A 70449-nucleotide genomic window follows, 5' to 3' on the forward strand; every position below is an offset into this window, starting at 1 on the left:
CTCGTTCAAGTGCAGGCAGTTGTGTATCCCTATAGCTACCCCCCTGGCAGCGTGGGAGACAGCTCACAGCGCTAGGTCAGGCTGTGCCCTCTCCTCGCTTCTTTCTGTATGTTACTAGAACTTCCGGGAAGTAGCTATTTTCCGTGGTTGAAGGAGCCAGTCAGAAGAGGGGGATGCTAAGCTCTCTGGGGCCTGGAGAAATATTGAGAATTCACCTTCAGTTGCTCTAAAATTGTCATTCTCAAACTTGACTGCTCTTTAGAACCACCGGGGAGCTTTACAAACTAATGATGCCTGGATGTCAGCGCAGAGGTCTGACTTCATTGATCTGAGATGTGGCCTGGGCATCTGGATTTTTTAAACTCCCCAGGTTATTCCCAGGTTGAAGACGACTGAAATAAATTCCCCATTCTTCTAACCATCCTGAAAAAAATCAAATTCTTAGCCCAAGACGTTGGTCTTGGGGATCTGGCCCCTGTCCCTTTGCAACCTGCCAGCTCCACATGTCCCGGAAAATCTGCGCGGGCGACGATGCTAAACAGGCCGCCGCGGAAGGCGGGGCGGGGGCGGGGCCACGCGCGGCCCCGCCCCCTATACGCCTATCGGTGCGCGGTGCGGGCCCTGACGTCACTCTTGTCAGGGCCACGGCACATGGGTGGCCGGTTGCGCTGAGACCAGCGCTGCGGAACGCGGGGGAGCAGCGGCCACCGTCGTGGGGAGGGGGGTGGGGTGGGACCGCGTGTGGCCTCGGGCGCTGGTGGGACGGGGCCGCGGTGGCGCGGTGCCTTCCGCTGTTTTACGACGGTCTGCATATTTTGTCTTTCTTTTTTGCAATTTTGAACATTTGACAAGACGAGGGGTTCAAGGCAGGTGAGAGCATCCGTGCGGCGGAGCCGGCGGGCACTTGGTGCACTCTCCGGAGACCGTCTGCACCGGGGACCGGAAAGTTTTTTTTTTTTTCTAATGCAGATGTATTTATAAAGATATAAGTAATTTTTTTCTCTCTCGTCTCCAAGCGAGTACTTTTGGCAAAGGACGGAGAAAAAAACCTCAGCAACATTTTGGGGGTTGGCGTTTTTTTGTTTTCGTTTTTCTTTTTTAAGAAAAAAATATTTTCAGCGCGATGGAGAAAATGTCCCGACCACTTCCCCTGAATCCCACCTTCATCCCGCCTCCCTACGGCGTGCTCAGGTCCTTGCTGGAGAACCCACTGAAGCTCCCCCTTCATCACGAAGACGGTGAGCGCTGCCCTCCTGGCTGCCCCGCTCTGGGAAGGGACGGCGCTCCTGGGGTCCCCCTCCTCGGCATGGCACCCTGGCTAGCTCCCTGGAGCATCCAGCGCCCGCTCCCACCCCCTGGCCCTGCTTGAACGAACTGGAGGAGCCCTCCCATCACCCCACCCCTCCTCAAGAACTGGGGTCCTGCTTACCAAGCAATGTTCAAAATAGCCATGGGGACCCGGCCCAGCCTCCCTGGGTCCCAGTCCTGCGGCGCAGGTGGGAGAGGTAACTTGACAGATCAGTGTTTCCTAAAAAAGGCTTATCCGCCTGCAGAGTGACACCAGCTTCGCCGGAGCAGAGCTGTTCCGGCTGGGGAGGAGAAATCAGGGGGCTTGCGTTTGGGCAGGTCGGGGCTCGGGTGGGGGTGTCTTACTGCCCAGGCTGCGTATTATGGTCATATTAGTGTTTATGTTGTTAGTTGTGATTTGGAACGCAGGAGGTGTGAACAGAGTCGCGTGTTCTCCAGTGAAGAGTAATTCAGAAAGGGGGGTGAGAAATGGCATGGGGTGGGTGTCGTCTCTCGGCGGGAAGCCGTGCACGCCTCCAGCGCTGACACTTTCCCCCGTGCACTTTCTTGGTGGGAGGGGAGAGAGGAGCAGCCTCACGTGTAACCGCACAGGAGCCTCCTCTGGCTTGAGCCCTTTCTTGGTAAGTCCCAAAGCTTCCCCAGCAACCTTGGCTGGGGAAGGACCCGAGGGGTCGTGCAAGGAGGTGCTGAACCGAGCTGGTGCCGCAGGGGTTTTGACATTTGGGCTATTGCGGTTTCTTGCTTTCTGTATCACAGCAAATGCGGGCGGTGCGGCTCAAAGTCTTGAAAGATCATTTGGCTGCAAATATATTGGGAGTGCTGGCGTCGTCTATCCTAGCAGGAGACAACCTGTTGCATTGCAAACGTGGAGGGGTTTGGTTCGCGGTTTGCGGAGCACAGCTTTCCTGTGACTACCCTTTAAGGAGTAGCGCTTGGGAGGAAGGTGCTGCCAGTAATCTTTTTTGCATCCGTTGTTGTTTTAAATCAGATTCTCAGCAGATGAGACTGTAGTGCATTAGAATGGATGACGTGTGGAGGCTGTTTCTCTGAGGAAGAAACTCTGAAACCAGATTCCTTAATCCCAGATTTCACCAGCGCCTGAATGCCACTAGACTTGGCAAAATTCAGAGCGCTGGTTAAAGCCCTCATGGGATGAGGCAATACTTCCAGGTAGAAATAGCTGCATACCTGTGTCATAGGCATGTAGAGTGACCACCTTCTCCATTAGCTGTGCTTTTGATAGGTTGCATACATGCGTAATTTTTTGTGAATCGGATTATACTTAAGTGTTTGGAGGAAGGGGAGAAAGAAAGCACTGTGTATTGAAAACAAAACCAAAAAACCCTCCTTTTGTAAAACGCAGTGTTGCCCCATGGCTTTGGAATCAAACGTGTGGGAACTCAGGAGGTGTGCTGGGTTTCCTTCCACGCCAACACAAGGTATTGGTCAAGTTCCTTCAAGGCTCAGGGTCTCCATTTCCTCATTATAAATGGGGGCGATCACTACTTGCAAGTTGATCACAACATTTTTGGAGGCAATTCATGAAAAGCCAACTCACTGGCTTTCCAAGGCTGAATGACTTCGTGTTGCTACTGTACTGAGTGTGCCTGGTCGTTGCCTGTTGTCTTTAAAGTCACAGCAGTTTTATGTCATTGCAGGCGTTGTATTCCCACCGTAGATTTCGATTATGTGTCTCCTCAAATAGTGCCCTGAGGTCTGTGCTCTCTTGTTTATATCCTAGAGCAGTGTGGAGCCCTGTCCTGAGGACAAGTGCTTTCTTTCCAAAGTAAATAGGAAGATGTTGAAAAACAGGCAGAGATCCGAGTCCTGCCTGAACTTTTAACTCTGGATCCACAAAAGCCAGCAGCCAGACGGCCCTGCTGTTCGTGACTAGTGGTTTCGTAGCAGAGTCCAGGAGAGGTGGTTAAAAAAAAAAAAAAAAAAGAAGGAAAAAGAAACTTTTTTTTCTTTGTTGAAGTCCAATGTTCCCCTTTCCTTGCAGCATTTAATAAAGACAAAGACAAGGGAAAGAAGCTGGATGATGAGAGCAACAGCCCGACGGTGCCCCAGTCGGCGTTCTTGGGACCCACCTTATGGGACAAAACCCTCCCCTATGATGGAGACACTTTCCAGTTGGAATACATGGACCTGGAGGAGTTCTTGTCCGAAAACGGCATTCCCCCCAGCCCTCAGCATGACCACAGCCCGCACCCTCCCGGGCTGCAGCCGGCCTCCTCAGCCGCCCCCTCCGTCATGGACCTCAGCAGTCGGACCTCCGCACCCATTCACCCGGGAATCCCGTCCCCGAACTGCATGCAGAGCCCCATCAGACCAGGTAAACTCTCAGAAGGCTGTCCGTCCAGAGGGGGAGGAGGGCTGAAGGGAGGGGCAGGGTGGGGGACGCATAAACACCTTCAGCAGAGGGCACTTACGTCGCTCTAAAAGAGGAGCCTCGTACTGGATGAGGCAAATACAGGTTTACAGCTGTTTGTATGGAAAATGATGCCATAATAAATAATAATGCAAGAATAAGCTGTTTTGCATGATCACACCGTAAACCTCTGCGCCCCCCCGCCCCCAGCCCATGTTTCATCCACAGCAATGAACTGTGTTACCTGGAGAGCTAGGTAATGTAGATTCTGTGGACACTTACTCTAGAAATTCTGATTCTTCAGCTCTGGGGTCATGGCCTAGGAATATGCATTTTTTAACCAGCTCCCTTGGGGGTTCTGATGAAGCTCACCCAGGGACTGCGGTTTAAGAAATACCAACTTACAGTTAATGCTTCGGACAAGTCTGGTGTCCATCTCCTCTGCTGTCTCTCTTCCCCATTCCCCAAACACACAGATAGTAGGCTCTTGCTGAAAGGTGTGGGTAGGCTCTCTGTGAGGCTGTGGTGTACCCACATTCATCCTCATCTTGGTCTAAAGGGAAAAATAATATGAGTTTTGGGTGTGCAGCAGATAGCTTTTTTTAATCTTTCCATCTTGTGTTGTCAGGAATTGAGAAATTGCATTGAAAAGCAGTTCTCATATTAATTATCCGTTTTCAACACCAGAGCCTATATTTCTCTCTTCAGTATTCCTGTAAACCGAATTGTTCTCACATTTCTTTTTTTTTTTTTTTTTTCATTTTCATCTGCCTATCCCACTTAATCTACTTTTGTGAAAGCCCTCGAGGCCGCAAGGCTGGCTGTAAATAGTGTTGAAATGTTACACAAACGTCACCTGGAATGACCAGCGCCTCAGTGCCCACTGCTGGGTGCTCAGACGCAGACCCGCGCTGAGGCTGCTGTGGCTGCAGCCTCCAGCACTCTAGAGACAGCACTCCTGTTCATTTGGTCTTCCAGCACCAAATGAACAGGAAGAAAGGCCATTTTCTGTGCACAGGTAACTAGGAACAAAGATTCAGCCAGATAAACTGTCGGGAAGGTGGCGGAGCTGAGGGCCTTCGCTGCAGGGGAAGACAGAAAGCAGGACAATGGGCGGCTTGGGCTGCAGATCCCTCCTGCACCCACTGTCCTCCCCTCGTGCAGAATTTCTGTGACACAAAGAGCAAGATGAAAATGAAGGAAACGATGCGAAGGAGGAAGAGCACACCCCTCTCTTGAGTGTTATTCCTGGAGTTAGAGTTCTCCCATTCGTGGCTCTCTGTGCTGGCCCCTTCTCCGAAACCTACTTTGAGTTGTTGCAACTCAAAGCTACTAGACTGGTGTGGTGCTTAGCTTTAACCTCTGACCAACCCCGGAGGCTGCAGAAGCTTGGGGAAAATGTTCCTTCATGTGAACCTGAGTCCCTGTGCCTAAGCATGCACAGTGGCACTGGCTTCACTTTCTTCCCAGGAACACACAACCAGCAAAATAACCAAAGTGGGGGGAAAAAACCAGGGAGAAGGGGACAGAGCCCCAGTGAGGAGGCACAGCTGCGTCTCAGTCGTCCTGCTCTGCAGAGTGAGATGTACCTCTCTGTAGCTGTTTGACCTCACAAGGTGACAACCTCTTGGAGCCTCAGTTTCCCTTTGTGTAGAATGGTACAATTTCTCTTTGATTGGGGTATGGTGAAGATTAGAGATGGTCTGTATAAAGAGGTCAAAGGACTACTAGCACAGACGTTCTAATCATGAGAGCAGTTATGGTCGTTATTTTGGTGTCAACTTCTATCATTTACTCCAACCCCACCCTGTCTCCTGAAAAACCTACTGAAAGGCATTGGGTACAGTGTAACCTCTTCCTGAGAGAAGCCTCGGGACGTTTGGACCAATGGTGATTGGATTGGGGTGTTTGAACCCTAACACTTTCATTCAGTTGACAAGTATTTCTTAATCCTCTGCCAAATACAAGATATACCACGTTAGAAATACCATATCTTTCCCCCAGAGGCATGCAAGTACTAGGTCCCCACAGCTCGGTTCCTAGTGAGAATCAAGAATCAGGTTTTGGGGGTTTGAGGCTTCCGTAAAAGTGATTTGTTGTCAGAGTTTGTAAGGATCGGTATTCACCATTGACTCTCAGGAACTCGAGCTGCCCCGGTGAGACTCACCGTCCGTAGCCCAGGGCCCCCGAGTTTCAGCAAGTGTCGTCATTCATTAGCTTTTGGAGGAAGGAAGGACCTTAGGATCCAAAGGGACAGTGGGACCTACAAATGTTTAACTCATCATTTAAATGTCTCTTTTTGATAATAGAAACACACTCCCAAATAATCTTCTTTCAGTTGAAAACTCATGATACTTCTAACAAAAAAGGAAGAAAGTTAAAGCTCTTTTTCAAATACCAGGTGCAGATAAAGGGACTCCCTGCTGTTTATACAGTGTTGATCTCCAGGAAGGTTAGGTCGGGGGTGCGGCCCTGGTGGGTGGTGTCTCACTAACAAACCTGAAAAGGGAGAAAGTTTCTGATTGTGCTGTGTAATCACACCGGCGGCCAGACTAGATATACCACTTTAATCTCGGGGGGAAATGGGTCCTCAGAAGGGAAGCGCACATCTCAGTCTTGGGGCAGTGTTGGTGTTCCAGCAAAACCTTTGCTGTGGGGACTGTCCTGTGCACGGTCGGAAGTTCACACACACACACACGCGCACACACACACGAGCTGTGATGAGTGAAAATGGACCCAGTTGCTGCCCAGATGTCCGCTGGGGGCAAAATCATCCCTGGTGAGAACTACTGATGTAGACTTTCAACTTGGACGGCAAACTCAGGGCTTAATCCAGGACTGTCACACACGCATCGAGCCTTTGTACCTCTAGTAACGCTCTGTACGAAACCTTCGAGAATGTCGGGAAGCGGTCAGGTTTCCAGAAGCTGTACCATGTTAGTGAGAGCATCGCCGTACACTTGCAGTTTATAAAGCTATGGCATCAGGTTAATCCAGAGACAGTTTTCAGAGTCATTTTATTAAACATTTATTTTCTGCTATTTGCACCTTTTGAGCTGTGCTCAGTCACACTGTGTCATTCGGGCGTCCTGTCTGGCGGAAAGGGAATGGAGCCGTAAGGTGACCCACTGTGCATTTCTAGGTCTGCCCAAAGCGTGTCTGGGCATGACGAGACGAGCATTCTTGCGGATTCTCATACTCTCTGCTGTGACCGCCCCCAAGCCCATTTCCTACTTAATGTGCCCACCCTGGCTCCTCTGACCCGACAATGGATCAAACATCTGTAGAAATACACTTTTTCTTAAAGGAACGACCCAAGCGCCCACTGAAACCTCCTGTGGTTCTGGAGAGTCTGCTAAGCGTTCTGGGCTGACATCCTAGTGAAAGCAGAAAAGGGTGGTGGCTGGAGCTCTAGCCACCTGCACGAGCTCCTCCGCCACTGAGGGGTGCCTTCCGGGGTGACCCAGGCCGGCCGAGATGGCGGAGCCATCCTGACCCCGGCAGTGTTTGCGTGTCGGATGCTACCAGAGGTGCTACCTGGAAGCGCCGGGTACTGTAAAATGAGGATCTGTTTGCCCCGAGAGCTGAGCAGTTGCTTTAAGGACAGCAGTCCCTTTAGGGAAAGTCATCTATAGCAGACAAAGGCAGAGTTATTTTTAAATCACATGCTTGTAAAGCCAGAGTTGAAATCGTTTCCTCTGGTGGTTTTTCTTTGAATAGCTTGGGGGTGTCCTGCACTGTTAGACCATATTCAGCTGAGAATTGAGATGGCTCTTTCCTGCTCTGAGCACCGAGACTGTGTTAGGATGAGGGCTGGTCATGGAGTGAAGTGAAAACCCTCCCGTGTGGGGGCCTGTGGGCAGAGGGGAGCTTCAGCGGGCAGCTCAGAAGAGGGGAAGGTCGGGTGGAACCTGACCAAGCCGGGTGCGCCTCTTCCAAGCTGGACTTGGTGGTGTCTCTGCTGACCTGCCCTTGTGAGAAGGTCTTGGCGTGGAAGGACAGTGCTGGCTCTGGGATCTGACTGACGACGGGGCGAGTCCTGTGCTGCTGGTTCTGCGGAGGCTGGAGGTCCTGCCGAGGCACCGGCACTCGCTTGCTTTTCCCAGACCTGTGAGGCGAAGCTGCAGCTTCTCCCTCCCCTGACATGCAGGCAGTTCCTACATTTCTCCACCCAGCGTATTGACATGTCTGCAGGTTGGGAGCGTCATGACCGACAGTTGCTGTGCTCTGGGCCCAGAGTATCTTGGAAGAGCCTCAAGATCAAGAAGACCATGCAGAGGGGAGAGTCAGCTTTGGGGGCGGGGGGCAGGCAGACTCTTCCCTGTCTCCTCTAAGAGTTCATCTTCTCTGCCAAGCCCTGAGGAGGACAGGCTTGCCCAGTCTCTTGGCCTTGTCATGCTCTCCCACTCCCAGGGCAGTAGTTCCCAACCTTCTGGCGAGAGGTGTTTTCAGGGAGGTGTGGACGAGGGCAGCGTGCTTGTTAGGGGCCTAGGCTGCAGTCCCAGGGACGTGGGTCCACAGCCTGGACTCACACTGACCTTCTGTGTAACTGGGTGTCAATTTCTCAACCCCTTTAGGCCTCAGTTTACTCATCAGTAGAAGGAAGACTGTAAATAGCCCCCCTTCCTGGGGCTTTAGCTGGGCTCAGGAAGATACCATGTTGCAGAGGGTGGCACAGTGCGTGGCCCAGGAAGAAAGACCCAGTCTTTACTTGGGATTTGTTCCATCCAGTCCCCTTCCCCCTGCAAAAATAGGACATGTATTTTTTTTTTTTTTGTCAGCACTCCCAATATTCTGTGCAGCCTGCTTGACTCCTCTCCTTCTGAGTTAGGACAAGTCACCCCCCCCCCCCATGTTCACCCAGCAGCATCACTTCTGAGCTAGCACCTCCTGTGTGGAAACAGCCACACGCTTGGTGCCCTGCACCATCCCCACTTCAACCCCCAGCCACTCCAGGGCCCAGCTCGCGTGAGCCCTGGCAACCCTGGCCGCCTGCCTGTGTGACCATGTGCTTCAGGCACGTGGCTGTGCCCTGCAGAGCTCGCCCGACTCCGGGGGGTGTGCTGGCTTGCTTCCACCCCCGCTCCCCCCCATGCTTGCTTCTCTTCCCAGGAGAAACCCAGCAAGTGCCAGTGAGAAATTGTAACGCTGACCCTGGCACGAGAAAGCTGAGCTCTGTAGGGCGATGCAGATGCCAGGGAAACCTGCTCTCTTCCACACTCTAGCCAGACCCCAAACTTGGCCCCGTCTCCTCCCGTCTGCCCAGAGGCCCCCGTCTTCTCCGCATCGCTGTGGTGGGGCAGCATTCCTACAGGCCAGCTCCTGCCAAGGGTCTTGGCAGAGTCTTTCCAGTTCAGCACTGTGCTTACCAGACTAGAAAAAACCGCCGTGCGGAGGCAGAACTAGGTAGAGGAGCCGGAAAGGGCCGGGGGAGGTGGGGGGAGTAAGAGCCTTGAGAGCATCTGAAGGGAGAAAGCCCAAGGAGGAGAGGACAGCAGTGATTTATTGAGCTTCTCAGAAACTCTCTGCCAACCAGCACTAATCACTTTCACCCAGGAATCATTTTTTATGTCTCAGCAGTGAAAATGGAGGGAGGAGGGAAGGTGGTAGGGGGGGAGTAATAAGATTTAAAAAGAAAAAAAAAACATTGGAGAAAGAAGACGAGGCAGAAGGACAGGGAGGCGCAGGGCCTGCCTTCAATTCTCTAACGGGAATGGGTGAGACTATTTTTCATTCCCTGTAATATTTGGTGCTGCCCCAGCGAGTGTCGGCCTGAAGCCACCAGACCACCGTTTTGGAAGAAACTTGCATTTCCTTAAGCCACAGGTACCTGCTGGCTCCCCTTGCACGACATCCATCAGAACGGCTTGTGTCTGAGGCCCAGTTCTGATAGAGGCAATATCGAGGTGCGTCAGAGCATGAGATCCCGCCGGCCAGCCAACCTGGGCCGACTCCTGACGGCGCGGTGGCTGCTTGAGGTCTCCGGCAGGTCATTTAAATGACCCGAGCTTCTGACTTCCCATCCGGAACTTTGGCATAACATTGGACCTGCCTCACAGGGTGTAGAGGGTCCTAGGAGCCAACGCGCATGTGCAGTGTTTGGCACGGAGCCCGGCACCCAGGAAGTGCTGCGAGAGGCATCCTTGCCACCATCTGACCTCATTTTTCACGGGAGGACCCAGCCCTGCAGTCTCCACGCTTTTCCCTTCCTAGCCGATGAAGGCCTTTGAGCAAGCAATTTAAATTTCTTCTCGGCTTCTCCACCTCCATCTTCTCTGCCTCTCTTAGCCGCTGAGTTTTAGGTAACCTAGGGTCACTAACTGTAATCTTTATTTATTCTTCCTCACTCACTAGGTTAGAAATCAAACAAACCAAATGCCGTTCACGGAAGTTCTTGATCAGAAGATTTCTCCATGATAAATCTGCTAGCAACTCACCCACTCCATCAATGTTACTATTGCATTTTTAATAACAGACATTAATAATTGTACTTGACGTAACATAATGGCCTCAGGGGTAAAGAAACGAGAAAGGCACGTTCCGGTGTTGGGAGAGGAAAAAGGTCCAGTCCAGTTCGTCATCCTCCTGCTTACAAGCGAGACTTTACATAGGCACTCCAGAATAATAATTCTGCTTTCCCCGAAACGGCCCTCTACTGGGCAAGTCCTTACTCTTTCCGAACCTTCACTCTCTCATCGGCAGAGTAACATCTTTGTTGGGTTTGTGTGAGCTTTCTAAAGCGAACATGCACGAAGGGGCCAGCGTGGCCCTCCACCACAGGTCAGCTTTGTTTCTTTTCCCTGGTAAGTGGTCTGAAGGTTAGAAAGCAACAGAGAAGCCTCGGGAGCAAGGAGCAGTGTGGATGGTGCCCAGAAGCAGCTCTGGCTTTGTGCTGCGCCCTGCAGCCGACAGACAAGAGCACGGTTTGGCTGCCGGTCTCGAGGAGATGGCAGCGTAGTAGGGACAGTAGGGAAGACAGAACATTTAGGGGAAGGGACAAGCGACAGAACAAGCTAGCATGTTCTCCGTGCCAAATGATGGATTCATGGAAGCTGCTGATTCCTGCAGGAAGGGGAGAGTGAAAGAAAGAGAGTCACGTCTTTCAAAATGAGGGAGGAGCGCGGACAATAAGACCCACCAGACCTCACAGGAAGCAGCCACTGCCCAGGGCAAGAGTGCCCAGGGCGAGGCTTCTTGGAAGAGTTGGACCTTCTGCTGGGCCTAGAGTGAGAGGTGGAGGAGCCCGAGTGGTGCGTGGGCAGAGTTATAGAGGCAGGAATGCCCACGGGGTGTTTAGGGAACAAGGTGCAGATCCAGTTGGCTGGTGCAGAAAATTCATAGGAAGGAGTCAGGGAGATGAGTCTGGAGAGGCGGGTGCCAGCGAGGCTGGCAGCTGTGTGAATGCCAGGCTACAGTGCTTGAACTTGATCCAGCAGGCAGTGAGGAGCCCTGGAAGGTTTTTTCAGTGGGGAAGTGGCATGTGGACATTTCCACTTGGGTTCAAGGTTGGATTGGAAACATTTTTAGATACTTCACAATAGTTTCCTCTGGCAGACCGGGACTTCCTTATTATTATTGTTTGGAAAATAAATAGTCTCCCTTGAACATCAAACAGCTTTTCAAAACATAGTGTTCTAATGATCTAGACAAAGTAATTCAAAAACACAGGGTTTAGGTTTCACTTATAAAGCCCATAATTTGGGTGATTGGGGGAAACACTCTTTGGCAAGGAAATAATTTGAGGGATTTGAATGGTTCAGAATTTAAAAGTCTAAAAGCAGGCCTGGTCTCATAGGAGTAGAAAAATAGATTTTAATAAACCTAAACGCATTAACATTCATCACATTTAAATGCTTCTACTTTATGAAGCTTGCTAGGTTTGCAAACAAGTATAGAGAACGGATTTCTGTGAGTGTGTGTGTGTTCGGTGTGTGTGTGTGTGTATCCGTATGAGTGAAGGAGAATAAGAAAGCAGGCGTTAATGCCTCAGTGATCCAAATAGCACTTGCTTATAAGCATTACCTGCAGCAGTAATATCAAGCTAAAAATACTTAGCTACGTTTCTGGCCAGCTTATTAATTTTACTCCTGAGAGACAAAGGAGTCATTATTACCGTTTTGCATTCTTGAGTCCTGACCTTATATTTGTGGCTTCCTTCTTCCCTGAAATAGGAATTAACCACACAGCGCGCTCAGATAAGGTGGCGTGGGGTGGGTCCGGGTGTGCGTTCTGTATTGGGAGTACAGCTAGAGGAATGGAACTGGGTGGGAGGCCCCGGGCTCTGGGAGAGGTGGCGGGGGGGGGGGGCTGCTGAGTGGCACCGGCATGAAATGACTCGTTCAGGTACCCCCGAAGTGTGCTCTGATGTCAAGCCAAGATTACAGAGAGCCAGGAGTTGTCATAACCCACACCGGTTCACTTAAATAAAAAATAACAGTCAGCGTGTGCAGCTTCACTCCCAGCGATGTGTCGTAGACAATTGCAGGAGTGTTGGCAGAGGCGAGGGGCTGTTGGAGAAAAACGACCCAGTACTCGTCTCTGCTGTGCTGGCTTCTGGCGCATGCACACTCCATGACTTGCTGTGGGAATTCCCAACTCGTCTCCCTCCCTCTCCGACTCTTACAAACACTGTGATTGTCTCGGCTGCCCGCCCATCCGGCTCAAAATGGGGATCCAGTCTTACTTTCTGCCCTGAAAAGCCACCCAGGTCCCCTGTCACACAAGGCCCTTAAAAGTTCTGTTTCTAGAAGTTCAATCTAGGATTTTGGTTTTTCATGAATGATTTTTGGAAGATGTGTTGGGATTCAGGGTCTTAGAATCAGGGATGGCACACGGCTAATTAAACCTCTTTCCCTAGATCCCCACAAACCGAGCGCGTGCACTGCTGAAAGATGCTCCGGGGAGCTACCACACTAAATCATCTGTGACCAGATGCGCTCTTAGAAAGGGGGGTTGCAGAAATGGATGAGCAGAAACCAGTGCTTTGGCAGAGACTCCTTGAGGGGGAAAGAGCAAGGCTGTCTTTTCTAATTAGCCCTGGGTGACAGGGTGCTGGGATGTCTTTGCTGAGAAGCCCTGGCACGGACAGCAGAGCAGAGGGTCTCACTGCTGCACTTTAAGGGGCAGAGTTAAGCAAGGCTGTCCATTCATGCACGAGAAACGCCTCTTGAATGGAATGGGAAAAGCTAAGGTTTGTTTTGGGGAAGGGTGCCTCCAGGCCCTGGCCAATGGGAGCCCGTGCTGCAAACCAGATGAGCAAGATCATCTACACAGGCAGTAATCAGATTACCCAGAACAGAGGTAACAACACACCAAGACCAGCGGAGTTCGGAGGAGAGTGGCAAACAGTTCCACTCCGTCTGCCCGAAGGACGGAACAGAGAACTTAATTCACCTTCGAGTGGACTCATCATGCTGCGGCCTTAGTACCACTGAGGGGGATGATGGAGGGAGGCTTTTGCCAGAGAAAACTGGAAAGAGAAAATAGGATGGAGATCTCAGATCCAGTCAAAATAATGCTGCTTTTAAAAGACCAAAGGCCACCGAAAGATTTATAGAGGAAACCGTAGGTTATATAAAATGTATAGATAGAAATAAAGCCTGATAGAGCTGCTGAGAATAAGAAAACATAGTTTTGTAGAACTGACTTTGTAAGAAATGCATGGAATTTATTTCATTGCAATTGATTTCTTTATGTTAATACGCTTTCCCCAGGGAGGTGGGCGCCTTTTTTTCCCCCCAGTAGAATCTAAAGTATCTTTAATGGCAAGTGACACCTGAATAATTTTTAAAATATTCGCATCCATGTCAAAAAGACACTTTTTCACATTATAAGTGAAATTTACCCAAACATAAGAAGCCAGTTCGTAATATCTAGTTCTTGAATTCCTTAGAAGTTTGAAGATGAATGACAGGAAGTTTCAGTAACGAAGCAATTTGCGTTTACTAATATTCTGCTTCTCTTTTTACTCGTAAGCCAGCCTGGCGGTAATATTTCCACTGATGCAGATTCTGTGATCACTTGATCCCGAATTCATTAAACTGAAATTATCTTCTCTGTCCTCTTTATAAAGAAAGATACTGCCAAACACATTAACTATGCACACAGAATCTTAGAAGGCACACTTATTTGTGTACAAAACCGGCTGTAAAGACCTTAATTGTGTGTATATAAATTGTTCTTAATTACAGTGTACATTTAGTAAACAGCGAGAAAACTTCCGTCACGTGACATTTCAGGAATTCGGGTCAGTAAGTCCACGGAATCATTGCAGTTTCTCTTTGTCTCCAACCCCAACTTGTCCCACCCCACTAAATGTTTATATTTTTAAACTTCAATTTTCAGTATCATTAGGTGGAATCAAAAGAGCATTTTTGCTCGTTTAACTACCATCAGAGAGCATGTCCCAGACCAGTCCCCAAGGATGCTGGCCTCCTCTGCAGTTTGACTAATGAAACAACCATCTGTTTGAGCAACCTCCTCGTAGTCTTCCCTTGTGTTCGTCGGCAGGCAGCATGAGGGGGTGGTTAGACCTCTGGCCTCAGCTTCCACCGTGGCCCTGCCATTGACTGGCTCCGAGGCTCTGCCACCTTCTCCTCTGTGTGTGGGGCCGGTAACACCTGCCCCCCGGCACTCCTGGAGGAGCCAGGGAGATCATAAATGGGAAGTGCACAGAGCAGAGCTCCAGACGGGAGCGGTGGCTTTCATCCCTTTTATTTCTATGCCATGATTACTGTTCCTTCTCCTCTTCTACCCACGTAGTCATCTATGGACGCTTACGTAGGAGCCCTTCTTGTGCTGTAGTAGTGATGGCCGGGAACTGCCCCCCACCTTTCAAGCCACTGTAGGGCAGAATGGGGAATGAAGAGGTGGAGTGGTGAGCATCCTGTCTGTTGACCTCCATGAAAGATGTGCTGCACCGGCAGACGCCGGCAGTGGTGGTGGTCCTGCCCCAGTTCATGGCCCGCCTTTATAGGGACCTTTCTTAAGAAATGTGGGCTCCACAGGCCAGGGCTGTGTCTTTTGTCTCCGTCCCCCACTATCCCCTGACTCTGCAGCCGGAAGACCTTGAACGGAGTGCGGGGTGGTGAGAGGTAAAGGGTGAGATGGAGCTTCTGTATGTTTCCTTGCACACTCTCAGGACTTTCCAAAACATGTCATCAGGTTTGCGGCTCCAGTTTTCTTCTTTTTCCTTTTTGGTGACAACTTAGGGTCATGAAGCGCAGAACTGGCAGGTCCCCTAGTTGCTGCTGATGAGCGGTCGAGTGGGGACAGGCAGGACGGTGGGTCTCCAGTGGTAGCCGCCTCCCCGGCCTTCTGCTCCCCCTGGTGTGAGTCTCTCAAACACTCTCCTCTTCACCCGCCTACGAGACTGCAGCCTGGCAGGGAGGCCCTGGAGAGCAAAAGTGGGCCCTTCTGTTGAAGTGGAATGGAAATGGGGAAATGGAGAAAACAAAAGTAAACCAGGTGGAAGACAAGTGTGAAAATACTTTTTACTCCAAGGGGATGACCGCAAGTGGCCGATTCAAGCACCGGTATTCACCTGATGGGAGGGTTTTTCAAACGCATTATCGGAGCTGTGCAGTTCTTGGCGACAGTCTGGACATAGTGCATTCCGTGTTGTGAGTGTGGATGAGGCAAGAGAAGCTTTTAAAGGTACACCAGCCCTGTCCTAAGGACAGCAAGGTGCCCTGGTGGCAAACCAGGCAAGTCGCCCCCTCTGAAGAGGGATGTCTCATTCTAGTTCTCTCAGCATATTTTTATATCCTATCAGATATCTCTGAGTTTCATAAGAGAGTGCGCACAAGGCTCCTAAGTTTAAATCAGCTAAATGCATATGAAACCATAGTAATCCAGAGCATGTCTGAAAGCCGGGATGGTGCTAAGCACTTGAATGTGAGAGCTTGTCCGAACTCAGCTCACATTAGAAATGGTGTTGGCCCCTGGCGCTTCGTCTGCCCCAGGAGTCTGGAGTGTCTCGGCTGCATGGCAAAGGTGTGTCTTCTCTTCTCTTCATCAGCTCTTCCCTTCTGATTGCAGGCAGCTTAAAAATACATTCGGGCGTTTCTCAGTGGCCAAAAACCATATGGAGATCAGGATGAAATCATCTGCAAGGCAGAAATAACAAGCTTTCCTAAAGATGTTCAGAGAAACTCGGCCCTAATAGCATCACCATCTCACTGTCAGACCCCTTAGGCACTAAACTAAACTGGACTTGGAGTCCGATGTCTCCCGAGAAGCCACGAGACCCTGGACCAGTCACCTACGTGCTGAGCCCCTGTTTTCTCGCCTGGACCACGGCAGGACTGTCATGAGGGTTGAATTGCACTGAGTGGGCCAACCAGTGAAGTGACCTGGACCTGGGCCTGCTCAGAGCCGTCACCTGGAAGGTTTAATGTGGAGTGGAAACCTGGCCCTTAAAGATCCTTTCCTAAAATGTGCTTGTAGTTGAGTCTTCTGAGTCTCACTCCCAGATTTCTAAGTTGCTGGCTGAGGCTGTTTTAGACCCACGGCGCCCCCCTAGGTCCCCTGAGAGATCCCATGTGTAGTCACAGCTGCGCTATTGATTAGAAGTAGAACCCTAAGCCAATCACCGGCCTGTCTGAGTTTTACTTCATCTTCTGCAAGATGAGAACAGTCTGTGTTCTTCTAACTTACAGGTGTGTCATCATATCAAACAAAAAAAGTGGCCAAATAAAAGCCCAGTCGAAGCATAAATTGGATTAGCATTATTATTGCCACTGGGTTTTAGGTTCCCCCATTGGCAAGAGGGGAAAACACGTAGCAGCAGTTGTAAGGTAGGCCGTTTCCAAAGAGCTCTGGGTTCCAGAGACGGTTGCCAGGGTTGGGTTGGGTCCCTCAGCGGGTGACTGAATCTCCCCAGTCCTCAGTTTTCTTATCTGTAAAACGTGGGTGCTCTTTCTAGCTCACGGACTCTGTGTTCTAAGACTACTGTGAACTGGAAGATTAACACTCAAGTTTTAGTGCAAAAACGTCAAGCCTCTTGGGGTGATGATCCTGTTCCCAAGCGCATGCATGGATTGAAGCTGGCGCTCTGCCACCCATGAAGGACAGGTTTGAAAACTTAAGTGCAAAGCAAAAGGCAGCTGACATATTTGAGGGAAAAAATGCAACTGCATTAAATCTAGTTATTTCTTTAAAAATTGCTTGTATTTTGGTCAGGAACCACGGCTTCTGTGCAGGGCTCAGCATTCCAGAGTAAACCTGAAAGCGAATTATCTGGCCAGAATGACTGCTCCAAGGCTTGGGTTTGGTTTTTTATTGTTTGGTGTTTGTTTTTTTAGCCATGGCTTGTTAGCCAGATGAAATAATTTTTAAAGAAGAATAAAAAAGGAGAACCTCGAGGCCCACAGCTCAGTCTTTTAGTGGCAACTTTTCTGGAAGGGCGGTGGCCGCCTGTGCTCCCGGGCCGCCCCTCTGGGCACCTGGATGCAGGTTCAGAGGGAGTGGGTTCCGTCTCACGGCCACTCTGATGGACTCGTGGGCGCTCAGGATGTCACCTTGACAAACTGAGGCTTGTTCTGGGCTCTGCGGAAAGAGTTCTGTGATTAATTTGGACGGCCGCCATGGGCCCCAGGGTTTGCCGCCCAGACAGAGAAGGTTGGGAAGACCCTTCAGTACTTGTTCCTCCGCTGGGCACAAGGTCAAGGACTCGAGCCAGTGCTGTGTCCCGTGCCCTAGCAAAGTGTGTTTCCAAGCCCCTGGCATGTACTGCTTTGCTCTCTGAGAGGGGCTTATTCTGGTTAGCTTAACAGAGAGAATGGAAGAAGGGCAGTCTGTTGATTCTGCTCCCTGGCCACAGGACAGGAAGTGCAAGGTTGAGGGAAGCTGTAATTCCAACAGTGCCCGTCAGATTCCTGTGGGTCCACAGGAGCACAGGCTCGGGGACTCAGCACTCCAGCCACAAACCACAGAGCCCAGCTGGCTGTGGCCAGCGGTCATGGCTGTGGGTCCCCTGGAAACCCGGCCCTCAGAAGGAGCAGGAGGCTGGTCCGCAGCACTCCGCACCCGGCGATCCTTGATAGTTAAGACGGAAATGCTGTCCCCTTCTTCAGGAAGGCACTGGGGAATTTCCCAGGTGACCTGGGGTTTGGGCATGACGTTCAGTTATCCACGCTGATGGAGCCAATAGTCAGAAGGCTGTTTCTCTTCACCTTTGGAATGTGCTTCATGTCGATCTGCTTTCCTGGATGTTCAAACTCTTCAGATTTTTCTTTCTGTAAAAAATGCTTGAGGAGGAGCTTGGTGCTTTTCACAGCTCCTCCATTTGCTTTCCATAGCCAGCCAAACGCCCCAGAGGCCTCTCGGTCCCCTAAGTTTAAATCCGAGAACTGCACCAAGTGGAATAATAGTAACTGCATCTTATTAAGCACTTACCATGTGCTCCCTGGAGCAAAGGCCACTCTGAGACAGGGAGTGGGCTGAGGGGCGTGTGGGGCAGGGCGGGGTAGTGGGCTGGGGTTAAACATTGTCCGTGGAGACCCCACAAGAGCTCCCTGGGTGTGGACATGACTTCCCCTGCTACTGCGGTTTCTTACTGTTTCCGATGGCTGCACTTGAGCTCTGCGTAAGATTGGCTTTCAGTTTTCCTGAGGCTGATGGACTGGTTTGCAGATTAACCATGGTGAAGGCTCACCTGGGCCTGGGAGGTTCCTGCTCTGTCATTAGCTAGTTTTGGCTGATTGCCTCCGCATGGTCAGGGAGCCAAGAAGCAGTGTCTTCTGGGACCTTCTACCCCCTTCAACCAGAGGAGCCCACTGGCCCGTAATGCCCTGCAGTCCCCAGTGTAGTCCCTAAGAGGTTCAGAAGCTCCCTGTGGTCCTGGAACTCTGCCCCTGCCACCTTTTGGCCCCAGTGCAATCTCTACATTGGGAAGATCAGGTTGGCTGGAGGGCATAGTGAATTCGAAAATCTCAGAAATTAGGGAGCTAATATGTTGAAAGGAAGCCCTAAGAATGAGGCAGCTGTTCTCCTTTCCTCCTCAGCCTGTGGGGCACCCCCTCCCCCAAATGTAGACTTACAGGCTTGAGGCACTGAGCAACGAACCCCTCCTGAGGTCAGAGGAGGCCAAGGCCACAGTGGTAGCGAGGCAACAGTCGCCTACACAGGCCCTGGCCCGGTGGCTCAGTTGGTTGGAGCATTGTCCCGTACACCAAAAGGTTGCGGGTTTGATCCCCAGTCAGGGTACATACCTAGTTTGTGGGTTCAGTCCTGGTCAGGGCACAGATGGGAGGCAGCCAGGCCGAGTTTCTTTCCTGCATCTCTCCCCTCCTCCCTCCCTCCGCCCCTTCTCTATCTCCCCTCTCCGGTCCTCTCTCTCTAGGATCAGTGAACAGGTCCTCGAGTGAGGACTTAAAAAAAAAAATTAAGAGTTGCCTCCAAAGGAAGCTCCTGTGGTCACGGCCTTCCCACAGTGATTACACCGTATTTTTTGGACTGTAAGACACACTGCCTCCCCCCCACCCCCCAAATTTGGGAGGAATAATGGTTGTTAATGCTGTTGTTGAGTTCTGTTTACATTTACATTGGTGAAATATTGTTATTTATGGTATTAAATATTTTACCACATTTTTTGCTTCAAAAATTTTTTTCCTATTTTCCTCCTCTAAAACCTAGGTGTGTCTTATGGTTTGAAAAATACGTTATTTGGGTTGCTAGGAGTCCATCCCCATGGCTACATGGGGTCATAGGAAGTTGGCTGCATTTGCCAGGTCCCTGTGGGGCTTGGGAGTAGAAAGAAATATGCATATTTGCCACACCTTATCCCAGACCAGAACACACACCATTGAACCCAGGCGTCCAACTCCTTCCTTGCTGAGAGCGATCTCAGTTTCCAGGCCACGGAGCCTTGGACCCCAGGTTTACTGCAGGTCTCGAGAGAGTGTGCATGGAGGACTTTGGTCCGTGGCCCGCCGAGAGAGGATGCACATTTGCAAAGGGCCCCGTGTGATGGCTGTCCACGAATTACCTTTATGTCTCAGGCAGCTTTCACCTGAGCCGCTGCTATGGCCTTCCATCTCTGACTGTGTTTGCCTTCCGCACGCGGCAGGCTGGAATGCCCGGCCCCCAGACAGCCGAGTCTGCGGGCAGCTGCTGCCCCTTTTCAGCCAGGGCCACGGGTTTCCTCGGGTCCTTCGCTCTGGCTCACGTTTTTCCGGGGCTGCTGGTGTGTACAGTCTAGAGATCACATTTTATTAACACAAAGAAATCTGCCTGGGCTGCCTGGCTCTCGCAGTCACGTGGGGAGAAATGTGCTCCTTCGCTACGCCAGCCTGCAGCTCTCTGTGCAAAAGACAGCCGAGAGCCGGGCACCGGGCCAAGCTTACATTTCACTGTGGAACACACTTTCGCATCACTCCTTGGCAGAACATCCACGGCGGTGTCTATTTGGGGAGTAAGTTAGAGAAGTGTTGTTTCCCTCTCATGAGTGTCGAGAGACAGGACCTTTAGAAAATGGCTTTCTCCCATCTCTGTCATCTTCAAGGTGCCTAGGTAACAAGGTGGTCCAGCTCCGCGTGGCACCCTCCTCCGCAGAGACACCTCCTCCCTGCCAGGTCTCTCCAGTTTCCCATGCTAACTCAGTAGGCACGTCCAGGACCGCCTGGGACCCAGAAACTTAGGCCAAGGTACTAACATCAAAACCAAAGTCCTGGAACTCTTGAGTAAACGGGTTAGCCTCCCAGATAAAACAACTCTGTTGTCCAAATCTTTCTTTCCAAAGATCTAAGCCTTTTCAAATGTTGGTCCAAGGCCAGCCATCAGAGGAAGGAACTTCAGCAAGGCTCCTGGAATGGCAAACACTGTTAAAATAAACATGTGGACATCTTCCATTCAGTTTTCCCGCACCGGTCTATTTTTGTTGCTTTGGCCATTTTGTAGCGCCCTCCCCTCTCCACCTCTCCTCCCACCTCCCTCTTACTTTTCTCAGGGGCCAAGCTGACCCTTTTACCTTCAGTAGAATAAGTATCTAATCTCAAAAAGAGGAGGTGGTATGATTTACTTCTCGCAGTATTCCCTCACACTCGGTCCTTGTATAGGTAGCTGTCTGAAGCCTGACTGGGGTTTGGAAATAAAGTTGATTTTGGAAGCTTAAACCCTCCTCAGAAAAGACCAGAATGGTCAGGAAACAAAGACTTATTGGAATAGCACTGACTTCTCTTTTCTCAATGAAATAGATGCCTCTTGTAACCAGTGATGGACAAGCTCGCCCTTCCCCATCACACCAGCCCATAAATCCCACAGAGATTTCTCGAGTGCCAAGCCTTATTCTGATCCCGGTGTTTACTGCCTTGGATCGTGGCCTTTGCTGCCGGTACTATCCAGCCACGTGGCAACTCATCGAGATTTAAGGAAACCTTTCCAGCCCGCTGCATATGCCAGGCTGCCGCTCCTTCAGGCGGGCCACCAATCGGGAGCCCCCACATTGTAGAGGCTGCCCAGCACCTCGGGGGCCAGTCCCCTGGTGAAGCCTTTGCTCACTCTGCAAAAGGGAGGTGACAGAAACCCATGCCACCTGTCTCAAAAACCTGCTAGTAATTAGCTTTAAAAATAATGCCAAGTCCTCACATGGCTGGCCGGTAGATGCCTAAGCTCAGTGCATGGTGGAGAGTGTGCCACTTCACAGAGTCCTGCTGTTGCAGTCACATTCGTCACCCCGGCTGAGTTAGATGAGGCTGTTGGAGGGAGGACAGTCGCCCTGCTGTTTCACCGAGGTCTCCTGAAGGGATTGAGGAAAGGTCGAAGTTCGTAAGTGTACTTGGAACTTTGTACCCCCACCCCTTTGTAAGCGAGATCGGTTCTTTTTAGGCATGTTCTCTTTGGTGAGGGACAGAAGCCCTGGCAGATGACTGAGGGCGATCTGCGGTCAGTGTCAGGTGTCACTTCGCCCTTGCGCATCTTCTGCTGGTGTCTTAGCTGTGGTAAATGTGTAAGCCCTGGCTGCTTGTCATCTGCCACCCAGCAAGACAGCACCTCGAGGCTCATATCCCCTGCCCCCACGTGGGGGGGAGTTCAGGCAGTGTGGCGTCACGTTGTGATTAACTGAAGCGATGCACGGTGCGTTTTGCACAGGCAGGACGCTTGTCACTTAGAATGGACTGCATGTAGCCTACTTTGAAAATCTGGAGGTCCCCCTGCCAGTGTGAGTCCTTTAATCATGAGAGATGTTTTTTTCATTTTGCATGAAACATGTGAAGGTCTGTGAAGTGCATCTCCCGAACTCCCAACTATTTCTGTACTCACGGTGGGCGCCCATTGGTTGACGCACTGCGCTTCACTCGGAAGCCCCTCCCTTCACTCGGAAGCCCCTCCCTTCACTCGGAAGCCCCTCCCTTCACTCGGAAGCCCCTCCCAGGCAGGGACTGAGCAGGCTTTGTCTCCAGCACCTGAGCATGTGCTTTACACCAAAGTCGCTACTCAGGTAACTTCTTAAGTTGAATCGATGAGAGTGATATTGGTTAATAAATTATATAGGTTTCAGGTGTTCGGTTCTGTAATAGACCATCATCATGTGTGTTCACCCCAAGTCAAATGTGAACCCCATCACCACTTATGCCCCTTTACCCTCTGCTGCCCCCACCCCTCGTTGCTCCTGGTGATCACCCGACCGGTGCCTGTGTCTATGAGCTGCGTGTGTGTTTTATCTTTGCTTAGTCCCTTCCCCTTTTCCGCTTGGCCCTGTAACCCCTGCATCCCCTCTGAGAGCTGTCAGTCTCTTCTCTCAGAGTCTGTTTCTACTGTTTACTTTGCTCATTAGATCTCACCTGTAAGTGAAGTCACACGGTACTTGCCGTTCTCTGAGTGGCTTATTTCACTTAGCACAATGCTCTCTAGGTCCATCCGTGCTGCAGCAAACGGTTTGTTGAGTGAATGAAATGACAGAGACCTATCATTATTATTGATTTAAAGAATTCTTGTGCCCACTGTGATATCTTCAGGCGTGCTGGCAGAATTTTGTTACAGCTGGTGCGCCTTTGCGAAGGGCCGTGGTGAGAGGACGCAAGCCCCCCCCCTGGGGCAGGGTGGTCTCAGAGGAGGCGCAGAGTGGACACGCCCCTGCTGACCGGTGACAGACTGGCGCTTCCCGAAGGCACCCGCACGCTGCTCTTCTATGGGAACATTTTCCTGTTTTCTGATTGGTTATTTAATAGTCAGGGAGGAAGAGTGTTTTCAGACAAGAGAACGAGGATGCTTACAAATAAAGGTGGATCTTGCCATGTCTCCCCCACTTACCCACGCCTCGGTGGCAGGCACATAATTGGAAGTTGGTAGCTCCAGCCTGCATGTTCCCAGATCACCTGTAAGAGTTCTTAAAACTCACCTAACACCTTCTTAAGTGGGACTTTGGCTGATTAAGTCACGAAGTTCACGAAGTTCCACGTGGGGTGGGACAAAGAGAGGAACGCAGAGGGACTCGGGTGAAGAAATGCCGACTTGCGTTGTCTGGTTGACAGAGGCCGGAGGGCGCCTCTCTGCTGGCATCTCAGGGTGTGACTGCTGTGAGCGGAGGCTTCCGCTGGTTTATGGAATGGCACCTCTGCCCACCCCAGCCAGAGGCTGGGGTCCCGGAAACAGACTGGGCCCTGAAGAGAACAGGAGCCCCCACGGTCCACACGGGAGCAGCCGCAGCCCACCACTGAGACTCCGGCCGCCGGCGGGGCCCTGCCCTCCTGGCCGGCTGCCACCGCAGCAGCAGGTCAGGAAGAGTTGGAACCGGTGGGTGCTGGGATTTGCGATATCCTCCACGCTCCCTGGGCAGAGTTCATTCTGAGCACCCCCACAGGCCGCCTGCCCTCACCAGAGAAGATTCTGTGAACCCTCTGGCGACACCTGGAGGTTTTGGACCTTCCCACACATGCGGCCACTCACTTCCCTGCGTGTCTCATCCTGAGTAGTCTGTTGGGGAAAATACGAAGGTCTCTGCATAGAAGCATGCAGAACATTATTCAAGCGACTGAAGCATTTGAAAGCTTATTTTGAGAAAGATTTAAAATATAAAAAATTAAAAAAATAACACTTCTTTCTACCAACCAGAATTAGCAATTTGAATATTTACCATGGGTATTTGTATATAAACTTATTTATTTATGAATTTAAACATTATAGGCCAATCGAGGTGTTGGGGAACTTTTTCAAAAGAGGACTGTGCTCATTCACTCATGAGGCTGAACGGTAGTGGTTCCAAGTCTGCTTTCTGAGGTCCTAGTCCCTCCTAGCACTTTGCACCTCTTGCATTGATAAGCGCCCCGGTTTTGAGCATAGTTGCACCAGGCAGCCTCGTGCACTAGGATGCTGCGTTCTCCTTGCTTGTACTTGGTCGGAGGGAGGACTGGCCACTGGCTCTGTGGGAAACAAACAGATTTCCTGATGTTTCCCTCGGAACGTGAAAGGAATGCTCCTTCACCCGAGGACAAGCCGCACCAGAATGGCCGTAACTCGGTGCCGAAGAAAAACAAACGCACAAAGCCGGCCTTAGAAGAAGGGCCTGGTGCACTGATAGACCTCAGCCGTGTGCTGTGATTCTGACTCCCCCAAGGACTGTGGGGTAACGGGGCACCAGTGGGGTGACCATCCCAAGTGGCAGTTGGACAGGGCAATGGCCGATGGCCACTCTGCGCTTTCTCTCCCAACTGGTGAGAAATCCCGAGCTTTGGGTGCCCAGCAGCACGCACCAACCTTTCCCTCAATACAAAGCCGCCATCGAATGCCACGGGCAGTGAAGGAACAGCCGGAGGGAGAGCAGCTGACTCGCCCTTCCCGTTTACAACAGCCTGGGCCAGGTCGTTCCCAGGTGCTCTCCCACTAAACCCGAAACAGCGTCTGGGCACCTCTGTTCCTGGCACCAGGCAGGTGCTGCTGTCCTTGGCCTTTCACAGATGAGGCCAGAGAACTGGGTAAAATGCAGAAGGGGGCGCAGTGAGGAGGCAGCGGGGCTGGGACACGCAGCCGCACAGCCTGGCGCCAGAATCCGTGGGTGGAGCCGAGAGAAGGCACGTTGCCTTGGGAGGGTGGCGAACGCCCGAGTCGACGGTGCAATGGGGTGACAGACGTGTGCTGGGAGCCCCGCTGTGGGGGGGTGAGGACAGAAGGAGCGACTAAAGTTGGGCTGCTTGGAGTGCAAGTGTGTGTCCGAAGGCCCTCGGGTCTCCTCGGCCAGCTCTCGGGGAGTCTGGTTTTCAAGGGTAAGGAGGCAATGGCTCTCAGAACTCAGGCTTTGCTTTTACATCATGAAGGATGTAATTATAAAGTGAATTCTGTGATTCCGTATGACTCAGTTCCACAGCACCTTTGGATATGGTCTTAACAGTGAAATACTGCGATGATAAACACAGTGGTCTGGGAAGATTTGGGGACAGTCTGGTGGAGTCTTGGGAACATTTAGGGCCACCGTGCTAACACCACGAGCACAGTCCATGTAAGGCAAAAAGAACAGAATTCATTCTCCCGGTGCCCGCCCTTTGCTGATCTGTCCCAGAGCAATAGGGAGGCATTAACACTCAAGAGGAGCTCCGTCTTTCACACCTGGGTGTCCCTCGTCAACCACCCAGAGACACCTGTAAAGAAGCGCCTGTGATTACGTGGATCGGCTGGGCACCAGGCCTGTGCTTTGCCATCCGGTGGCGGAATGGAGGGAGCCGAGGCGCTCACTCTGCACTCCCCTCCACGCGCGTTTCAGAGACTTGCAGATTCAAAACACACCTTCCTTGGAACTGCACATGCAAAGCCTCAGCCCAGGGCAGGCAGTGGCCCCTGGTAAATATTAGTTCTCTTCCCCTTTCTGCGGACTGAGGCAAGTCGTGGGAGTGAGGCAGCAGCAGTTCGGAAGGCGAGGAAGTGGCTGTTTCTCCCCGTCTTCATCTCCCCAAGTGCGGCCCAGATGCCAGGCTGCCTGGTGAGGACTCAGGGATGCGACGGCTTCCTTCTTCAGGCCTCACTGCTTCTCCCAGATGGAGAAGCCTCCCTTTCGGTGCACTTCTCAGATCTACCAAATGAGGACTGCGAAGAGCGCAGTAGAAGAATCTCAGGAACAAACCTACAGGACTTCTCCATGTATCATTTGGATATTCTTACTTTTAAGTTGGATACTGTCTCATCACATCATTGTCCTGGTCATATGATCGCAATAAAAATGAATGGAGAACCATAAGCAAACAGACATTTATTTTAAACTGCATTTTTCTGTTTTCTTATCAGACATTTACTGAGGGCCAGCTGTTAACCAGGCGCCAGACTAGTAGGTGTTGGGAATTCAGTGATTCATCAACTTCAGAAGGTTACGAACTTCAAAGAGACAGATGAATAAGAGTGTTACAGGGGATGTACAAGGTAGAAGAACCTGGAGGGCAAGAACAGTCTGCTCTGAATGAGGTGAAGAGGGAAGACGAGAGGTGATCTGTGAACTGTGTCTTGAAGAATGAGCAAAAGTTGTATCAGTAGGAAGGATATATTTAACTGACCCATTGAGGTTTCTCTCAGCTGGCATTAAGAGCTATTTTTCATTAAATATGCACAGAAAATTATTCTAATTGTTGAGTTAAGGGACATGGGACTGGAATTTAAAAATTAGGAAAAAAAGAGGATACAAAGGATGTGTGTGGTGGTTAATCCACAAGGTGACCCCCTTCCTCCCACCCGGGTAAGGGAGACCCCACTGCACCGCGGAGCCTGGGCTCTGCACTGCCGGGCCAGCTGAGTCACGTGTGCAAAAGGTGGCGTGTTTAAAGTGTTTAAAGAAGATGCTGGGAGGTAACAGGCAGCATCATTGATGTGATTTGACAGTTGCTGTGGCAACACACCCACTTCCAGAAAAGCAGCGTTAGTGGGAGGGCGGGAAGACTCCTGGCACTTGCCCTGGGCCGCCCTGGGCCTCACACTGCTTGCTGGGCCAAAAGTGCGGACAGATTCAAAAGGACAAATGTCCCACATGGCTGGTGGCCACCTGCCTTTTGTGAAACTGACTGTGGAATAAGATAAGGGGATGAGCAAGCCAGAGGAGAGACAACAGGGAAAACGGTGCAGAGGAGGAGGGGGAGGTCTGGGCAAGCACCGCCGACCCCTTTCAGGGAAACATGTACCCAGCGTTGTACTGGAAGATTTCGGATGACCCATGGGTTTCTATGAAAAAATGCATGTGGTATAAATGTATGGAGACTTCCATTTCCTTGCAGAAGCAGCGGAAAAGAATGCTTTGGGCATAAATAAAATAGTCCGTAGAGTAGCAAAAGGACTGGGGTTCATGAAAAATTGATTTTGACAAGTTTTGGCAGAAAAGCAGGGCGATTTCCTCTGGTGCGCCACCTTCTGGCAAGTTAGGGGTATGACATGATGTGAATGCTCCCCTCCTGGGTGGGTGGTGGGTGGGCTTCCTTACAAGCTTCAGTGTACCAGCTACTGACATCCAGGGGGGCTGTTTCCACCACTGGTTCTCAGCCTTGGCCTTACGTGAGGATCATTAGTGTATTCTTCTTCTTTTTTGAAAAAGTACCCCAAAGTACTTAATTACAAAAGTAATAGATGATTATTTTAAAGTCAAGTCAGAACTGTATAGGTTTGCCACACAACTGCCTAGTCCCCATTTGCAGATTAACTATGAACAGTTTCTTGGATACTCTTCCAGGCATTTTCTTTGTGCTTGTAAGCATTATATATGTTTATAAAAGTGATATGCATTTATAAAAATGTGCAGTTCTGACTTTAGTTTACAGTGATCATATATATAGTGTGCATGTAGGAATGTGGAAATATATGGATATGTGCTATACATAATGTTGTGTGACTTGCCTCTTTTACATAATATCTCTTGGATCTGCTTTCGTATTACTACATCTAGAGCTACCAGCTACATGAAATCCTATTTGCTGGACAATTATTTAACAAGTACTGTTAGCTTGTTTTCACCCATGGATGCCATTCTTCACATACTTGAATGGCACAGCTGAAGTTTAAATTCCTAGGTGTGGAATTCTTAGATGCTGGTTCAAAGTACACAGACTCTAAAAAAAAAAAATGTACTAGTTCAAACCCCCCACCAAGTACATGGGAAGGTTTGTTACTCTTCTATTAAACAAGCAAAAACAAAAAACAAAAACAGACCCCGGGCCCTATTTTCAGAGCTCTTAATGGTCGTGGATGAGGTGCTGAGCATCTGTCTTGTTGAAAACTCTACCAGGGGACCTGGTCCCTAGCCAGGCCGGACCCCGTGGCCTTAGGAGAAGGAGGTACTGTGAAGAGACAGTGCTTCTAAATCATGATGCCTTGGCCGTGTCCACTCAGATCCAAACAGCAAGACTTCCCTTAATGTGGTCGACTGGGAGAAATGGAGCCCCCACTTGCTGTGGAGTTTCTGTGAAACTGGAGATCCTTATTTAGACAGACGTAAACATTACCTGAATCCGTACTCACTACACTAGTGTAAGACCAAGCTCTAAGAGCCAGAGAAGTAACAGTAGGTACAGTCTGATACTTTTCTGCAATTGTTTCATAACCATCCATTTCTTCTACTAGGCCTTTAAGAAAGAATTATTCAGTTTCTTTGCGTGTTGCCTCGGATTCCATTAGAAATAGGTAGTTTTGGGGTATTCAAAGCCAGTACTGCTCTATCTTATTTCCGGAAGAAAAGGCCCCCGGGCTGATTCACAGCTCACCAGTTTGGGGATTAAGCGTCTCCTTCCCCTTGCTTCATTAGCCTCAATGGATTGAGAGAGAGAGAGAGAGAGAGAGAGAGAGAGAGAGAGGGGACTTTCCTTCTCCAGAAATCCCATTCAGAGCATTATCCACCTTAAGGAGCTGTTCTGGTCACTGACCTTTCCTTTGGGGCTCTGACCCCTTCCCTCACGGCCACACCTCGCCGTCCTTTACCAGTGCCTCTGTCTGCCCAGCCACTGCCAATGTCAGTGCCCTAACCGGGAGCCCAGGCGAGGCCTTCACCTCCTACCCCACGCCCCCCACCAACCTGAAGACCATTTATCTTCATCTAACAGCAGGTTTTCCTTTCCATTTCAAGGAGCTGCCGTCTGGCCCCTCCCAGCTGCCATTGGCCAGGCTCGTCTTTACAGCTGGTCTTCCTACCCAGCGGCTGCCACCCCTGACTAGGTCACAGCTGCCTTCCAGTCAGGAGTTCCGTGTTAGGAAAATCTGAGCCGACTGGGACAGGGCTTCGTGGACACACCAGAGAGGGAAAGGCTTTCAGAGGTGCCGCTGTCCTTGGTCCACTGAAAGGGTGACAGAGGGTGATGGGATTTCCTCTCCCGTGCATGGTCCCAGAGGGCTCAGGCTTCGTGGGCGAGACGAGGAAGCGTGCCAGGATGCAGTGCAGGCCCTGCATCAGTGCTTGGTCATGACTTCGCATCCGGCTCCTGTTCCCGCCTGGCGCCTGTGAGATGCAGAGGCAGACTCTTGTCCCGGGCAGATTTCTCCTTCGACAGCACCAGGCAGGAGCCAGATGGGTGTAGCTTGGCTAACCTCAGCGCAAGCTGGAAAATTTCAACTTTCCCGAAACGACACATTTCTAAGAAATCGTCTAGAACATTATTCTAGCGTATGTTGGGGAACTGCATGGCTTCAGGCTGGCTTCTAACTGAGCGAAAATGTACCTGCATCGCCCTCTTTCCCCACCGACGGGGTAGTGGTAAGAACTGGATTTAAGAGACCCCTCCAGCTTCATTCCTGTTCTAAATCAGCACCTGGCCACTTTCCTCCTCGGTGGGACTTGAATTTATTTGAGAAAACCCAGGTGTGCGCCTTGGCCCAAGTCTTGGCTTGACTCTGAATATAAAAATCAGATGTCTGCCCACTGAACGTCAATTCAGATTACAGATGCTGTAAACTACATACGTGGCTCTAGCTAGAGTCTTCCCTTTCCCCCTGCCTACGTGACTGATGGCCGAGCCGCCACTCCTTTATAATGTCAGTCCTTCCCGTGGTACCCGCCTCATAGGTGTATGCCAGTTGGGTGATACTGGCCTGGCATTCATGAATGAATACTCACGGGAAGCTGGAGCACCTGGCAGCAGCTGCAGAGGCTGAGGTATTAGGACATCACTCACCTCACCCCAAATGAGACGCAGGGGGCACGAAATCCACTTTGTGTGGTTACCAGCTGACTTGGTGGAATTAAGTTGATTTCCCCTGAGGGATCCATATCCCTGACTTAGCATCACCCCTGCCCCCACCCCAGGCAGCTCCTATTGCCTAGCAACACTTATTTAGTAACCTTTCAGAATTATCGTTAACTAATAAGGAGAAAATGTCCCTATTCGGCCTTATGCACACAGCCTGTGGTACAGGCGACTCTCACCGCAGGTGGTTGAGCGCATCTCCACCAGCCTTCCCCCCACATCCTCCCTGCCCCCACTGCCCTGCACCCCAAACACACACCTGCCAGACCAAGAATGAAAAATAAATTTTAAAATGTTGCAGGAACTCCAAGTATGGGTGTGAGAGACAGCAAAGGGGGTGCCTGTGTTAGGCTGGGTGGCTCAGCCTATTGAGGTACCTTCCCAAACACACCTTGCAAAGTACTCCCACAGAGAATGAAAAGCAGGTACTTGATGTTCCGAGAAGCATGTAAGGACCCCAGGGTTCCTGCCCGCATGGAAGCCGGGCGAGGGTTACTTGGCGGAGATTGTCGGACACTCACCTTTGGCATTGAATTTGCCGGCAGACGTGTGTGGGTGGAGGTGGAAGTGCAGGAAGAACCTCAGGCCTTTGGAGTTAGCCTTGGTTCGAGTGCACTCTTCCAGCTGTTTAACCTGGAGCGAGTTACTTCATGGTCTCACCGTATCTTTTCTCATTTGCTTTGTGGAGTTAACGACGTAGCTCCTTGCGGAGCAGGCCCCGTGGCTGCCCATGAGGCTTTCACGGTAAAACTGGGAGCACCATCTTTGTGGCCAGTCCCATCCCACCAGCTGGTCCCAGAACTAGTGTACCTCCCGCCTTCCTGGCCTCTTCGAAGTATCCCCTGGGGGGTGCCCTTCTGCTGCCACTCCCTAAGATGTCAGGGTTCCCAGGGCCTTTCTTTGCTTTTCCCCCAGCTCTGTATTCTCTCCTGGGGGGCAGTCTCAGGGTTTGCTGTATTGCTGAGATGCACATCCTTCGGCCTCTTCCACCGGGGGTCCAAGGGTCCTCCAGACTTGACAGGCCCACAGCCACGCTGTGTTTGCCTCCGAATCCAATGTATTCCCTCTTTCAGTGAATGTTGCCATCTCTCCAACAGCTGTCCAAGCCAAAAACCTGCAAGTTTATCTTGGTCTCTCCTCTTTCTCCACTATTGCACTGGCCGGAACTCAAGTTGAACCCACCTCATTAACAACTCTCGACTCTGCCCATTCCTCTGCCCTGGATGCGGGGTAAACACTCACTGTCTCCAGTCTCCCCGTGACCCCTCCTCTACTGGGTCACCATAGCAGTATTTCATCTCTCACTACCCCTCTCCTTGTCCTCTGAGCTGCAACTATACCAGGTACCTGCCAGCCCCTGGCTGGCCCCTGAGTTCGCTCATATTTTCATGCCTTCGCACATTCCATTCCCTTTGCCTCCGTCACCTCTCACCCTTTACCCACCTGGCCAATTGCACAAATCAACCAAGACGCCGCCTTCCTCTGAGAGGCCTTTGCTGAGCGCCTCCTTGCCCTCCACGGGTCTGGATTAGTGATCAGCCTTCCCACTCCAGCCTTCGACTCCCTGGGCAAGTCTGTCTCCTAGCTCTCAGCACCTGCATCCTCGCTGTCTGTCTGCTCATCTGTTTCTGCCTCCAGACTGTGTACTCCCTGGGGTTGGGTTTTCTTTATATATTCTCAGAGTCTAGTCCAAAGTAGGTGCTCAATAAATGTTTAAGAATAAGTCTCAATCAACAAGCCTCTGTTAATAATCTCCCTATGCAAGGCATCGGCAAAGCCTTTGCCTGAAAATATTTCCCATCTAGTTTGAGAACAGGTATTACTTAAAAGTTACAGAGTCACTTAATCTGATAGCACTTCTAGGTGGGCGTAGGCTAAGCGCAGCCATAGATACTACAGGCGAGGGAAGTTAGAAGTTGTGGTCAGCACAGGGACAGCCAGGAGGAGGAAGGCTTGACTTAGACTTGATGGACGGTAAGCCTGGTAAAGGGGAGAGGACGAGAGGTGAGAACATCCAGGAAACAAGGCAGGCCAGCTTGGCTTGAGAACACACGGTGGGAGCGACAGGGTCAAAAGCAGAAGTTCTTGACTGCCAGACAGCGAGCCCGGACTGGGAGGCAGTGGGAAGACATTGGCCACCTTCGATCGTGGGAGAGATGTTCAAGGAGGAGGCACCTGGTGGCCGTGTTGGCAGACAGGACTGCAGGTGGCAGAGAGACCAGTCAGAAGGTGTTGCAGTTACCTGAGTCCGTTGTGGCTCGGCCTGCCCTTGGCCCATGACGGGGGGCTGAACCGCAAAGGAAAGCCTCTCCTGACCTCTCAGGAAAATGTATTGCTAGAGCCAGAATGAGCCTTTGCTCTTGTCCCAGACTTTCCTCCCATTGTTTACTGGGCGGTCACGCTGAAGCTAGGGAATCTCACCCAAGTCCCCGGAACCGACGACGTCTTTGGCTTCTGATTTGTGGTTCATTCACCGCTCCTGCACGAGAGGTGTGTGGTTAACTGACAGAATGGAGACATGCTTCCCAGGCCAGAGGAGGCCCAGAGGAGGCCCAGAGGAGAGGCTGGTGGTCACTGGGAGATGGGAGGACACGTGTGGCTCAGCAGTGACAGTGGGATGGAGGCAGCGGTCTGCAGTGGTGCCCCAAGCTGGTGAGGACTCTCTGTGAACTTGGGTGCGAGGGACGGCAGAGAGCGCTGGCCAGGAGCCGAGGCAAGGCCGCTTTGGAAGAGCATGTTTGCTTACGGGCGCGCAGATGGGAGGCTTGCACAGGAAAGCATTTTTGTGGGTGTCCTCGAGAAACCGCACAACCACAGACACACCTGAACCTATTCATGCTCATCCGGAAGCTTGGGCTTTAAAACAATCCTGTTTTTCTTCCTATGTTTGTTTGGCTTGGTTTGGCGGGGGGGGGGGGGGGGGGGGCGGGGAGAGGAGGAAGGGTGTTGTTCGGGCAGAATGCGGACTGTTTGTGCGCAGTTGGTTCCTGGGTTCACAGTGAACGTCAACTTGCCTGGTCTCCTCCTGCCTTACACCACCCTCTGAATTCAAACAAAAATGTAACGTTGCCCGGAGGGGAAGACTCGGTGTAACGATTCTCCATGGCAGCACTTTCGAAACTGCAGGTTTCAAATGACGAAGCCTGAGCGTTTTCACCCGCCCGGACGATTACGGAGACCACAGGGGCCTGGGCGGTGCTGATGCTAAGGCTGCGCGTTGCCATTAAAACATGGACGGGGCCTCGGAAAATAGACTCTGGTTATGGGTGAACTTGCTCCTCTGCTTGGTAAGAAGCTGTCCCCATCCTGGGGGTGCTCGGGTAGATTGCTTAGTGGTTCGGTTTCTCCATAGGTCAAAGGTACCCCCTGACCCTGTGATGTCGGAGGGCAGAGTGAGGCTGTGGACATGCAGCACACCGTCCACCTGGGTCCAGGTGCAGCCTGCAGGTGAAGGCAGCAGCCCCTCACCACTGCTCCCCTGTGCTGGTGACGGGCCCAGCGCCATGCACACGCCGTAGGGACTCTGAGGAGGGGCTCAGGCAAACACACCTTGGACTTCGGCCTCCACTTTATCCTCCTGTTGGTTGGCCTCCAGTGTGTCGAAATGGTCATTGGTTATCACACCGTCTGTCTCCATGGCAGCCTGTGGGGGGGTGGATCGGGCCTCCACTCTCTCAGAAGGAAAAAAGCTGAAGCACAAAATAATAAATATGAAGACTCCAAGCCAGTTGGCAGAGGGCAGGGACTTAACCTCCTGTTTCCCAGGTCTGCCCCTCACCACGCTTCCCCTACAAGCACTAGGGGGCCTGCATCGTCGCACTGGACTTCGGGACGGAGAGGGAGCAGGGACGTGTGTGTGTGTGTGTGTGTGACGGACAGTGCCCTTTGTTTCCCATTCACCACCCTGCATGCCCACCTCAGGGGCCAGCGCTGCAAGATCTGAAATAGACCTCATGCAGGCTGAGGTCTCGCCTGGCCAGTCGGTTTCTTCTCTGCACCCCAAGGGGCTGTGGCAGCTGTGGGGAGAGGCTGCCGACACAGGGGGGCCGGGGTGGAAGGGGCGGTGGTAAGAAGGAACAGTAGGCCCACAGGTGCCCTGACCGCTGGTTGGAGCTTCTGCCTGCCCCTCCTTCACTGACTCTGCAGGTCTGTGGTTAGGAGCTTCTCTGGTCTCACCTCTCAGTCAGTTCAAGGAGGTAGGTTTCTTGCCAATATCCTTGGCCAGGAGCGCGATGATAAACACTCTTGGAATGAGAGGCCCTGCTAATCCAGCCCCAGCTCCTGCCGAGTTAGGAGCTGCTGAGTCAAGTCCAGGCATTTTGGGTGCTGATGCCCAATCCCAGGGCAAAGAACTTGCCCTGGATACGGGGTCACACGCGGTGACATTCCACAGGTTCACTTGGGCTGCGGGTAGAGGAAAGTGGGAGCAGGGGGCGTGTGTGAGAGGGGTGTGGCCCCGCACCCCTTGAGTGGCAGTCCCATCTGGCCTGGCCCCAGGAGGGGCATGTCACTTCCCCACTTGACGATGCCAAAGGAATGAACTCCTGGGCGCTGGAGTGATGGGCCCTGGACCACAGAGCTGTGCAGGGGCAAACCCAGCAGGAGTCCCCGTGTGTCTACACTTTCTGATGAACGGTGCTGTCCCACAGGAGGGGTCAAAGTGGAGGGGCAAAGGCCAGAGCAGAACTGCCTTTCTTTCCCCCAGACAGGCCAAGCACTTATTGGCATACCGATCCTTTAAGGGTGTGGATACAAAGTATGCCTCCCCCATGAAATGTCCTTAGAAGGCCACTTTCTATCTGCAGAAGGGACTGGTAGGCTCTCTGCCAGGAGTCCCTGCCCTCCTAGGTAGTCTCAGGCTCCCCAGAAGCTCTCTAGAGATGCCAGCGAGTGAGACGTAGCACTGACAGGAGCCCTGGCCCTGTGGTCAGCAGAGGCAGTGTCATGCGCAGACGTGCCCCTGGCACCACCCACCATCCAGGAGGACCCAGGTAATGGGGGCGGGGCAAGGGGAAGAGGGAAAGAGGAAGTGGGGAGGCCGCTTTCCCATAACTTCCTGGGGGCTCTTATCCATGACGGGCTATTCCTGCCTTTTGGGGGGACTGTCTGTTGCCCATGAACATGGTGGTCTAGAGAGGAGGGGAAGGGAGGGAGAAAGAGAATGAGAGAAACATCAATGTGTGGTTGCGCCTTGTGCGCCCCCTACTGGGGATCTGGCCCCAAACCCGGACATGTGCCCTGAGTGGGAATCGAACTGGCAACCCTTTGCTTCACAGGCTGGTGCTCAATCCACTGAGCTGTGCCCCCTCTTTGAGGGGAAAGGGAAGTGGATTAGAAAGAGCATGGGCTGTGGGTCCAGTGGACTCGAGGCTGAACTGCTCCTAACTTCCCATCTGTCTAGCTGTGTGATTCTGTGCAGGTGCTTTGAGCTCTCTGACCCCACCCCCACACCTTCATGCATAAAATGTGCGACCCAGCCCCCCCTTTGTAATGTGGGCCGGTGGTTCAGTGGAGCCATGTTTGTCAGGCTCCTCAGCCGGGTCCCAACTCAGAGTCACTCAGGCAGCACAAAGTCCATCGCTTTCCCCGGGAGCACTTGCGTGGGTAAGAACTCAGGTTTAGAGTCGGAAAGACTGTGGAGTAGGCTCCGCCTCATCTCCTAGCAGGGCAGTCCTGGGCAAATGATCACTTCTGAACCTGCCTTAAACTGTCTATTTCTGTCCTTTCATCTCCACATCTGGAAAATGGAGGTACTAATAATTCCACCTCCATTCAGCTGTTGTGAGGATGAAATGAGGTAATACATGGGCGGGGCCTGGTAGACAGTGAGGGCTCCACCCAGTTACCCCTGGTTATGGCTAACAGTGATTACTCAGCAGGCTGCGGAGGCCTGCCCGCCGGCCCACGGGACTCCATTTCATTGGCCTGCTCAGACCCCCTCCCTACTGTTTACATAATGAATTGAGCTGGCTTTATTGAGCTGGCTTGTCTTACCCAAGCTTCTCTTGATCAGCCTGTTACTGTGTGGAGAGAGCTGTTGGAAAAGAGCCTCGGAGATCAAAGCGTCTTTACAGCAAGCCTTTCAGTGTGTTTGTCCTGGACTTAGGGACAGCACTTACTGGGCGCCTTGTCTGAAGCGGGCACAGAGGAGGAGTGCATGGGATTTGTTTTTGCCTTAAAGTCAGCGTATCAGCTGTGAAAGGCTTAAGACACTTGAGAAGTATGAGAGCCCTGACAGATTCCCAGCTGCTGGGAGTCTTTCTAATTTCATCTTTGGCTAAGCTTTTTCTTTCTCGTCCTTTTTCTTTCTCTGTATTTCTCCTTTATGTCCTCCTCTCCCTCCATATTCCCTTTCTTCCTTCCTCACTCCTTCCTTCATTTCTTCTTTTATTCTTGTAGCCCTACAGTTTCTCCATTCCTCTCTCTTCCTTTTCTGCTTCCACCCCATCACCCTGTGTCCCTGATCTTCTCTTCCTGCTCGTCTTCCTCCTCTTCCTCTCTAGGTCTCCTCTCAGCCATATTTGACGTAGCCCCTGAGAGGAGTATGTGCAAAGTAAGCAAAGTCCATTTTGGGGGAAGATAATGTTTTTTTTCTTCTGACTTTGAAGTAAAAGATACTTATTATAGGTAATTTGCAAAGTATAATCAATAAAAAGAAAAATTGTCCCTATTTCCAAAAATCGCCCTTGTTGGGATCCGGGAGTGTTTGTTTCTGGTTGCTCAGTAGTGTATACTGAGGGTTTTCTCCAGGCGGGGTCCATCCAGAAGCCGGGATGCCACAGCAAATGAGACAAGGTCCCTGTCCCGTGGAGCTTACACGTGGGTGGAGGGAGGTGGTCGACAAACATCAAATGCACACAAAAGAAAATCTCAGGTGGAGCTGAAGCTTATAGTCAAGGAAAGGAAGCAGGGTGGTAGAGGCAAGTCAGAGGGTCAGAGCAGATGGCGTTGGAGCTGCTGTACAGATGCTGGGAAAGGACCAGGCAGGCTGAGAGCAGGACAAGGATGTCGGAGGTGGAGGGACAGGGCAGGGTCGTGCCTGGGTGTGTGAGGAGGGCCTGCGAGGTTGGGCACCCTGAGTGAGGAGGAGCCTTGGCTATTGCTGTGCATGGCAATGGTAAACCTTTGGAGGGGGTAGACCTGGGGGAGTGACCTGTGTGGGCCTGCACTGTCAGAATACCTGCTAGTGGCTGGGTGCAGATGCATCTCCAAGACATGAGTACAAGGTGGGGGGCAGTTTGGAGGACATGGCAGTAGATGAGGGGAGAGACATGCTGGCCTGGACAAGGAGGCGTCATCTGCTTATCTGTTTTTTTTAAAGTATCTGTAATCATAGTATCCACAGTTTGTGTTTGTGTTTATATGCAGACAATTTATCGAGTACTTTCCAAGTACTGTGCATTATGCTAAGCACTTTATTTTTATGTGTATTACCTCATTCGTTTCCCACACAACCCTATGAAGCAGGCATAGTCATCTCTATTTGCAAATGAGGAAACTGGAACCCGGAGCGGTAGAGTAAAACAAAACAAAATTAAACAAACAACAAAAAAAGAAAAAAATCATTCATAGCCCCAGTCCCTTAAAACAGACCATATTAAGAAATGGGTTCTATTTTGTTCTGCTCCTTCAGTCACAAATGCAGACGGCAGAATCGGAATCCAAACCCAAGTCTGACTCACTTCACAGCTTGACCACTACCCTGTACATTTAAAAAGCCTGTAATAATGTTCATGTTATTGCACAACCATCTTCCACATACACAGTAGCTCAGCTTGTACATAAGTCATCCATGGCCACAGTAAAGTTCACCAAACAGACCCAACCACTCAGTAGCATATAGGAATGAGGCTTTATTTGTTCATGCCTCTGAAATTGCTGTGGGTCGGTGAGGCAGCTGTGCTGAACGTGGCCAGACTCACAGGTCAAGGGAGCCGGTGATTTGGGCTGACCTAGGCAGGCCTGCAGCACGTGTCTGTCATCCCCCCAGCAGGCTAGACTGAGCATGTTTATGGTGCTAGAGAGAGGAAGCAGGAGCAGGCAAAGCATCTTTGCCCCGCCCCCTTGTCTTGAAACTGACATGGACACACCCGCCACATTCTATTGGCCAGATGCAAGTCAAGAGGTCAACCCAGACCCAAGAAGTGGGGAAATAGACTGTGTTCTAACGCTGCAAAGTCACCTGAAACACAACATATGAAGGTGCCTGCCACTGCAGAGTGTTAATGGGACAAGATGACAGGTTCTTGCTATTGGAATGGGGATTGGCTACTCAGCCTCAGAATCCAGAAAGCTCCTATCTTTAGGGTGTGCTTGTAAGATTTTTATTTCATCTCCATACATATCATGAGCGCTCTTTATGGGTCCCACAGTGTTCCTACAGTCTTCTGAGTTTTTTGACTCCCTGTAATGGAAGGAATTCTTAGAAGCAGGGATGTTTTATAGTGAAGTAGTCTGTGAGCCCAGACGGTGGGCTTTTTCTTGCTGAACAGCAGTGAGTGTGAAGAGGGTAAATGGTTCTATTTCAGACTCAAATTATGACTCTCTGGGGTCCAGGAAGTCACAATAAGCAAACAGACCCCAAACTGGTCACGGGAGAGAGATCTCGAACCAAGATCTGGGACTAAAACTTTGGATCATAAGGAATTTCACCCACCAGTTCTAGTAGAGAACCCTTTGGCCGAAACCAAATCACTTTCTCTTCTCTCAGCCTTTCTTAATGGGGAATGTTGGTCAGCCAGCAAGCGCTCATCACTGAAATCACTTGACTATGGTGTCTGTCGGATATGACTGCTGCAAATCTCGTGCTTTATTTACTCAATGGCCGAATGAGGAGCGCCACTGAGGAGCCTCAATGGTCAGGAGGGTTGGAGGTGTTGCCATTAACCTTGAGGGCTAAATAGTGACTGCAACTATAATTTATTATTTTGATGCAGCCACAAATTAAATAAACCACTGATGTGAGAGGAGGTAAGGGCACAGATTGCTGCTGTTCCCATTCACTGTGATGCCTAACTAACCAGCTAAGTGAACGAGAGACACTGAATTCTTGTTAGAGTATGTATATAAGAGTAAATGGTAGTGGGGAAAATACAATAAAAATAACCTATTAAAAAAAGTATGTAAGAGTAGTCAACATCCTAGATTTAATTATACTACTTGGAGGTTTAATCATGCCTCATCTATGACAAAAGTGGAGGCCAACTTGGAGTTTAAAGGAACTTGGAACCTCCTTTCAGATGGAAGTACTTTGTCCTGCCCTTCCCTCCAGAACCCCTCCCGACCCGCCCGGAAGTGCCTTTCATCAGTAGTTTTAGAGTCTGCATCATGGGTGGGTCTCGTTCGCTCTGGTTCTCCCAGCGAAAGCCTTGGAGAAATGCCAAGCTCGGACTTAACAAATACAGGAGAATACCACATAATGATCCCAACGGTTTCTAAAAAGGCATTTGAGGAAATTCAATGCATCATTTCTTATTAAAAAAAAACAAAAACAAAACTTAGTATGATAGGGAGGAAGGGTTGAAACTGCCTTAATTCCTCCCACTGCATCTGCTGGGATTCGAGAACAACCCTCCATATGCTTCAGGTGTGGAGGTCACAGCCTCTTCCAGTCAAGTCTGGGACAAGGGGGGTCCGCGGCCTCACCCCCTGTACCCCTCATCTGCAGAGTCTCACCAATGCAGTGAGGTTTTTTTTAAGTGGGAATTATGAACATTGAAAGAAAGCAACAGCTGTCGCTAGAGGCAAAAGATAAGGTTATTTTACTTAGAAAACTAAGAGAAGTGAAAAAAAAGTCAGAACTGTTAGCATTAATAAGAGGGTGAAGTGGCTGGATTAAAAAAAAAAACTCAGCATTTTAAAACCAGTAGCTCCCTATATGCAGGCAATAACCAGTTAGGAAGTATAACGGGGGAAATTTGTACTAGGAATAACTATAAAACATTTAAGGGCTAAACTTAGCAAAAATGTGAAAATTAAAATGAAGAAAACTATGACTTAACTGCTAGAGATAAGAAAAAGACCAAAACCCCAAAAATAAAAATGGAGAGTATGTTCTGGATATATTCAATATTTTTAAGAGACCACTTGTGCCTAAATTAACCTATGGCCTTCATAGAGTCTTCATTCAGAAGTCCCAATAATAATTTTAAATATAACTTAGTAAAACATATTCTGAAATTCACTAGAAGGGTATAAGAACACCAAAGGAAATTTTCTAAAATGAACAATGGTGGGCGGTTAGAACTGGCCCTATCAAATATCACACCTTACAGATGTGATTATATTAAGATATTTGGAAAGCCGTGGGTACAGACCCTTGCCTATACTGTACACAAAAATAAATCCTAGGTGACTCAAAGTTTAAAAAATATATAGGGGTGGCCAAAAAGTTCGTTTGGTTTTTCCCATAAGATGGCTCTGGTAGTGCTTGGTTGTCTTCAACTTCACTCAAAACAATTTTGTCAAATTGTATTGTGACAGCCGTCATATCAGCATGTGTTAAAAAAGAAACTTATCAAAATTGGTGAATTTTTGTGCAGCTATTTTAACATTGAAAGTGGAAAAATGCGCAACATTTTTAGCGTATTATACTTTATTATTTTGAGAAAGGTAAAAATGCACCTGAAATGCAAAAAAGATTTGTGCAGTGCATGGAGAAGGTGCTGTGACTGATGGAACGTGTTAAAAGTGGTCTGTGAAGTTTCATGCTGGAGAGTTCTCGCTGGACGATGCTCCAGTCGGGTGGACCAGTTGAAGCTGATAGCGATCAAATCGAGACATTAATTGAGAACAACCAGTGTTATACCAGGTGGGAAATAGCCGACATACTCAAAATATCCAAATCAATAAAGTCATTGGTGGGAATGAAAAAGGTGTCTTTTATTTTACAGGAAAAACTAAATGGACTTTTTGGCTAACCCAATAAATCAATTATATATGTATCAGAGAAAAGTGAGTAATATACATACATATACCCACGCATGTATGTATACATACATGTGCATGTAATATAATTTGGGAGTAAGGAAGGTGTGGAAGTAGAAGCCATAAGAAGACTTCAAGATATTACTACATTTCAAGGTAAGATCTTGCCAATAGTGAAAAACCTTATAAACCAAGTTAAAAAACAACAGTCTGGGAGAAAATATTTTCTGTAGATAAAATAAATGGAAGGATATATTCATAGTCTGTAAAGAGTTCTTACAAGTGAATAAGCAACAGAATCTCTCAGACAAAGAGGGGGAGCGAGAGCGTGAAGCGGCGGTACCCAGGAGAAGACACCAGTACCCACGCGAGACGTTCAGCCTCACTAGTAACCAGCAAAATGCAAATGGAAACAGCAGTGATATTTGTGTATATCATTTGGAAACATTTAAAAAATTAATATTTAATTTTGGGGGAAACGCAGTTTCATAAATGTTGGTGCAAGTGTGAACAAGTATGACAGCTTAGCAGTTTATTTAGAAACATAAAACGTATGTGCCTTTTGCATGAGAAGTTTCACTTCTTGGAATCTTTTCTACAAAAGTACTCCCATACCTAAAAGTGCGTCCATTGGAGAACGAAAGGTAAATACTACTAAACCTTGAAAGAACAAGGTGGTTCTATGTATACGAACATGGGAAATTGTACATATTGAAAAAGTTATGATATGTGGTTGGCTAAACCATGTATGTGTAAAAGCCGAGGTTTAAAAGCCTCACACCAGTAATTAAGGGTGATCACCTCTCCGAAGGGCAGCAAGACAGACTGGGGGCGAGAGAGAGGATGACTTCGTGACACACTTCTGAATTTGTTCAAACTCTGCAATGAATGTCTTTGGTATTTTTTAAAAATTGTGTAATGATGCATTTTTAAATGGAAAATTCTGTGCTTGTTTCGGCAGTACATATACTAAAAAAAAAATTGGAACGATACAGAGATTGGCATGGCCCCTGTGCAAGGATGACATGGAAAATTCTTACAATTTTACAAATCCTCAGAAGATAGGTCAGAACAGTGAGGACCCCCTGCCCTGTCACCCAATGACACTTGATATTTTGGAATAAAGGGGGGAAAAATGAGCCCAGCACAGGTAACTCAGTAGGAAATGTAGACAGCCAGCATGGCCGAGAGGAGCGCTGGGGCCAAGCGGAGCCTGGCCAGGTTCTTCGCATCCTTTGCCTTTTGCTGTTTGACCTTGGGGAAGCCATTGACCTCCTCTGGGGTCCAGTTAGGTTTTCCCCATTCTGCAGGTAGGGCTGACCCACTAACATTGGAGAAAAGGGCTGGAGAGAAAGAATGTCAAGGAAGGTCATGCCTAAGTGGGAAGCGTGATTGTTAGAGTGTCCACAAATGAATGTCAGAGCCTCGTCTCTCAAAGGGCCACCATTAAATGCAGAACCCTCTCTGTGGAAGCTGAGCTCTGGGGTAGGCACCGCGGGAGGGGTGGGGTGGGGGTAAAGTAGAAAAACACGGGAGACCACGGCGTCTGGTAGAGGAGGGAGTGTGTGTGTGTGTGTGTGTGTGTGTGTGTGTGTGTGAAGGTTAAATTTACAAAGCAATAAAGGGTGACATTTTAATAGTTTGTATATAGCATAACAAACAGAATACTGAAGTTCTAAGGAGGAAGCCTAAGTAACTTGGAGCCATTAGATTTTGGACGTATCAGTTAAGAGATACTTCCAGAGGGTAGGAGAGGCGGGCACTTGCCTCTGTGTGTGTGTGTGTGTGTGTGTGTGTGTGTGTGTGTGTGTGTGTGTTGTGGGGGTGGGGTGGAGGTAGGAGAGATGGGGCACTGGGTAGCTTTGTTATTAAGTTCAGAGAGAATTTCTAAAGGGAAAATAAAATCCCCACTTGACTCAGATATGGTTCATTTTCTGAGGCAATGTCAAGAGGCAGAAGATCAAATCCAGCTTGACACCGTCCAGCACAGAGCACAGCAGTCTCTAGGAGCCAGAGCCCAGCTGCCACTTGGCTAATGGGAAACCTCTGTCCTCTGCCAGTGGCTCGGGGGCCCATCTCCTCCTCTTTGGCATGCCAGAGACAAAGGGAGCTCAAAGCAGCACGGGGACCTAAAAGATCACCGGAACATCCATTTTGCAAGCTCCCCACCAGGCCTTTCCAGAAAACGGATGCACCTGGTTTTACATTTTAGCTAGAGTGCAAGCCAGTGGCTTCGTGCTTCAGGCTGGGGTAGGTTTTAATGAAACCTACAGGACACACCCGCTGCCCAGCCATTGGCAGTGAGGAAGAGGAGGAGATGGGCCAAACAGAGCTGAGCTGTGTCCACACATTCGTCCTCTGGGCGTGAAAGGAACGATTGAAACACTCGGGTGAAACTCGAGGCTGAGACTCAGGGCTCTGCACATAAACAGTGCGGTCTGTCACCAAGCTCACTTCGACCATAAGACAAAATTGCAGAGTTCAGTGAACCTGTTGTTCTGGGGACGTCTGTGCATTTCTGTGGTTTACCCTGCAGACCTCCAAGTGGCACTGAGACCATCTCCATTACGTCCTTTCTAGTTTGTTACATATTTCTGGGGCCTTTCCCCTTGTCAGCGTCCCCGCCGTCAGTCTTCAAGCTTGTTGTCCCAGCAGCCTGGGAGCTGGTCTCCCACGCCCAGTCTTGCCCCTTTCCGACCTCTGCTCAGGCCGCCGGAGTCTCCTCTCCAGCCCTCAGCTCTGCTGGTCGCTCCAGTGCTCAGAGCCCTTCACCGACGTCAACACAGGGCCTCATATGACACCCCACCGCCCACCTTCCTCAATGCATTTCTTGCACCGACTCCTCGCCGGCCTCTGCACCCCCATCTTGTGCTCTGATTCAGGGCTGCAGCCACCGAGACTGCCTGTGGTTCCTGAGACATGCGGCCTCCTGTTGTGTACTCGTGCCCGCATGACCCTTTGTCTCAAGATGCAGCTACTCCGAGCGTCACCTCTAGGAAATGTTCCCTAACCTGCTCTGTGTTATGTCCTTCTCCCCGCACTCTGGCAGCATGTGATGTTTATGTCCATCCAGGCGTCTGCACTGTATCCGCACTGGCTGGTTACTGGTCTGATTCCCTGACTTTCCCGGAAAATACCTTGATGGTAACAGTCCTGCATTTCTATCCACTGGCCCTTGCACAGTGCCCAGCAGACAGCCGGTGCTCCGGAAATGTGTTACAGAAGAGAATAATGAGCCCAAGCAGGTTTAAATTTAGTTTGTGAGCACGTGCTTGTGGGTCTTCGTTGTGCCTGATCAGAGGCAAGGCCTCCTCAGCCTGCTGTGTTCTCAGGAGCTTGGTGAGGATGAAGAAGGTAAATGACGTTAGGGCCCTATATAAGTAACGGTGAGACTCTCATCACTCCCCCGGGAGCATCAGCAAGTCGCTCGCTAGGCTGTTGATGAATTCAAACTCCTGTGTTGTTCCAGGTCAGCTGTTGCCAGCCAACCGCAACACACCGAGTCCCATCGACCCCGACACCATCCAGGTCCCGGTGGGTTACGAGCCGGACCCGGCAGACCTCGCCCTCTCCAGCATCCCCGGTCAGGAAATGTTCGACCCCCGCAAACGCAAGTTCTCTGAGGAAGAGCTGAAACCGCAGCCCATGATTAAGAAAGCCCGCAAAGTCTTCATCCCCGATGACCTGAAGGTAAATTGGAACTGGTAATCAGGCCGTGGGCACACGGAGAGTGGGGGGACCCAGCGGCACATCCCAAGTGTGACCCCGGGAAGATCCCACAAGCTAATGAACAGAGGACTCTGGATTTGCAGTCCCACTTCTTGGCAAGTCGCCTCCTCTCTGGGTGTCTTCAGTGTGGGCGTGGTTTGCAGCCCGCGAAGGAGGCAAATTCCCTTTCACGTTTGGGAAGAGAAAGACAATTATTTGGGAAGGGCACGTTAATCTCCTAGTCTGCCAAGGGGAATTCCCTTTGGGAATGTATTGATAATTAATTGCTGCCATTTCCCTGAAGGCCTCAGCAATAAAGCTGGACACAGGCCCTGTCTCCACATTGCCAACCTCGGATGACCAGGGTGGGTCCCCGGACACCATTTATACGTAATGCTCACACTGTACCTCAACTAATGGTCGCTCAAGTATCCCGACCAAAGGTTAATTCCAGGTTGGTTTTCTCTGCTGTGTTGAAAGGATACATTATTTATAAAGGAAAATAGATTTATCTTAGGAAGTCAGATGCAACTTAAAATTACTCTGACACATTTAGTGAAGGGAATCATTCCCAAAATGATGCCATGTCAACTAATGTTAAATTAGAACCACTTTCGATGAGCCATTGCTTATGCTTCTCTGTTTATGCTCCTTTCCAAGTATATAGACAACAAAGGTAGGATATACCCATTCAAGAAATGGGAACCGGGCACGCTTAGCCCCTTCCTTTTTGCTGACCCCCGTTTCTGAGACCTAAATGTGGTTCAGAAGGAACCTGGCTCCTAGTCGGGGGGGAGGGCATGTGGGACGTTGTCCTGGCACTGAGTTAGACTAGTCCCCTCGGCTTCTCCTGTCTGGAAAGAGCACTGGGGGGTGGGGGCGGGTTTGGGGGGAGAAGTGTTTAGCAGATTTGAATCACTGCTGCTGTCTGTACACCTGACATCACGTTGAGTGACCCAGAACCATCCCATGTCGGGGCTGAAAGGGACCTCGGAGAATCATTAGACCAAGTTACCATTTTGTAGTTGAAGAATCAGAGAAGCAGAAAGATAAGGTGAACACTGCCGAGTGCTAGGTAGAGTAAGACCTAGCCCGGTCCCCGAGTCTTCTGCATTCCAGAACGGCCACTACAGCGGGGACTCTTCTCTGACAACAGTAGCCATGCCCCTGAGACTCATGGGAGGAAAGTGCACAGTAAAACAGCAGAAAATCTAAGCCAACCAGGGAATCGACGGTTCGCCTACAGCGGGGTGGGCAGGGGACACCCTAGGGTTAGGTTCCGGGCGATTACATATCTTCTTTCATCTGGATGGGTTTTCTTTTCTCGTGTTCCTGCTCATCCTTCACACCCAACTGGGGAGTGCACACAGCGTGGATTGCCTTTGGAATGGAGGGTGGTTTGAAAGGAGGCTGCCGAGTAATAGATGTCACTTCCAGCCAGACCTTCATAGGGTGTCCAGATTTCCAAGTTCAAAGCAAAGAGCAAGCTTCATAACCCAGACAACCTTGCGGCAAAGAGACCGCAGGGGTCTTACTGGGACTATGTGTGTCACTGTGTCGTGGTCAGGCCTGACCTTTGCACACCGCTTTCTGCTGCTCCGTGTCCTCAGGTGTCTTCAGTTGTGAGTGAAGCCCCAGGCCACAGACCAGGAACCCGTGCGAGGCCAGAAGCAGAGCTATAACATATTTCTCCTTCCAGCAGAGAGTGCTGAGCCGGGCGGGGGTGGGGGAGCTGTCTGAGGCCCCAGCCTTGCGTGAGCAAACCTGCTCAGTGAGACGGGCTTCCCCACAGCTGCCTGCACTCCCGCCCTTGAGCCATTCCTTGGGGCCTCATGCACCCCTGGGAGAGTTAGGGGGTGACATATGGGATTCCTAGCTGAGACTCAGCTTAATTACTTCGATGTCATAACACTTTTCAAGTCCCTTGACAAATACTTTTTAAATGCTAGTGTGTGCCAAGCCCTGGGGATTCCAAGGCGAGGCAGCACCCCCACCCAGCAGGGACCCCCAAGGACCTGCTAGTGTGGTGAGGAAAAGGGATGTTGTTCTGTGAGGAGAGGGCTGGTGCGGGACATATGAGCCCCTCGGGAAGATGGTGGGACAGACTGAGGGGATCCCTGCTGGGTGGGGGTCACAGGGCCACGTTTGTCAGCCCCCTCAGAGGCCCGTTTTCCCCTCCTGACTGTCCTGCGATACAAAGGGCAGCAACCTGGGTTTTCTAGGCAGGACAGTCCTTCCGTCACTCCTGCCCTCTGCTTCCTGGGCTTCTCTCCTGTTCCCACCTCCCCACCCCTCACCTTTCATAACTCGGCTGCATGCGTCCACAGGTGAGGCGGGGAGATGTAGCACCTGGGAGGTGAGCAGAGCTCTGAGAGACAGAGTTGGTTGTTCCTCTGCAGTCAGTGGTCACCCCTTGGCCCCTAGGCCCTGGTCACAAACCGCCAAGTCCATGGCCTGCACCCCCGTCTGTCCCCCCACCACATGCAGAGCTTCTGCAGTTTTCCAGGGGCTTGTGCTTGCCCTTCATCACCGCCCAAGCCCCGGTCCCCTGGGTGTAGGTCCTTATACATCCTGAGTCAGCCGCTCCGTTGAATGATCTCGGGAGCCGCTCTCCCAGGAGCATTGAGGAGCACGGTGGGCTGACTGACAGAGTGACGCAAACCACGTCGTCGGAGCTGCAGGCTTCACTCGGGCCCACTCACCCCTGGGAAGCCTTTCCCTCCCCAGGGCCCCTCCCAGCCTCTCATGGCTGGTGGGACCTCTCCCCTTCCTCCTGCACTGCCCCCTACCGACCATTCCCTTTTGGAGACACAAATAACAAATCCCACCAACAGCCGATGGGCACCTGCCCCAGGCTCACTCCTCTCTGAGAACGGTTCTGGTACCAGCTATTGGGAAGATCGTTCTTTTTCGCTTTGTTACATATTATGAAGTGTATAGAAAGTGCTCTGTAAGTAAGTTCAGAGTCCCAGCTTGTGAAAGGCAGACAGAAGGTGCCTGCACACGCCTTCTGTCTCACACTTGCTGTCCCTGTGCAGGGCGCATGTCTGCCAGGGGTAGTGGGCAGGTATGGTGCTGGACCCCTGACCTTGGACCTGGCTTGCAGCCTTGGCCCTAACCCATGCGACCTCCTCCAGTGCCAACTGCCCCTTGGAATCCTGGGAAAGGGTAAGAGCTGGCCCTGCCTGCTTGTTCTGGGTGGCATGTTACTGCAGGTATTAGGCTTGCTAGGACCCAGGGGTTTGCTCTTGCAAGTCATCGAAAACAAGGCAGGGTGGGTGGCAGAATTCGCCAGATGGCCCCATTCATCAGTTAGGAAGGTCTGAAGGTTTGCATTGCCCAGTCTGCCCAGGCCCAGTTTCCTTTCCTCTGGCAGGGGGGGCAGTGGGGGGGGCAGGAGGAAAAAGGATTGCTTTTTTGTTGACCACAGTTAAACATTACGTAGACTAATTAAGGCCTAGAGAACAGTTACGCAGGAAATTAGAGTAAATTCTTTGAATGCTAGCCACCAACATGAGTGTATTGATCGGTGGCAGGTGGAAGTTTATTTTTTAAGTCTCTGTTTTTAATCACCAAAGTGTAACTGCCCATTTTATACTATTCTCATAGTTAAGACGAATATAAAACACAAAGTAATGGGTGCTGCCTCTGTCCTCAGCCTCCTTCCTTGAATCCCCCCGTGAAAGGGACCACTTAATGACAGCTTCGCACAAACCCCTCTGGGCCTCTTTCCATGAACATGTAACACTACAGTTTTCTGACCAGAGTGGGATGAGGCCACACATATGCACCCACAGATCACCCTGGTCTCCACCCCGTGGTGCTAGATCACGAACAACTTTCTGGATCATTATTTTGACAGCTGCACAGTATTCTCCATCACAGTGTAGCTATTAAACCTCTTACTGATCATTACCTTTCTAAATTTTTTAAATTATTTTTCTTTAATCCTGACTCAAGGATGTTTATCGATTTAAGAGAGAAGCAGGAGTGGGGGTGGGGGTAAGAGAAACACTGACGTGAGAGAGAAACCACGATCGTTTGCCTCCTGTACACGCCCCGACCAGGGATCGAACCCGCAACCTAGTAGTGTACTGACGACGCCCCCACCAACTGAGCCACCAGTCAGGGCGGGTTTCTTCCCCATGTTTGTTGTATTGCAAACGGGGCCGCAGTCAACACGGTGTGCCCGCGTCTGGACGCAGGCGTGAAGACTGTTCCAGGGTGGGATATGGGGGGGGGGGTTGCTGGAGCAGCGGTGTGCGCATTTGAATCGTGGGTAGATATGGCGGAGTTGCCCTCTGACAGCATTGTATCAACTTATATCGAAAAGCACATGAGTGCCCGTGAAGAGAAGGGTTCGTAAAATAAAATTTTCGGCAGGACGCATTGGGGAAATCTGGAATGCACTTTAGGGTGTGCGATGAGCCACTTGCTTTCGTCAGCCGCTGGCCTCTCCTCGTGGGGTGCACACTCTGCAGGGCACAGAGAGTGGGGGCCGCTGGGACGGGTTGGTCCTTGCTCTGGGGAGGAAGCCATGGCCCAGGGACCCTCCTCTCGGCTGGGCAGAGACGGTCAGGAAGGGAGACACACGTTAGGACACCGGGGCTGCTGCCTCCGCACAGAGCCCCGGCCGCCACTCAGCTCTGCCGAAATCTAATATCTTGTTTCTTGTTCCCTCTGTAACTAACGAGCAGGATGACAAGTACTGGGCGAGGCGCAGAAAGAACAACATGGCAGCCAAGCGCTCCCGCGACGCCCGGCGGCTGAAGGAGAACCAGATCGCCATCCGAGCTTCGTTCCTGGAGAAGGAGAACTCGGCCCTCCGCCAGGAGGTGGCTGACTTGCGCAAGGAGCTGGGCAAGTGCAAGAACATTCTGGCCAAGTACGAGGCCAGGCACGGGCCCCTGTAAGATGGCGCACGGAGGGGGGGCTGGCTTCCGACCAGGCGACCCGGTCTCCGGTCCGATAGCCCCGCACCCGGACCCGCCTGCCCGCCGTCAGCACTTTACCAGAGGCCTCGACCCACAGGACCGACTCACATCGTGGTGTGTGCGCGCGCGCGCATACGCTTGTGCTCATGTGTGTGGTCACCCGTGTGCGCGCACGCGTGCGTTCCTTTGCACTTGCCATTTCCAGATGACCCTCTCGTCCTCTCTCAGCTCCCAAAAAAGAAAAAGGTGCCATGTTTTCAATGGACTGTGGAGACCTCTCTGGGGTTTCCTGCCCCCTCCTCCCGCCCCCACTCCTGCCCTTTCCACGTGGCTTCATGGTCGCTCTTCCCTGCTCTTCCAAGGCCCTGCGTGTGGACCCACCGCAAAGGGCCCTGGTGACATGGTAGCTCTCAGTTTTGAAGACGACAAGCTCTTGTTTCTGTTCAACCTGTAAGCCCCCGTGCTAACCCAGTGCGCAGGATCAGCGGGCACTGCCCCGCAGCGCGACTCAGTCGTCCGTTGCTTTCCTTGCGTCTTCGGTTTGGGTGGTAATCGTCTTCAAGTTTAAAGTGCTGTTTAGATTTGTTAGGTCCCGTATTTACTTACCGCTATCTACTAAGTTTCCTTTTAATTCTACCGACTCCGGCTAAGTAAGAGTACTATTATTATAGAACACAGAGTGTGTTTCTGCACTGTCTGTACCTGAAGCAATAATCCTATTGTACGCTAGAGCATGCTGCCTGAGTATTACTAGTGGACGTAGGATATCTTCCCTCCCTGAGAATTCCACCCTCTTTTAAAAAACAAAAATCACAGCAATGCATTTGAGCATGCCCAGAACATTCCCGGGACAGGGAAGCCGAGAGAATGCCAGGTGTAAGAAGGAGGGGTCGATGTATCAGTACAGGAGCCAAAAACAAAAACGCATCTTAGAACAGGTCTGACATCGAGATGTTTGGTTCTGTTCTCTCCCTTCTCCCGCACCCACCCCCACTTTTATAGCTAACTTTTTCCATAGCCCTCTTGATATTCAAAACAATCAATTACTTAAGATTTAGTTTCCCCCATTTTTTGTAATATATATATTTTTGTGACTTATTATACCTTGCTGTTTTTAAAAATCAGTTAAGTTAATGAGTTGGTGTTTTATACGGCCCCTTTCCCCAGTGGTGTTCTTTCTGACTGCTTCATAAATTAATGACTCTGGAGCTTTTGTTTCTTTTCTCTGTTTGCTTTTGAACGTACGCGCTTTTATAAAGTGGACTTTCTGAAACATGAATGTAAAAGACACTGGTGTATCTCAGAAGGCAGTGGTGTTGTCACCAACTGTGGTGACCCAATCAGTTCTGATGTTTACTCGAGACCCAAAGGAGAGATGATTAAATTGTTTAATGTTTATACAGAGTAATTAATTATAGGAAGTTCTTTTTTTGTACAGTATTTTTCAGATATACATACTGACGATGTATTTTGGAAGACATATATTATATATAGCAAAGAGAAAAGGATAACTATTCCATGTTTTGAAGTTGTATAGCAAAGATATATATTCATCCACATTGTGCAGAGAAGAAGGGCCTGGGGGTTTTGAAGTCTTGACCGTGTTAAGCCTGTTGCTGACACATCAGCATGTTGTCTGCTTTCCAGTTTGGTGGCCCTGTGAGGCTTGCTGGGATGAGTCCTGCTCTTAAGTCCACAGGATTTCTCGTTTCTCATTAGGTCTCAGAAAGAAGTCAGTTGCCGTCACCGGAAAGCACAGAATGGATGTTAGTCAAATATTTATTGGATGATGCAGTGTTTCTTAGGAGAAGCATCTGCCACAAAAATGTTCACTTCAAAATTACGGCTTCACTGCGACCACCCGGGCAGGTCTGCACCGCCCCCGCCCCCCCCCACCCTTTCCCACTGTGGGCACGCGCATCTTGGTGGCGTGTGGCAGATATTGGTGCTATATGTGTGGCTTTAAATTTGATGGATGTTTTGACTTTAAAGACGGTTCTTTTGTTTCACAAAGTTGTGTGATGTTGAAAGATTCTGCTGTTATTGCCAAGGAACATTTTGTGCTAGATTAACTAACATACCCTTTCGTCCATGGGATTTTCTAGTTTCCTGCCTCCGGGATACCCAGTTCTGGAGTGACCTGGTGGGCTCTTCATCAGCCCGTCAGCAGTTCTCGCGTGATGTCCCAGTCTTGGGAGACTTGAGGAGCAGGGTTTCCTGCTATGTGTTCATTTCTTCCCCAGCCACGCATCCCTGTGGGCGATGGGGAGGATGGGGACTGAAATGCGCTGCTCAGGAAAATAAGCAAGACCTTCGGCCGTCCCAGGCCAAGCTCGATAGGCAGCGTTCAGTGAGGGACAGTGAGCTCAGGACTGGCCTTTTTCTTGGTAAAGAGGCCAATTGCTGCACCGTTGTTAAATGTCATTATTCTCTCTATGGTGGAGACGGATGATATAGTCAACTGGAGCCTTGTCAAAGGGATTGTACCCCGGACCACCCAAATTCATTGATGTATAAAATGGCAGCCAAAAACAAACAAAGCAACAACCCTGTATTTGAGCCCTGGTCTTCCTACGAATTAGATTGTTTGTATCAAATGAGCATCACACATGTTTTCTGCAGGAAAAAAAAAAGATCATAATAAAACATATTTCATGTGCCAGGAAAGGTTTCAGAAACCTACCTCGTCTTAAAAATGTGTAAATGTGGGAGTCTGTCCAGGTGCCTTATATGTGGGTCACTGTCAACACACACACACACACAAACTCTCACTCCTAGACTCACTGCCTTCGTCCAGGGCCGTTAACTGCTACATGAGGCAGCCCTGCTCCAGGGCGTGGGGGGCCGAGGCCCGGTCTGGGGTCACGGGGATCAGCCAGAGTCCTATGAGTCCTGTAGACTGCAGCTATTTATAAGAGTCCTGTTGCCATTTTTCACCTTTTCATCAAAAGCATCTTTCAGAGATTAATTACTTGGCCATTAAAAATGAAACCAAATCATACCACGCCAACATCATTGCGACAGTTTGGAATGAGGGGTCCAGAACTTCCTGACGAGGTCACATCATTGTTTCTTTTGCACGAGACGTGCAAAGAAAGGCAAAACTCGACCGCCCTGTCCTGCTCAGGCTATCCTTGTGGATAGGTAGGGAATGGGAGGGCGGAACTTGGAACGTGGGGTTTCCTTCTCTTAAGAAAGCGGCTGTTTTCTGCAACCCCAAAGAGGGCAAGCTGTGGTAGGTCTTTCATCTGTCTATGTGACAGGCACCTGTAAACCATCCCTTAAAGCTGAAGAGCTCTTTGTTCGGGGAGAGTGCCAATGCAGCCATGGCTGGTTCGGAAGCTGCACCAGGAACCCGGAGCTTCCTTTCCACTCACTCGTTTTAGGAGCTCACAATAATTCCGAGTGGACGTTTAAAGGGTTTTGGGTCTACTTCTAGAAGAATTTCCAGTGGAGCCCTCCCACACGGCCCCAGGGTGAAACAGCAGGCCTCTGTAAAATGCAACCTGGTACCTTTGGTTTTCAGTAGTTTATCTAATTTCCCCCTAGTGTACCTTCTAGAAAAGCTCAAACTTTACTGGAGTTCATCAGAGTGATCCCAAGGCAGGCCAGCTCGGCCGCTTGCTTGTGTAGGGGGTGTGCAGGCCTTTGTCTAGCCCAGGGTCAGCAGGCAGCAGGGGGCTGGACACTGGGCTCCCTGCCTCCCCTGAGGTAGACGCCCGCTCTCCACCTGCCAGCCCCCTGCTGAGGGCACCCAGGCGCCGCTGGGGAGCCCAGGGTCTCCCACGGATTTTCTCGACAGTCAATAATGCCATTTCAAAAAAGAGCAAAGCCTTCGCCCACATGATGACTTGGACTTGGCCTCTAAAGTCAGTCCATGTCACCGAGGGCCAGATGTATATGGGGGAGGGTGTGTGTGTGAGCAGTTAAGACATAAAGATCTTTTGTTTTGGGGGCACCTTACCAAACACAACAACCCAACATTATCTTTTCGGCAACACCACAAGGACTGTGTTTGCTAACCAGGTAAAAGTTCACATGAGGTCAGTTTAATTGTATATCATGATATTGGTGGTGTTTATGCTGTTCAATGCAAACCTTTCTCTGTCTGTTATTCTTCATGTTTAATAAACTTTGAATTTTTTTCCTTTCTTTCATGTATTTTTGTTGATAGTCTGCTAGAAATTAGATTCTGTTCCCAATTCTATCACGAACAGACCAGTTACAGAGATTAATTACAAAGATGATAAGTTAACTCTACATAATTAGTAGTAAACAAACACTTATTGAATATGTATGTGCCAGACCCTGTACTAAACACCTACACAGAATATTTCATTTAATCCCACGTCCACCCTAGGAGCTGGAGGCGAATTCCCATTTTATAGAAGGTGAGTGAGAAAGCCAGGAGAGTTGAAGAGCTTACCTCAGGTGGCACAGGTGGAAGTGACAGAAATGACTTCCAATCCGCTGAATAGGTATCACTCAGAGTCGTAATTCCCAAACACCAGCACAAAGACTATTTTCTGGTTGGATGTGTAAAAATCATGTAGGAATGTACTCCCAGACTCTGGACATAGTGATGCTGAATCAGTCAATCCAGGATGGGAACCAGAAATAGTTCTTTAAAGGCTCAGCCAACCCCCATGTGTGGCCAAGAACTTGGAGCCAAGGATTTACAGACTCAGCTTTCATCGGAGTTCAAGACCCTTTGGAGAAATCCACACAGAAGCTCCAAAACTTCCAGGATTACCTGAAATTGTATGCAATTTTTATGCATAACCAAATTTATTGTTTTTGTAGACAATATCCATAGCTTCTTCCCTGCCCCATGAATCCGTGATGCCAGATGGGATGAAACCCGTGACCTGTAGGAAGGCTGCTGTCGCACCGTGGTTCCCAGCCCCGACAGCCACACAGTCGCCTGGGCCACTGGAAACACCGGCCCTGCATGGGCCGTGGCCCCAGCCAAGGAGCTCAGCGTCTCTGGCACGAGAGACGGCGGCTCTGTGGTGCGGTGCTCGATGATTCAGATCTGTCACTCAGCAGGTAGGCGACCTTGAGCAGCTACAGAGCATTTCTGAACCTAAATCTGCTCATCTGCGATATGAAGTTGTCACTTCCACCCCGGAGGGTGGTGGGGAGAAGTGCCAACAGCACGCATGCGCAGCTGCTGGCCCGGCCTCGGCCCTCAACAGGGAAGGGAACGTGCTGAGCTGGAGCACTTTTCCCATCCAGCATCTCAGACCATGTGTCGCTTGCGAGAGGACGAGAACACAAGTCTCCTGCTCAGAAGAGGGAGCAGGTGGCTGGTGGTGTGGGAATGAGCGATGCCCTCACCTCAAGGTCGTTCCCACGCTGACCTCCCTCGCAGAGCAGAATTTGCACACGGATCGGTGGGCGTCCATCCCCTCAGAAGCAGGAACGAGTGAGGGTTCAACCCTGTTTTCCTCTTCACCTCTCCCCTCTCAGAAGAGTGGGCGTAACTGTAACTGACGATCCTCCTGGGACAGCTGATCTTATGGTTGGCGTCCTCGCATCTCTTAGGGGAGGCGACTACCTGGAGAGACTCTGGACTCCGAGGTGGCAGGAACCAATACCAGGCCAAACTGTGCCGATGCCTAGTGGCTCACAAGCCATCGGTCCCTGGGGCCCATCAGGTGCTTTCCTTGTGGGGTGGCTCTTCTGTGTATATTTAAATTTTTTAAAAATGTTGTTTAATTTATTGATTTTAGAGAAAGGAAGGGAGAGGAAGAGAGAGGGAAACATCAATTTTTGTTCCGCTTATTTATGCACTCATTGGTTAATTCCTGAACGTGCCCTGACCAGGGATCAAACCCATGACCTTGGGGTATGGAGATGGTGCTCCAACCAACTGGCGACCCAGCCAGGGCCTGTTTATGTTTAGAAAGACATAACAACCCAACCACCAAGTCCCTCTCTTCAAATTATGCAAATTCAATTCCTTCTTTGAAAATCCTTGGCCAGGAGCTGGGTGAGGGTTACTAAAATTTTGCCTTAGTGGCTGGGAGAAGGCTTTCTGGTAAAACATCTAAAGGATCTTTTGGCGGCGCCGGGCCTGGGTGAAGAAGGAAGTGAGCTTCCTCTGGGTCTCCAGGCTTTGAGTCGGTGTGGACCTGGGGCCAACGCCCCCTCCCTCTGACTCCCTTTCATCCCGCAGGCCTGGCACGATGGCTGGAAACAAGAGGAAAAGCTAACAGTTCCCGAGTCCTGAACCCTGCTCCTGCCATGTCTCATTTAATTCTGAAAGTTATGAAATAGATACTGTTGTTATTCCTGTTTCCCAGATGAAAGAACAGGCTCATGGAAATGAAGCGTCGAGAATTTAAACCCAGGCCCAGAGCCTGGGCCCAGCGTTTGGGCGTCAAACCCTTCCCCTCCCCTCCAGGGCTTTCCATGAGGCGCCCAGCAAAGCCAAGGGCAGTCCCTGTGGTTAGGAGGGTGAGCCTGGCGCAGGCAAACCTGGCCTTGGATTCACTTCTATCGCCCATCTGTGTGAACACACACAATTTGCCAAATGGCCCTGAGTTTATCTGTGAAGTGGGCATAATAATACTCTCCTCGTAGTATTATTGTTAGAAGTAAGTGAGCATGAATACACATGCACACACACACACACACACATAGAACAACGCTCAGAGTGTAAGAGAGATTCAACAAATATTTGCCTTTTGTAATACTAATAATAATGATCCGTACACAGGGTGAGGCAAAAGTAGTCTTACAGTCGGAAGCACACAAAACAGTCTATTCTCGTTGTGCTGTGTATGAATCATTATGTTCCACATGAACAGCCGTGAGCCCCCTTCGGCCCCACCCTGACTATCGCTGGGTGTGACCTCACTGCACCGGTGACGCGTTACGACAGAGCCAGATGCACCGTGCGTGGCGCACTTAGAGTGGATGCATTTTATTCTCCTGATACTTGATTCAAGAGCTGCAGCTGTGTTTTGGCGACACACCGCATCCGTTTCACGGATGAGTAACCAGTGGGGAGAGTATGACCCACTTTACAAGCCAAAAGTGTTTCTGAAATTGATTTTATAAATCTGAAATTCATGGAGCATTACCAGCATTAAGCCGACTGTGTGGCCTCTGATATGGCTGGGATTTGGGAGACCTGCTCGGAATGGTGCTGAAAAGCGGGCGTTTGCAGCGGGAGAGAGGCCCCTGCCCACAGAGATGGGAAGTTCTAAGCGTCTTCCTCCAGCGTCCGCCTTCACACCTGCGCCTTTCTCCCCAGCCACCTGTCTGCCACCCACCTGCAGACCCAGGCCCAGGCCCAGGCCCAGGCCGCCGGTGACAAGGGTAACAAGTATGTCCGTGGCTTCCAAACCCATTTCTTTTTCTTCTGGACAGGATGTTTGTGTTACCAACATAGGTTCAAGTTCTTCTAGCAGCGCCCAGCTGCCACCCGCCCCACTCCCAAATAGATGGCAGCCCCTAAGCCACTTCCACCCACAAATTCTGAAGCTGCTTGTGAAAACGAGTCCCAGGATGTAATGAGCCGGAGATCTCTGGGCTTGGGCAGGACCCTGTGGCCCCCGGCCAATGGGGAAGGCGCGTTTTCCCTGCGGAGCAGAGCGACCGGCCTCCAGCAGGAAATCACAAGGTTCAGCGACAATTCAGGTTACTTCTCCAGGGATCAATTCTGTCCTTTCTCTCAGAAGGGGTGGAGAAAAAGGGGGGCTCCTCGTGAACCTTCCCCGGGGGTGGGGAGGAAAGGGGTTCCCGACCACCGGACGAAGACCAGCCCGACCCCCGCCCTGCCCCTCCACCGCAGACCTGTGCCAGCACCGAGGCGCAGCTCACCTGATTCTCACGCAGGCCCTTTGGGAGACCCTGTGTGGTGCTCGGGGTAGAATAAATGAGGAAGCTGAGGCAAGCCTTGTCCAAGTGCAGGGAGGAAGGGGGCGGGGCTGTGTTTTGACAGCTCAGTGTTCCCCAACGCAGTTGTGATGGCCCCAGCCCACCCCACGTGTCTCCTGACCGCCCTGCGAACACACCCCGACTTCCTCCGCTGTAATTAATGAGGTTTGAGTACATTGGAAAGAATAAATGCCCCCGAAAGGGTGCTGTTTCCTCAGTCTGCACCAAGGTGCCTCCCTCCTCACCCCAGAGATCAAAGATCCTGATTCGTGAGGGAGGGGCCGGGCCTAACTGATTGCATCTGAGACAGCTGGAATGGCCTTTCCTAAAACGAATCTTCCCCACCTGTAACCGCGTTCTCCTCGCCCTGACTTCTCTGTCCATAGCTTTGAAAGCCTGTGGTGAGTGCCCTTTGGTGAGGCTCCTGGCACAGCCCGGCAATGCCCCTCCCTGTCTCCGGCCCACCCCACCTCCCGCCAGACAGCCTTGCAGAAACCCCCTCACTTTTCTTTCAGGTCCCCTACCCCCCGCTGCTCCCCGGAACGACAGAGAGAAGCGGACACACACAAGAGGCTTCATGAAAAGGTGCCTTTGAAAGACCAAAGGGCCTTTCTTTCTTTTGAATGATGACGAATCTCAGAAATAGAGGAAAAGTCATTTGAAAGAGGAGCCGGCGGGTACGCAGGAAGAGGGGAAGACTTCCCCTTGGTCTGCCAGTTCTCCGTGGGGAGCTCGGATTTGAGCTATTTGCGCACCGAAACGGCTCTGTTCTCTCTCTTTCCTTCCTCGGCCCCTCCTCCCCCCTCCGCCTTCTTCCCTTGCTCCCTAGTGTGTGGTGGTGGCGAGGGCGGACGAGTGGGGGGTGTGGAGGAGAGGTGGGCACGACTGTGGCAGAAGTGGGGGTGGAGGGTCCAGGCGGAGGGGTGGGGAAAGCCCCCCACCCCCGGCTGTGACTCTGCAAACACCACCGCTGACTTCCTCGACCCCCATCCACCAGAGAGTCCGCGGGAGCAGGAAGCCGGTGCTCAGAAACACGGCCCACGGCGCTTTGGGGACCGCACAACCTTGTGTGCGTCAGAGGCCGCCTCGAAGATATTTCATCTGCTACGTCCTTTGATTTTTTTCTGATGAGAACATCGTGGTCTGGAGAAGGCAAGTGACTTGCTCGAGGTCCCCCACAGCTCGGTACCACGGCAGCGACCCCCCACTGCCCAGGCCCCGCTGCTCCACAGCGCGCCCTGACTTCCCCTGCTGTTCCCCACCTGCACCCCAAGAGCGAAGACGCGCTGGTTCTTGTTTTGCAGCTGGAGAAATGGAGCCCCGAAGGGCCTCGTCCACTCGGCCCACGGTCCTCTCCGCCTGAACACAGCCTTGAAGGATCCAGTCCTACCTGTTCCTTAAGACGAACTGAGATGCCGCTTGTTTTTTGAAATCTCCCCCAGCCCTCCGTTTGGGAGCTGTGAGTCCCTCCTCTGAACCACACCCCACTCCCAACACACGCTCTCCATCTGTCCCTCTGTCCGATGGCTCACTTCCTCCCTGTGGTTTAGACACATATGTCTACAACACGGCCCCTCCGCAAAGAAGTCAGCATCTTCCGGGCACGCGACGGGTGCCAACCGCAACTAATCCTAACCACATAATTCAGTGCGATCTTCATGCTTTCATGGGCTTTTGTATTTTCCTATTCTTTTTGCAAATATGAAAAAACAAAAACAAAGAAAGGCCCTAATCTTGGAACACTGAGTCAGGGCAGCCTGCCTCCAGGTAGATCCTTCCTGTAAACAACGACACCTCCTCCAGGAAGCCCCCCCCCACCCCCCACCCAGGACAAACCTACACCCAGGCCTGGGCCGCAGGCTGGAGGAGCCCTGCGCCGAGGCAGCACCCGTATGCACTGCCTGAAGTGGTTTTAAAATGGTAACTTCTACATTCTCTGTTATTCAACCATTTTCTCCGTTTTTGCCGAAGACGGACATTGTCGAAGTTTTTACCAATTCAATAGAAATATGAGGGATTTTTCTGCGGAAAGTATTTCAATAGACCTTTTTAACTTTGGAGACTTTGCTGTGGTGGATCCTGAAGGGAAACAGACCTGGGCCGAATCGCCAGCCCTGGGCTTTATTAAGAGGAAGGATGTTTTACGTATTTCTCTGCCAGACTTGCCCTCACGGAGGTATTAAAACTTTGTAAACCTGCTGCTTTGTGTGAAAGAAAATTTCAAAATTAAAATTAAGAAAAAATCCCTCCACCACCTCTGAGTGAAGACAGATTGACGAACCTGGCTGCAGTGTCTACTGAATATGCAGAGAACGCCAACTTTGACAGTCACTGCCAAGTTTACTGGAGTTCAAGCGCGAACATAGAATCTGTAACACTGTCCATTACTCCAGCAGACCAATAGGCAAGTCCACATCCTCCTTTATAAAAAAACGCACATTAACAGAATTAAAAACTACTACTCTATGACTTTTTTCCTTTTTCACTCTACTTAACTTCTGTTACTAATATGATGACATAGAGACGATGTTCAATAGAAGGAAAATTTCAGTTTGCTGGCTGTTATTATTTGGTTTAATTTCTGATGGCTACCGCAAATAATTGCGCCGTACATAGGAAAGGAGTGTAAAAATTACCCACTCTGAGTGCACCCCCGGGTGCCCCCCGCCAGCTTCGGGGCAAGCCGCATTTCCCCCGCAATCATCCCAGAAAAGCTCTGACTCATTTTCCCCCAACGGCATTTCAAACAAGTGTTGGGAACCTTACACCTGGCTTCTAGCTAAAAACATTGCATTGATTACAGGAACCTGTGCGCTCCACAAAGCCAATCGGCTACAGGTAAATGAGGTGTGCATGCGCTCCCCAAGCCAATCGGCTACAGGTGCATGAGGTGTGCATGCACTCCCCAAGCCAATCGGCTACAGGCACATGAGGTGTCCACGAGTACCAGTTGCACCCAAGTAATCAATAAGCGGGCCCCTTCTTTGTCTCAAGCTAGCCAATAGCAAGCAACGTAATCTCCTTCCTCTCCCTCCCCCCCTATATATATACCCAGTTCGGAAAAATAAAGTTTGCAGCTTGATCAGAATCCTTTGTCTTGCTGCCATTCTTCGCGCCTCTTGTCCCCCCAACTCATTTGTTCTAGGTAGGTGGTCGAGCCCCAGTTGATTGCTCCGCGGGCCGGAGCAAGTGGCGCCCAACGTGGGGCCCGATAGCCGCCGGAACAAAGCGCCGTCCCCGCCAGTGACTTCCCCGCACAGATTGGATCGCCGCGACTACTCACCGCGAGACAGATCCAGGAGCCCCCTCCCCTCGACGGCGAACTCGGCCAGGTAAGGCCCCCAATCATGGGACAAGCATGTTCACAAAGTGATATTTTTATAAGTCGATTAAAGCAAACTCTCAAGGTGCGAGGAACTCGAGTTAAGAAAAAGGATTTAGTTTTATTTTTTGACTTTATATTCAAAATGTGCCCCTGGTTCCCCCAAGAGGGGACGATTGACCCGCAGTGTTGGAACCGGGTCGGAGATTGCCTTAATGACTATTATCGAATCTCTGGCCCCGAGACCGTCCCTATCACCGCCTTCAGTTATTTTAATCTTATTAAAGAAATCTTAGTCACTCATGGGCATTCTCCGGATGTCCAGAGCCTCTGTAAAGAGGGACAAGAAGTTCTAAAAATTCAATCCCGGTCCCCCTCGAGGGCCCCTTCAGCCCAAAATCTCTGTAAAGAGGGACAAGAAATTTCAAAAAATCAATCTCGGCCCCCTTCGAGGGCCCCCCTCAATTTGCCCCTCAATTTCTATTAACATAGAGGAAGAGATTAAAAAAACCCCTAACCCTTCCCCGTAATTCCTCAGATAACCATGTCGACCAATTAAACCCAGCAGAAGAGGCCGAACTCGAAAAAGAGGCAGCTTCTTACAATAACCTTGACTGGCCTCCTCTCTCTTCTGCCCCCTTACTTAAAGATCTTCCAGCTTTTCGGCCGCCCCCCTATGCACCCTCAAACCTACCGCCCGCAGCCACCCGTATTCTAGCCCCCATTCTAAACAACCCCGAGCCACCAACAATCCACCAAAAACCCCTTCTTCAAAAAACCTCCATTCAAGAAGCATTAATTCTCATTCAAGAAATCAAGGCCGTGGCTAAAGAATTCACTGATTTGACTGTATCCACCCCCACTGAATTACTTGCTTTCCCCAAACCGCGGGGAGTAGACCTAGATACCCAGACTGCTGTCATTTTAATAGCCACACATCAAGCTCTTAACATATCTAACCCTCACCTAGCCGAAGATTGCCGGTTATGTATGAGCCTAGGCACCCCATGCCTTTAGCTATTCCTGTCAATATATCCACCCTTAATAAATCACAGCTACAATGTAACCCTAGTTTACCTTTTTAGAGTCCAACCTACAATATTCCCACCCTCCCCGTGCTTACAAGGCATAGCTCAAAATAATAGCTTCGACATTCCCGTCGGCTTTATAGAGTTTACTAGTTGTAGAAGCATAACCAATTATAGTAACCCCCCTTTGCCCAGGTCATGGACAAATTCTCGTTTGTGGAAATAACCTGGCCTTTTCAGCCTTGCCCGCTAACTGGACTGGGCTATGTGTCTTAGCTACCTTACTACCAGATATAGATGTTTTCCCCGGAGACGAGCCTGTCCCCATTCCCAGCTTAGACCATATTGTGGGGCGACAAAAAAGAGCATTAACATTCATACCCTTATTAGTTGGATTAGGCGTCTCTGGAGCAGTTGCCACAGGGACTGCAGGATTGGGAGTCGCAGTCCATTCATACACAAAGCTCTCTAAACAACTAATTGATGATGTCCAGGCTCTGTCAAGTACCATTAGTGACATCCAAGACCAAGTAGACTCCCCTAACAGAAGTTGTCCTTCAAAACAGACGAGGTCTAGATTTACTTACTGCAGAACAGGGAGGTATCTGTTTGGCTTTACAGGAACACTGCTGCTTCTATGCCAACAAACCAGGCATCGTCCGAGACAAGATAAAACAGTTACAAGAAGACTTGGAAAAAAGAAGAAAAGAACTTTCCGAACACCCCCTTTTGGGGTGGACTTAACGGAATTCTCCCCTACCTCTTTCCGCTCTTAGGACCTTTAGTTTCTATCACCCTCATCCTCTCCTTTGCCCCCTGGATTCTTAGAGGTATAACCAACTTAGTCAAAGACCAACTTAACAGTGTACTAGGAAGACCTATTCAGGTGCACTATCAACAATTAGAAATGCTGAAACATGGAGCGTACTCTGAGCCGTACAGCCGCTGGGGTGCTAGCCCATGATTCCTGCCAGGTTCCCCTCCTGCGGGAGCAGCATAACCCTCGAAGGTATGCTTCACAGCCAAGTAGCTGTGATAGACACCGCTGGGTGCAAGGCAAAGCACTGCAAGGAGAGGCCTGTACATACGGCCACTTCGAGTCTCCTGAGAGGTAAGCTGACTTGCAAAGAGGTTGGTACCCAACTCCTCTCCTCCCAAAAGGTACCCTAAAGCTCAGAATGAGCCCAGGAGGAGTCAGGCCTCTGCCTCCCCCAGCCGGTTAAAGTCTACCCTACCTACATTCTCCTCGCCCTCAAAGTAATAAAAAGGGGAGCAGATGTTGGGAACCTTACACCTGGCTTCTAGCTAAAAACATTGCATTGATTACAGGAACCTGTGCGCTCCACAAAGCCAATCGGCTACAGGTAAATGAGGTGTGCATGCGCTCCCCAAGCCAATCGGCTACAGGTGCATGAGGTGTGCATGCACTCCCCAAGCCAATCGGCTACAGGCACATGAGGTGTCCACGAGTACCAGTTGCACCCAAGTAATCAATAAGCGGGCCCTTCTTTGTCTCAAGCTAGCCAATAGCAAGCAACGTAATCTCCTTCCTCTCCCTCCCCCCTATATATATACCCAGTTCGGAAAAATAAAGTTTGCAGCTTGATCAGAATCTTTTGTCTTGCTGCCATTCTTCGCGCCTCTTGTCCCCCCAACTCATTTGTTCTAGGTAGGTGGTCGAGCCCCAGTTGATTGCTCCGCGGGCCGCAGCAGACAAGAAGCTTTTATGAGGCTCTGTCTTCGGCCAGTTAAGCTTTATTGGTTGTCTTTCTTATTCAATTGTGAGCACCTTGCCTCTGGGTCCTTGTCCATTTTTACTGGAGTGAAAGGAGAGAGATATTTCCTCCCCTAGAGGAAATGTCATCTATCAACCTGTCTGTCCACCTCGGCACTACAAAGTTTTAAACTGGATACTTCTTTGCTGTAAGGGCTGTTTTTACGCAACACGGGGTGTTTGGCAGCACCTCCGGCCTCCACTCACTACATGCCAGGGACAGCCCCACCCCAGGTGTGACAACCAAAATTGTTTCCAAAGATGGCCCCGAGAGAGAACCACTATGTTAGACTGAAATTCAGCGGCTTGCACTAAGGTGGACAGGGAAGAAACCCTCTTCTAAGGTGTGGAATGAGCCCTCCTGCCATCTGAGCCTCTGCTTCCTGCATCTGTAAAGTCGCAGTAAGAACATCTACTTTAACTTGAGGCAAAGTTCAAAAAAGGTAAGGTGAGGCAAAGTGACTTGTCTGCTCTAATCTATTCACACGTGTAACGTCAACGTAATCGAGAGGTCAAATTTTTACACTGCAATTCAGTTGCGGGGGGAAAAAAACATAGCTCGTGAAAGTATCTATCATTGATTTCATCTTTACTTGAGTCCCCAGGAAACTCAATTGATCAATTAAAAGTAATTTCTTTTTTTCCAGTTTCAAACAGGCTCTTTCATTCAACTTGACCCCTTTGGGTTAAGAATTTAATCCATTTAAAACTCAACGGCCCAGGGCAGGTTCTCTCTCCACCTCCTTCTCGGTCTCCAGATTCTGTTTGGGTGGAGGAGACACAAGTCACGCAAGAGTAGGATTTGGCTCCGTTCTGCGTGCTAACGTTCTGCGTGCTAACGTTCTGCGTGCTAACGTCGGGTCTGGATGCTGTGTCTTTCCCTGGGAAGGGAATCGCACTTTGTCCTTCGGAGCTTTGTGTGGTCCCTGACTTGGCCTCCAGAGGTGAGTCCCCACTCCCTGCAGCCCCCTTACCTACCACCCCAGTCTTCTTCCAGCTTCTGCACCTCCCTGGGGCCCCAGGGGCTCCCATATGTGTGACCTGCACGGACCTGGAGTCTGCAAGTCTCTTCCAGGTGGATCCGGCCCCCTCACCAGACACCTTCCTTAGCCCTGGTACCTGCTGCTCTGAGGCCACGCTGGGTGCATGCTGGGCCCCCCTAGGGCTCCTCGAACATGTGCATTTCCCAGGGGTGAGTGACTGTAGTTCCCTATCTGGGCGCTCCTAAACCTGCTAATCACCTTTCCCCACTCCCACGCCAACCACCCTGGTCTTGACCTTGATTTGGGGGATAGGAATACCCACACCTCCTGCCTCTGGCCCTGTCTTCTGTCTCTTCTGAGCCCCCTTCTCAGACCTGTAAATGCTTTTCCTTCCTTTTCCTTTTGGGGGTGGGCCGAGTTCCCTTCCATGTCTTCCTTCTCCCCTGATCCATAGCTTTCCCCTGCTCCTTCCCTGGGGCAATATGGCCAAGGACTGTGGGAAAGAAACACATTTATCAACAAGAGAAATACAGCGAGATGTATTTAAAAAATACTAGCAGTTACCATGAAGGCTCAGGGCCAGATGAGCCTCTGAAAATGAGAAGCATCCCACAATCTGTCTTCAGGGTTCAGCCCACTGTCTCCCTGCGAAGACAGACGCCTGCCGGGGAAACAGCAAAACCTGCCCCTGGAGAGGACGTCTCTTAAACCTTGTAAACCAACGTGGGCTTCTTAGTTTTTCTGCCTTCTTTTCCTCCTTGTTTTCCCTCTGTCTTCTTCTCTCTGTCTGGGCCTGGTTTCCTGTGAAGTTTGCTCAGGGTCATTGTCCCGGAAAGAGGCGCCTAGGTGAACAGAGGGCGCCCCGCTTGCTGTTCTGTCTTGCTGTCCTGGGGAAGCCGGGTGGACACAGCTGCTCTGGAGACCAGTCTCCAAGGTGCCGCCAAGTACTCAAGCCTCCGTAGATGAGCTGGGCCTGCACCTCCCCGTGGAAAAGCCATTCCACTGGGTTTCTTCGGAACTGCCTGCAAGGACCAAGGCCCAGGGCAGCCCGAGGTGCCTCTGGAAGCAATTTCCAGATGGTTCCATTGACAGCTCCTTTTGAAAACTCATGTCTGCCCACCTGCCTGGGGCCAACTGTGCATTCTTTGTGCATTCTTGACATCCCCCAAACTTATGTTACATGCATTGCACACAAGCATGTAATCACATACAGTGTGCACATGCGTGTAATCACATGCACATGCACCTCCCCTTGGGCTCTGTGTAGAATCCTGAATTTATATAATGGAACTTCCTCAGCCACATGGATGAAAATAGCTCTGGCATCCCCTTCTGGATAGATTTTAATGAGGAAAGACACAGCATTTAAATTATGCTTATTGCTTTCAGTTGCTTGTACAGGCCATGGCGTTAGGAAAAGGCAATGAGCGTCACATGTACTGAATTTGTTCCTAGGCTGGCTCTGGAAGGGGGAGGCAATGCCGCGGCCATCTGAACCCTCTCTGTCCCCTTGTAGGCAGCCTGGCTGAGAAAGGAGGTGCGGGTCCTGTCTCCACCACCACCACCACCACCACCACCATCATCATCATCGTCATCATCACTAACATTCTTTGAGTGCCTCCTCTGTGCCAGAACCCTGGCTAATAAGCACTTATATGCATTATCTTATTTTATCAAATCATCAGAATTTTACCAATAGGACTTATTAGGAATCATGTGCTTCTAGGGGAGACCAGGGGTGAACAGGCCCTTGGCAAAAATCAGGGGTTCCTCCCTAGAGCTGTCTGGTACCTACCATAGTGCCTGACTATTAGTGGTACCTGTGTGGTGAATTGATGTACAGATAAGTGAATGGCTGAATGTAGTGGACGTGCTCAGAATGAACCGATGCAGAATGATTGCATGTGGGAATGGGGCCTGTTACCCATCGGGCTGAGTCTGGGCCACGGATTTTGCTTTTGGTTGGACCAGGTAGGTAGCAGCTTGTTCCAATGAATGGGTAACTTTTTGGTGGGATTTAAAATTCGGAAGAATGGAGAGATTTTTCTCTCCCCTGCTTCTCTCCCCGACATCTCTGTTGGTACTGAAAGGGGAATACACTTCCAGGCCACCGTTATGACTTTGGGCAAAATATCTACTCACGTGGCTTTTCATTTCCTCAACTGTAACTAGTATCTGCCTCAGGGAGTTTTCTTAGGATCATCCCAGATCAGACACATAGTCGGGGGACTTGGGGCTCAAGTGTATTAAATGACTTTACCACCGTTAGTCACCCAACAAATATTCAATTATCTATTATGGGCAACACCTTATTCTAGATGCTGGGAAGATAACAGAGACTGGGACAGACAAGCTTCATTAGGGGGGAAGAGGAGACAGACAAACAGACAAACACCATAATTTCCAATTATAATAAACACCACAACAGAGTAAGAGAAGGAGAGTGAAGGAGCTGGGATGGGTGGAGGTGGGGAGACTGTAGAGGAGATCCTCAAGGAAGAATTTTCACCAAAAATAAATAAATAAACAAGCCGAGATCTGAATCATAGGAAGCAGCCATGCCTGGATGGGTCAAGGGCGGCCCAGTCCACAAAAACAGCAAATGCAAAGGCCCTGAGGCAGAACCGGGACAGACAGAAGGTGAGTGGACCTATTGAGAGGAGTGGGTCCAGCTTAGGCAGATGCCAAGTCACGGAGGGTGTTACGGGACGTGGCGAGGAGTCGGGACTTTGTTCTAAGCGCAGTAACAATATGTGGCAAGTGTTAGCAGCCAAGTGGCCTGTTCTGATTTGCATTTCTAAAAGGTCTCTCCGGCTGCCATGTGGAGAATGAACTACAGGGGGCGCACAGGACAGTGAAGTAGAACAGCTGAGGGCAGATGGGAAGGCAGCCTGGACTAGGGGGCCCATCGTGGTGGGAAGACTTGGACCCAGCTGCTAAGTGAGGGAACTGGGACTGGAAGGCGGGCCTCCAGCAGCGTCTGCGCCTCTGGCTTGCTGTGTGCTCACTGATACACACATTCCTGCTCTTCTTTTCTGGAAAAATAGATTTGCCATTGAGCAGTGTTTCCGGCAGAGCCACGAGGTATGTGGGAACTGCTCAGTCTACAGGTGAGCGAGAATGCATGGTCGTGGGTCTGTAAGGTTCCCTTCCCTGGAGTGCTGAACGGGATGGGGGCCCAGGGGCACCCAGGAAGTCGCAGGAAGAGGGGCTGCTGCAGGGTGTGGGGCTTCCTGTCCAGAGGAGGGGGCCTGAGGACAACACAGTAGGGGCTACAGCCAGGAAGGAGGAGGCCCATTTCTACTTCAGCAAGCTCACTGGCCACATAAGACAAGAGACCCTGTGTGGACGGTGTTGAGAGGGCCAGGGTCCGTGGCCTTCAGAATTACTGGGTGGGAACATACCCTCCACTTTGCAAACCAGAAGGGGAGCCTTAAGAAGCCCCTCCCTCTTTCCACCAGTTCACGCCTCCCCTGGAGGTGAAGAGGAAATGTTGCCAGCACCTCCGGGCATTCCGTGTTCCTCCCATGCTCTGCGTCTCCACCGTTGTACTTCGGACATCTCATCATAACCCTTTGTTTGTGGGTCTGCCCCCCACCGTGGGAGAGTGGTCTCCTTAGAAACTGTCTCATTTCCTTTTGCATCCCTGGACTGTATCGAAGGACCGGTTACATAGTAGGCAGCCAGCAAAAACGCGCTGAACAGTTCGATGTAGGACCTTCCTGGACACACTCAGCCAAAGGATTGCTCTGAGGTACATAAACATTTATAAATCAACCTGACCCTTTTGAGAAAGTAATGACAGCTGTGGATCCTTTCCTCAGAAAAAAAATCTACATATAAAAAATTATGTTCGGTATACAAGTTCTTTTTCTTTTCTTTTTTTTTTTTTTTACAGATGGGAAAATCAAGGACCAGAAAACATACATGACTTATCCAAAGCCACCCAACTTGTCTGTGATGGTCACACTGGAAACCCCAATGTCCTGACCTCCTGTGCCTGCTCCACCGGGCCTGGGCAGAGCTGGGGAAAATGTGGACTCCCTCCCAAAGGTACACGAAGCAGGCAGATAGTCATCAGGATCGCCGGCCCGCTGTACCAGGAACTGGCCTTGAGGAGGATTCTTAGAAAGCAGACGGTTGCAGAGGTAATAAGATGCCCCAACCCCCTCAGTGATGCAACAGCCCGGAGGGTATTTGAGTCCCGAGAATGAATGACTACTCAATTGTCTCTGAGAGGGAGGCAATAATATACCGAGTGTGTGTTCAGGAATCCAAACCTAATTGTAATTGCTAATTAGTTCATTTTCAACCTCCTGGGCACAAACACCTCAGAAGTAGCAAAGCACTATCTTTGCATAAAAGTTTATTCAGGATAAAGTCCCAAGGGGATGTGAGGACTTGGATGCTCCTGGGAGCCTGCCCCCTCTGGATGGCTCCAGCCAATGGAGTCACGGATTTTTGCCTGGTTAATGTGCAGCCGTCAGAGAAGGAGGGGGAGAGGGAGAGAAGGGGGGGAAGATGAGGGAGGGGAGGGAAAGGTGGAAGGAGAGGGAGGAAGAAGGACGGAGGAGAAAAAAGGAGCAGGGAATATGGTGTGGAAGAAAAGGAGTAAGAACCCAATTGCCTACCAATGCCATGGTTTTCCAGCCTAAACACACTTGCTCAAAAAGGCCCAGAGAAAAAAAGGAATATTCCCTGGAACCATCCTGTCTGTCTGTTGTCTTCCTTCAAGAGCCTTGAGGATGAATTCTCAGAAAAACAGAACGAAGAAAAACACACACAAAAAAGACAGCTCACTTCCCTCTGGGGATTGTCATGAAACACCAGATGTCCGGCCTGTAAACCACAGCAGCTGTGAGGACACAGTTCCCAAGTCACCTCCCCTTCCCTCTCCTCATGCTAGACAAGTCCCAGTGTCCTGCCCTCTGATGGGAGCTTCATCCGCACCCCCTGCAGACTGGGAGTCCCTGGCTCTGAGGCCACTGTGCTGCTGACGGATGGGGCTGGGTTGGTCCAGACACTGCCCTGCTGGCCCCTAAGGGACAGACTCCCTTCCTTCCCCAGCCCTCCAGGCCCCTGGCACATTTGCCTGCAGTTTGATTCGGCTCCAAAGTCACCTCTTCCGTGTTGCTTCTATTCCTGGGCGCACTCACTCTTCCCTCTGGGCTGGAAGACAAGGACGCTTCCATTCTTACCTGTATTGTGTATATAACATGTGCTGCCCAGTCTCTTCAGCCTCAGAACCAGAAGCAGCTGGGGCTCCTCTTCAGCACTCCTCTGCCTTCCCCCTGGCACTCGGAATCGGTTAACGAACTAGATTTCCTTCTTCGGGTGCCGAGAAGTGGGAGCCAAATCTGTGACCCACACTAGCAATGACAGACTCTCACAGTGTGACCCGAGATCCTAACCTTGCCCCTGTTTCCCCTCATTTTTCCTCACTCTGCTTTCCCCTCACCCTGACTTTTATCCACTGCTTTAAACAGCAAGTCAGTGGGCTAATTTTGGTGGCAGTGGGTAAACGCCCATTCTATCTGCAACGATGGGTCATGTTACAAATAAAAACTCAAAGGTAGTCCATAAACATCTCTGTCATTTCCGTAAGAATCTTGGAACTTCCAAGGTAGGGGCAGCTCAGAGACTTTCCACAACTTCTTCAAGGTCATGTAAGGCAGAAGTTGAAGAGCTAGAGGTCAAAGCTATGCACACCCACCTGACTTCAAAGCTCACGCTCTCAACAGTCAGAACTGCTTATATTTAGCAAGTGCTTCCTATAGCTGGGTTCACGCTGAGCGCCCTGCATGTATTATCTCATTTATTCTGACAATGTTCCTGGGAAACAGCTACTATTATTACAACCATTTTTATAGATGAAAAGCGTGAGGTTGAGAAAGACTCAATAATTTGGCCAAGGTTACTGAGTTTGCTGAGATTCAAACCCACAGGGCCTGGGCTTTGCATTTCTGCACTCTTTCCAGTTTCTCTGACTTGTAATAGAAATAACTATACCAAAAAAAATTCTAATTAAATGTTTGACTTCTTTTGAAGGCCCAACTGCCTGGTTATACAT

General features: G+C 50.5%; 1 protein-coding gene, 1 long non-coding RNA gene and 1 pseudogene across 3 annotated transcripts; 2 read left to right on the forward strand and 1 right to left on the reverse strand.

The window, feature by feature from the left end:
- The first annotated feature begins 695 nt into the window (after positions 1-695).
- HLF (HLF transcription factor, PAR bZIP family member) lies at positions 696-53534 on the forward strand. Of its 2 annotated transcripts, none has more exons than XM_037129602.2 (4): positions 696-1238; positions 3311-3643; positions 44210-44430; positions 49143-53534. In XM_037129602.2, exons 1-4 carry the CDS (start codon positions 1124-1126, stop codon positions 49359-49361), a joined length of 888 nt encoding a protein of 295 aa, XP_036985497.1. In that variant the 5' UTR covers positions 696-1123; the 3' UTR covers positions 49362-53534. The 2 variants fall into 2 exon arrangements, with proteins under 2 accessions (XP_036985497.1, XP_036985498.1); XM_037129603.2 differs by having other exon boundaries at positions 697-1238; positions 49146-53534.
- On the reverse strand, positions 13363-23014 carry LOC119037427 (uncharacterized). Its single transcript, XR_005080195.2, has 4 exons — positions 22462-23014; positions 21266-21416; positions 19483-20484; positions 13363-15786 (listed from the first exon to the last, which is right to left on the reverse strand). It is a non-coding gene; the product is annotated as an uncharacterized LOC119037427 (long non-coding RNA).
- LOC119037460 (uncharacterized) lies at positions 41701-41796 on the forward strand (annotated as a pseudogene).
- Positions 53535-70449: the final 16915 nt, after the last annotated feature.

The sequence above is a fragment of the Artibeus jamaicensis genome, unplaced genomic scaffold (genome assembly GCF_021234435.1).
Source record: "Artibeus jamaicensis isolate MK-2021 breed Jamaican fruit bat unplaced genomic scaffold, CSHL_Jam_final contig_1998, whole genome shotgun sequence".
NCBI classification, from domain to species: Eukaryota; Metazoa; Chordata; class Mammalia; order Chiroptera; family Phyllostomidae; genus Artibeus; species Artibeus jamaicensis.

Coding starts and splice junctions, on each gene's coding strand:
- HLF (XM_037129602.2), top strand. CDS start 1,124: ATGGAGAAAATGTCCCGACCACTTCCCCTGAATCCCACCTTCATCCCG. Junction 3,644..44,209: donor GCAGAGCCCCATCAGACCAG/GTAAACTCTCAG, acceptor GTGTTGTTCCAG/GTCAGCTGTTGCCAGCCAAC. Junction 44,431..49,142: donor TCATCCCCGATGACCTGAAG/GTAAATTGGAAC, acceptor GTAACTAACGAG/CAGGATGACAAGTACTGGGC.